This window comes from Callithrix jacchus, chromosome 20 (assembly GCF_049354715.1).
Source record: "Callithrix jacchus isolate 240 chromosome 20, calJac240_pri, whole genome shotgun sequence".
Lineage (NCBI taxonomy): Eukaryota > Metazoa > Chordata > Mammalia > Primates > Cebidae > Callithrix > Callithrix jacchus.
In genome coordinates this window covers 55,005,585-55,077,673 of record NC_133521.1, presented here as the reverse complement: position 1 = coordinate 55,077,673, position 72,089 = coordinate 55,005,585, and positions in this window count along the sequence as shown.

The following is a 72,089-nucleotide window of genomic DNA, read 5'->3' as shown; positions in this document are numbered from 1 at the left end:
GTTCTTAATAACTAGGGGATTACAGATGACATTGCTCACGATGTGACTGGCGCTGTAAGCCGGTCCTGTGATATTCTTCCTAATATCCAGATAAGGAGAGAAAAATGTTGCTGCCCGTAGAGAAATATTCTGAATACTGCAAGAGATGTACACCGTGCTCTGATATGGTCACTAATGTAAACAAGAAAACAATTATATTGAATTAAACATTGCAAGGGGTGAAACCCTCCTATGCTTTCAATTCTAATGTCAATGGGGTGAGGATGACATTTCTGTCAATATGTCAAATGTGTAACTAGAACTATTGCCTAATATGTAAAGAACCACAATAACATTATCATTTCTGTGTGATATGGTTGCCAGTATCATATTACATCACATTTTCAAAATAGTCGGGCCCCAGCAGCTGTGGGTACAGCCACCTAGCCGGGGGTCTTTAAGCAGCCAGGGTGGGCATTGAGGCTGCTACGAGCAGAACTGTAGTGATAGCCTGCTGTGCATAGGCATGTAGTTTGCACCTATTTCTGCATGTGTACATTGTTTAAATAGTAGGCACATATTTGTATACGTGTACATACGGTGTTATCATGATACATATATATTTTCATAATATGTGCACTATACATATGTACCTAATACATACCTAATGTGTAAAATACGTACCTTTTGGTGATATTACACGACATATATGTATTAGTGTGATTATATATCTTACTGTGATTATATATATTTTATCACTGATATTTTAAGGAATGTGCATAGTGCACACATTATGTACCTATGCATTGTGTACACATTATAGAAATATATAGGTACATATTTTACAGATTATGTACATTTTTTTGTACATGTGCATTGTGTACACCTATGTACAGCAGAGTACATGTACAGATTGTGCCTATTTAATACATTTATCACAATACGACCATAAATGTACACACTATGACTACATTCTGGGATTTTATATTTAGTATATTAGATAGAAATCTCTCCGGTTACCAAAGTGGGTATACACCTATATGTGTACCTAGTATATACGTGTACATATTGTACATAATGTGTACTCCTGTACAGAAGGTACATATCTTCATTATATGAACATATGTGTAGTGTACATATGTACATACTGTGCACTTACGTACACGTGTATATACCGCAAATCTGCACGTGTGCATGATGTACATGTGTACATATCGTAATATCACAATAAATGTAAATGTATATGTGTGCAATATGTACATTTATATTGATATTATGTATTATATCTGTATTGTGATTATATATGCTGTTGTGATTATATGAAATCATTGTATTACAATATATTTACATATTGTACACATTATGTACATACCTACTGTGTACACATTATGTACATATAAATGTAATATTGTACAGATTATGTACATTTTTTGTACATCTGTATTGTGTACACATATGTACATCACAGTCAATGTACATAAGGTACATATTTTGTATGTTGATTGTCATATCCCAATAAGTGTACACATTATGAGTATATTCTGGGATATGATTTATAGTATATAAGAAAAAAGTTACTTCCAATATCAATGTGGGTATACTCGCATGTGTGTCCATTTTGCTGTACCTTCTATTAATCTTTGCCATTGAACATGAGAGAGGTGGTTCTTTTCTCTAACAAGGTTTTCTGTTAATATAACTCAACTCTACTACCTTATGGCCTCTGTATCTTCCATTGTAAATTGTAATTACCTATAAAAGAGAATATTTTGACATCACGTATCTACCTCTTGGATCCATCAGCCAGAGGCCTAAAATAAAAAAGACATTCACCCCACGAATGGTTATATCGTGGTTGACAACCCCACTTTCTTCTAGGTAAATAATATCCTCTCTTTAACAGTAGCTACTTACAAGATTTGTGCATAAAGAATGTGACTTTTTATCAGTATCTAGTTTATTCTTACATAAATTTCTAAAATACTGAGAGAATATTCTGATCATTGGTTATATACTATTTTAATTTAATTTTTTCCTCTCAAATTTTATCTTAACTGCATACTCTACCCTGTTTATAAGACTGCCCTATGGTTAAATTTAGTAGGTAGTAAATTATCCTGGGCACACAAAACAATTCTTTTTGTAATCAACTCTGAAACATCATTGAAAGAGCAAGGATATGGGAATGAGATTTATCTGGCTTTTATTTCTGGTACTTACTTGCTCTCTGACCTTGGGCAACTTATGTATTGCTCTGAGTCTCATCTTCTTCATCTGTAAAATGATCATAGTAATACCTAATTCATATGCAGCTTGGAAATGTGTAATTTAGTGATTGATATAAAGTTTCTGATACAATTTCTGACAAAATAATAGACACCCCACGAGAGATAACCATTACAATCAGAGTTTATATTCACATTAACTGGGATAAAATTGATCTGAAAATACAGCGTAAAAAAGCAGCCAAAAATTCACAAGCATATATTTCGCTTGCCTTTTTATACAGAGATGGAAAATTTCTCATCATTATCTCATCCATTGCCTGCAGCACGATCCTTCCAAAACTCCTCCTAAGACCGTCTGCCAAGGTGGAACACACTGAACCGCATGTGACTCTGCCTTTTCTGACTATTTTTGCAAGATTTTTCTCATAGAGTATTATTAACAGAAAATGGGGCTGTTATCAAGGTGACTAGGAATGGTGCATTCTCAGTTCAGGCTCTGATGGAATGTCTACTTGATCTGGTGCAACTCCAGCTGTGCTCTTGGCTTTCCTCACTTTTGTGGTTCCGAGAATGCAAATATTCTCCCATGGCTTCCTTATTTTGTCTTTCTCCATGAGGTCTCATTCAAGTATAAACATTCCCTTCAATTTTCTCAACTCATTTTATATTGTCTGAAAAACCTTGATAATTTTCCCTTTCCTAAAGCTATAGACATTCTTTTTGTGTGTAAGAACAGATTACTCACAAATGTTTACTGTCCGCTAAACATTTATGTGTAATCGGTCCTTAATTCTACACACAAAATATCATCTCTACCAACATTTTACAACTACAGTCTTTCTATAGAGAACGATGAAAGGAACTTGCTCTAAAGGAGAAACTTCCAGAGCTAAACCAAGGGTCTGACAATTGTTAACAATATGTTATTCAGTAAAAATATTTTTTCAGTTAAGAGAGAAGAATGCCATGGACAAAATGGCAAAACAGAACTTTTCAGCACTTATTCCTTCACAGAAACATCAATTTGAACAGCCATCCGTGCATCAAAGTGTCTTCAAAAGAGACAAGGAATCCAGGTGAGAGGTTATAGCACGTTTGTGGAGTAGAAAAGTAAGAAAAATGGCATAAAATAGAGTATAAAAGAGAGTTTTCTATTATCTGCATTACCCCGCCCCTAAACCTGGGTAGTGCAGCATGGAAAGAGATACTATGTATGTGCAGAGAGGAGAGCAAATGTAACACCTGACTTCAACATCAACTCCAATGCCAGGCACAATTCAGTGAACTCAACACCAGGCAGGTTTCTATAGGCACAGGCTATGGGACAGACCCTGTCAACCCAAGCTCCAGGCCTTCCCCTATGGCTCTAAGATCTAATGCCTCCAACCTCCATGGCTCCTATCGACATAGGCTCCAGGCCTTCGCCACAACCAGGCCATTTATGGCTTCCCCAGGCTCCACACTGGTTACTATAGACTCGTAAGTGCCTGGATAAACAAACCTCTACATCGACACAGTAGAATATTATTCAGCAATGAAAGCAATAATCTTTGAATGTGGCTTTTGTTGCAGAAAAAAAGCACGTGAGCTATGAAGCCATTAAAAGACATAGAGGAAACTCAAATACATACTACTAAGTGAAAGAAACCAATCTCAAATGACCACTTACTATATGAATCCAACTATATGACATTCTGGAAAAGGCAAAACTATAGAGACATCAAAACGTTCAGTGATTGCTGGGGGTTGAAAAGTGGGGAAGGATAAATGGGCAGAGCATAGAGGATGTTTAGGGCAATGAAACTACTCTGTGTGTTACTATAATGGTAGACACATGCCATTACACCCTTGTCAAAATTCACTGAATATACGACAGCAAGAATGGTCCCTAATGTCAATTATAAACTATGGGTGACAGTGATAAGTCAATGTTGGTTCATCCATTGTAACAAATGTACCTCTCTAGTGAGGAAGGCTGATAGTGGAGGAGGCTGTGCATTTGGGGAGGTGGGAATGTAGGAACTCTCTGTACTTTCCACTATGCCTCACTATTCACTTTACAGTGCTCTAAAAATAAAGCGTATTTTAAAAAATATTGAGCTGTTGATATAAGCCCAATGTCTACTTTGACGTCCAGAAATGTTTCTTTTAAAACGCTAATACACCACTTCCTGGAAGAAAATATTTGTTAACAAATTCTTTTCTAGAACAATTATTTTTGTGGGTGTTCCTGTCACAACTATACATAAAAATCAGAATATGCAGCAACATCTTGATACTCTAAAAACACAATACCAAAAACGTTAAGAAAATCATTTCTAAATTTGATCTAAGCCAAAATGTGGAGAAGCAAAAGGGAAGAAAATTATTTCTGTATAATGAGATTATAGGTTGTTTCTCCGAACTCCTCCACAGTTTTCAGTATTTTCCAACTTCTATCATGGAGATATATAAATATAGAAGTAGATATGTAGATATATAGTCATTAGATATATATTTATATATAATAAATAAACAGATACCATTTTTATTATTTATTTATTTATTTATTTTTTGAGACGGAGTTTCACTCTTGTTTCCCAGGCTGGAGTGCAATGGCGCGATCTTGGCTCACCACAACCTCCACCTCCTGGGTTCAGGCAATTCTCCTGCCTCAGCCTCCTGAGTAGCTGGGATTACAGGCACACGGCACCAAGCCCAGCTAATTTTTTGTATTTTTAGTAGAGACGGGGTTTCACCATGTTGACCAGGATGGTCTCGATCTCTTGACCTCGTGATCCACCCGCCTCGGCCTCCCAAAGTGCTGGGATTACAGGCTTGAGCCACTGCGCCCGGCCTACAGATACCATTTTTAAAAGATATATTCATGTATTTTATATATTTATATAATATATACATGTTCATATATACATCATGTTATCACCATTATGGATATAAAGAAGGACATTAAAATAGTGAAAAGATTAAAATAAAATGTACCAAAATGGAAACAGTGATTTAACTCTGCCTAGCTTTATGTGATTAAACAAGGTATTTTTCAAATCTATTTTTCTTTGCTTTCTAGAGGCTTTATAATAAATCTATATTTTTATATTTAAAAGCCTAATTTTTATTAAACAAAAATTCAGCAACACTGTCTTTAGAACATTTTTTAAATCAACTTGAGCATGAAGAAAATGTTATGACTATGGTGGTGACCATTTTGAAAGATTAGCTGAAGCAGGGATAATGTGACATTTAGCTGATCTTTCAAGGGAAGCTAGACAAATGACACTTTTCGAAAAGAAAATAGTAACTAGTGTTGAAACATGGTATCGCCAGTATGATTAAGAAGGAAAGTGTCAACTTCTTCTCTGGAAAATCCTAACATTACCAAACGTAAGAAGGCAAATACTTCAACAACAGAAATGAAAAAGATCTTGATTCATTTATTTAACACTTTTTTAGAGTTTAATCCCAAAAAGTCTATTTTGAAGAAAAGAAAAAATCTTACTCGTGTATATTACCCTTTGCAGTGAACTGGCCAAATAAGTCTATCCAAGGTACGTTGAATACCGAGCATGCTGGAAACATTTTTATTGACATCATCTCTAATCCCTACAACAGTAGTGCAAGGGAAGGTTTAACATCTTCTTTTTACAGAGAGGAAAGCTGAGGCTCAAAGAGGTATAGTAGCTCATTTAACATTACACATCTAATACGTGGTGGATGTGGGACCTATACTTACATCTGTCAGACCTTAAAGTCTGTGTTCTTCTTTCTACCTCTCTGCCTCAGTCCAACAATTGGGATCTTTGCCATGATGCCTCACGAGTTCACGAGGCACTTTTCAGGAAGTTTTTGACTCAGACTTTATCACTCAGCAAGATACCTCAACTAATTTACAAAATGTGACTTGAAAAGCAGGTTGTAATTCCAAAAGCAAAAATCCAACCACAAAAGATAAAGTCTTAATCAGTAGAGCTTTACAGAAGGAAGTAATGTAGGTAGTAAGGGCACTTTCGGAAATGTCTGGAATCAGAGGAGTCGATGTATCACCTGTTAGAAATTGTACTCGCTTGGTAGCAAAATTTTCCTTGTGTTCACTTAAAATAATAGTCTTGTTGTTTTAAAACCAACGCACAGTCAGAGGGTGACTTGGATGTTTATTTTTTATTCTCTTTGCCTTCTTGTTTTAAGAATGGATTTTTCCTAAATTCTAATTATTATTGTAACTTACATAAGTGCAGCCGATTTTGCTTTTAGGGATAAAACTACATTTAAGTAGCTTTGTCTGGATTATCAAAACCAGGCCCTGAAGAAGTGAGTTCCTAAAGGGTAGGAACTTTGCTTATGTCTATATCTCAGTTGTGTTAAACAGAATAACTGGCGCAAATTAGCAAATGATGCACTGAGGAATCATAGAACAAAAGACATTATGAAGAACTAAGTTTCAGATTCAGGGTGACGCTAAGGAGCTAGTGTACCAGAGGATGGTATGCCTTCTGCAGTCACAAAAGCAGCATTCAGTCTGATCTGGGCTCTAAGAAGTGCTCCTTGAGACCTGAAATTTTATCCTAACACTGCCACTAACAGGTTAAGTCAGAAAGAGTTCACTTCCCAGAGCTTTCGATTTCTGGTTTCCAAATCAGCACAATGAGAAACTGAAAAGAAGGAAAGAGGAAAAAAAGAGAGGGTCAGAGATCCCTCCTGCTTGTACAATGCCATGATTTGGACACAGGGTTTGGGCAACCATGGCCCATCCACCAATTCCTGCCTGTCGTCTCTTGTCAGACAGCTCATGAGCCACGAATGTGAAAGAATTCAAAAAAGTAACAATATCTTGGGACATGTCAACAATTATATAAAATGCAATTTTCAGTTCTCATAAAAGTACTTTGGAACTCAGCCCCACTCCTTTATTACCCATTTCTATGGCTGTTTCACACCACAACCGCAGAGATAAGTAGCTGTGACAGAGACCATATGGGCTGCCAAGCCTAAAATATTTACTGCCTAGACCTTTCCAGAAAAAAAAAAGGATTGCTGATCTGTTACACAGACAATCAAGAAAGCGATCACCTGAGAACATTAAAATCTGTGTCTAGGACAAATGGGGCCTATAAAAACTAGGGAATAATCTTCCCCACTACTTATGCAAGAACATTCACCCTTGAGAGAGCAGGCTACATGGCTTGGCAGCACTACTGCCACCAGTCCAGACTTCTCCTCACCTGTGCCCTATAAGTGACCAGCATTTCTAGGCATTCGTGGAGCAGCGGGGTGCATTCTCATGGCTGGCCCCACACCTTCCCTTCCTCCTGCTTCCTCACATTCTATTTTCTGAGTGGTTGTCAAAGGAACGCTGAATTTTGCTGTCACTTTTTCAGACCCCAATTCCACTTATGACGGTCTTGGTACCAGGAAGCATTCCGAGCTCCTATCTCATCACCACAACCGCCTGCTTCTCACTTAGTCCAGACGAGCTTGCCACAGTGCACTTGCTTTTTAATCGCCCTCTCTCTTCTTGCCTTCACCTCCTCTCCCTCCCTCTCTCCCTGGCTCTTTCTGTCACACGGGTGTGTGCACATACACAAGTTCCGATTAGATAAAAGAAGAAACACTTTTTAAGTTTCTTTCTAGGCCTAATAGAAAATTCTTTTTTTTTTTTTTTTTTTTACAAAAACAGAGCTGTTTTTTCCATTACAAAAGTGTGGGTGTCCTTCCTTTTGGAGAGTAACAATCATTTTCTACATGGCCTTCTGACACATTGCATGTTGTACATATGTGTGTGTGCACATGTGCATATGAGTGTTAGAGTGTGTGTGTGTAGCAGGGAGGAAAGAGATGAAGGAGAGTGTGTATGTGCATGTTGGTTCACATGAGTGTGAGTGTGTGCATGAACGTGCCTGTGTGTGTGCACATGTGTATGAGCATGCTTGTATTTGCGTATGAGAATGTGCATGTGAGAGAGAAAGAAAGAATGCATGTATGTGTGAATGTGTATGTGTGTGCATAGCAGGGAAGAAGGGGATGAAGGAGAGTATGCTAAAAAGAGAACACCTCAGAACAGTCAAATAAAAGATTCCATATCAACATCATATCTTGTTAAAATACAGGATTCCCAAGTCAGTCACCTTCAAGCTGGAAGCCTGGAGTGTAAAAAGAGTGGGTGTTCTTCTCTGACAACTTATTGTCTAAGACAATTTTATGATCAAAAATATATTCGAATAAAAGTACCTGAGAAAAGTACATAAAGAGAATATAGCAAAATGTTAACAATGGTTTTCTTTGGGTGAGAGGAAGAAGAGGCAGGTTGTGGTTGGTCTGTTTCTTTTAGTTCAACTATTCTGCATTCCTCACTTTTAAATTTTGGATATTAAGCTGGAGAGAAAGAACATGAATATAAAGATGAATTCGCTGAATGGAGCAACGAATGCTGAGTTAGCCAAAAATGTATGGCTACCTTCTATATCTAATTATCTGAGGGCAAATCAGAAAACACCACTTTCAGAAATTTTTTTTTTTTTTTTTTTTTTTTAGAAATGATGTTTCCCTCTTGTTGCCCAAGCTGGAGTGCAATGGCACAATCTCGGCTCACCGCAGCCTCCGCCTTTTGGGTTCAGGCAATTCTCCTTCCTCAGCCTCCCGAGTAGCTGGGATTACAGGCACGCAACACCATGCCCAGCTAATATTTTGTATTTTTAGCAGAGACAGGGTTTCACAATGTTGACCAGGATGGTCTCGATCTCTTGATCTTGTGATCCACCCACCTCGCCTCCCAAAGTGCTGGGATTACAGGCTTGAGCCACCGCACCCAGCCAGAAATTTTTAAAAATGTGTTTTACGTTATTTTCCCTTTCAGCCTAAGGACTAAATACTGAACACAACTGGATCTGCGCCATTGTCTCAAAGATTCTTAGCCTAGTTCCAGATCTATTGTCTGGACACTCCTGATTTTTAGACAGAAAACAGGGCTAAATTCCTATTGACTTCCAAATACGCAGACCCACAGATTTGTCACAGTAGCCTCTCTCTCTCACCCTGTCTCTGTCCGTCTGTGTCTCTCTTTCTTTCTCTCTCTCTTCCCTCACATCATCCCCAAATCAGAATGCATATATAAATATTTGATTAACTGAAACATAGAATGATCAAGATTTTACTACAAGAGAAATACACAGACTTCAGCTAAGATGTTTGGTTGAATACCTGCATATGCCTTCACTCCATCATTAAACCACATTAACACGGGATGATTAAAAATAAATAAACCAACAAAGATAAAAAGAAAATAAAGACAATCCCTTCAGCATATAGAAAACTGGCAAGCAGAAGCTGTCAGTGACACCTGACAGTAGACCCAGAGATGCTAAATCCCAAGCCAGTGGCAGGAAGGCAACCAGGATCCCCAACGGTTCAAGAGTTGGCAGCTAAATATACCTAGGGAATTTATGTTTCAGTAGTAGGTAGATCCAAGATCCTCTCCCTAGAATCGGTGCCTGCATCCCACGGTGGTGGCAGGGTGGAGGTTTCCTCTCTATACAGTAAAATTTGGTGTCTCTAGGCAGGAGCTCTCTAGACACAAGTGCTTAAATGTACACACTGAACACTGAGATCCTCCAGGTTTTCCTACCACTGAGTTCCAATGAGGGTGGCAGATACACTTGGTCAGAAGTTAAGATGATTTTTCTCTAGAGAGAATCTCTCTTGCTCAAGAAGAAAAGGGCTGACCCAGCAAGACCACCACCCACAAAATGTTACAATCACAGAACTTCCATCAGCTTTTAGCTTTTCAGTGCTCCAATTTTTTCTAACAGACACAGACAGCTAAGGGTCACCAGGCATCTGAGCAAAGCTTCTAACATGAATGGCCGAGACCAGAGCAAGAAGACACATAAATGCAGCCTGAATGAGGACTGTGCTAGGAGATAAGACCTTCTGAAACCCATATGAATGTTCACGAAGAGATAAAAGTGTTACCATTTTCATGAAACAAGAACCAAATTTAAAGAAAAAGTAAACGCTTAGAAATTAAAAATATGACAGCAGAACTTGTGAAAAATTCTTGTTAGAATAGTAAGACAACAAAGTTGAGTAGATGAACCTTATGTCTTCCAGAAATAGCGATAAGAAAAAAGTTGAAATCCGGAAGAAAATTTGAACAGGTTCAACACTAAAATGATCAGAATTCCAAAGACAGAAATAGAGACAGACAGAGACAGAGAAAAAAGAACAGACACACGCAGCAAATAAGAAAGAGAGAGATAAACCCTAACACAGTAATTGCTGGAGACTACAACACCCAACTTTCAGCACTGGACAGATCTTCCAGACAGAAAACCAACCAATCAACATGAAATTTAATCTTTACTACAGACCAAATGGAACTGATATTCAAGGAACATTTCATCCAATGACTGCAGAATACACATTTTTTCAACTCAACACATAGATCATTCATAAGTATAGAAGATACCTTAGGTCACAAAGCAAATGCAATCACATTTGAAATCAGGACTAAGAAATTCATTCAAAACCATACACTTACATGGAAACTGAGTAACTTGCTCCTGAATGACTCCTGGGTAAATAATGACATTAAGGCAGAAATCAAGAAGTTTAAGAAGTTCTTTGAAAGTAATGAGAACAAAGGTACAACTTACCAGAGTTTCTGGGATGCAGCTAGACAAGTAGTGTGGAGAGAAATTTATAGTACTAAATGCTCACATCGAGAAGTGAGCACTTGGGACAGCTGCGGTGATTCACTCTTGTAATCTCAGCACTTTTGGAGGCCAAGGCGGGCAGATTACAAGGTCAGGAGTTTGAGACCAGCCTGACCAACATGGTGAAACCCCATTCTACTAAAAATACAAAAATTAGCTGGTGTTGTGGCACATACCTCTAATCCCAGGTACTCAGGAGGCTGAGGCAGGAGAACTGCTTGAACCCAGGAGATAAATGTTGCAGTGAGCCCATATCACACCACTGCACTCCAGCCTGGTTGAGAGAACAACACTCCATCTCAAAAACAAAATTGAGATCTCAAGTTAACTACCCAACATCACAATTAAAAGAATTAGAAATCCAAGAGCAAAGAACACCCTCAAAGCTATGCTGAATGGGAGTGGGGAGAGAGGGCATCTTTATCTTGTGCCAATTTTTAAGGGGAATGCTTTCAGCTTTTGTCCATTCAGTATGATGCTGGCTGTGGTTTTGTCACATGTGGCTCTTATTATTTTGAGGTATGTTCCTTCAATACCTGGTTTATTGAGAGTTTTTAACACACATGAAAGTTGAATTTTATCAAAAGCTGTTTTTGCATCCATTGAGATAATCATGTGGGTAATTTTTTTCTTTAGTTCTGTTTATGTGACGATGACATTTATCAATTTGCATATGTTAAACCAAACTTGCATCTCAGGGAGTGTGGTTGTGACCAGGAATTTATCAGTTTCTTCTAGATTTCTCAATTTTTTCAGGTTCAGTGGCTCACATCTGCAATCCCAGAACTTTGGGAGGTCAAGGTGGGTTGACCACCTGAGATTGGGAGTTCAAGACAAGCTGGATCCACATGGAGAAACCCCATGTCTACTAAAAATACACAATTAACCAGACATGGTGGCACATGCATGTCATCCCAGCTACTCAGGAAGCTGAGGCAGGAGAATAGCTTGAACTCAGGAGGCAGAGGTTGCACTAAGCCGAGATCTCACCATTGTCCTCCAGCCTGAGCAACAAGCACAAAACTTCATCTCAAAATTAAAGAAAAAAAGTGCCTACAGTTGTACATCATATTCTGTGAGGGTGGTTTGTATTTCTGTGGGGTCAGTGGTAATATTGCCCTTATTGTTTTTGATGGTGGTTATTTGAATCTCTTCCCTTTCTCCTTCATTGGTGTAGCTTCAAGTTTATTATTTTTTAACCAGTATGATTTTAATAGACCAGTTACTGGGTAGTAAATTGAAACATACAGAGTGCCATCTCCAAGAGCACTCATGATTTCATTTGGGTTCTTGAAAAATGTTAAGAAGTAGGTTGAGTTTTATTATTTTTTTCAGAAAACCAGCTTTTGAAAAATTTATGTGGAACCAAAAACAGCCAAGGCAACCCTAAGCAAGAAGAGCAAAGCTGGAAGCGACACGCTACCAGACTTCAAACTGCATTACAGGGCTACAGGAAACAACGGCATAGTACTGGTACAAACACAAACACATAGACTAATGGAACAGAATAGAGAATTTAGAAACAAAACCAAGCTTCTACAACTATCTGATCTTTGGCAAACTTAAGAAAAACAAGCAAGGGGGAAAAGATTCTCCCTATTCAATAAACGATGCCAGGATAACTGGATAGCCATATGCAAAAGACTGAAACTAGACCCCTTCTTTACATTACATACAAAAATTTGCTCAAGATAGATTAAACACTGATATGTAAAACCAAAAACTATAAAAGCTCTGCAAGACACGAGACAATGCCATTCAAAACATAAGCACAGGCAAAGATTTCATCATGAACATGCCAAAAGAAAAGGTAACAAAAGCAAAATTGAAAACGGGTCAAATTAAAATGAGAAACTTTCACACAGCAAAATAAACTATCAACAGAGAAAACTGACAACCTACAGAATGTGAGAAAATGTTTGTAAACTATGCATTCCACAAAAATCTAATATCAAACATCGGTAGGGAAATTAAATTTACAAGAGGAAAACAATCCATAAAAAGGTGGGCAAAGAACATAAACAGACACTTTTAAAACAAGACATATATGCAACAAGCAATCATATTAAAAAAGCTCAACGTCACTGATTATTAGAGAATTGCAAATGAAAATTATAATAAGATACCATCTCACACCAGTCATAATGGCAATTATTAAAGCAAAAAAAAAAAAAACAAAAACACATACTGGCAAGGTTAGAGAGAAAAACAACACTTACACACTGTATTCGGGAATGCAAATTAGTTCTGCCATTGTGAAAAAGTGTCATGATTCCTCAAAGACCTAAAGAGTGAAATACCATTTGATTCAGCAAACCTAGTAATGGGTTACTAGGTATGTACCCAAAGGAATATAAATCCTTCTGTTATAGAGACACGTGCACGCATAAGTCCATGGCAGCACTGTTCACAATAGCAAAAATATGGAATCAAGCTAAATGCCCATCAATGGTAGACTGGATAAAGAAAATGTGGTACATATACAACAAAAAACACTAGGCAGCCACAAAAGAATGCGATCATGTTCTCTTCAGGGACATAGATGAAGCTGGAGACTATTATTCTTAGCAAACTAACGCAGGAACACAAAATCCAAATACCAGATATTTTCACTTGCAAGTGGGAGCTAAATGAGGAGAACACAGGAACATACAACAGGCGGAAGAACAACACACACTAGAGCCTTTCAGAGAGTGGAGAATGAGAGAAGGAAGAAGATCAGGAAAAACAACTAAATGGGACTAGGCTTAATACCGGAGTAATGAAATGATCTGTACAACAACCCTCATGACAGACTTTACCTAAATAACAAACCTGTGCTTGAACCTTTGGACTTAAATAAAAGTTAAAAAAAAGACAACTTCTCAAGTTGAATAACATAACCTCCTAGGTTTAAACACATGAACACAAACTCACACCAAGGAACATTGTCTTGAAAATCTGCAATATATGACAAAGGAAAACAGCTCTCCTAAGTTTTCAGAAAAGTTTTTTAAAAAACAGTATTTACAAAGAATCAAAAATCAGAATGATTTCAGGCTTCTCAACAGCACTACCAGAAGCTGGGAAATAATGGAGTAGTATCTTTAAAACTTGAATGGGAAATTATTTTCAATCAAAAATTCTATGCCCCACCAGTCATGTAAGTGTAAGAAGAAATAAAGTCATATTTCAGAACAATTTGCTTCAGTGTATCCTTGCTTGAATAAGTTACTGGAGGATACAGTCCACAAACAAGAGATTCAGGGCACGGGGCAGTGCAAAACAACAGAGTGGGTTTGTATTTGTATTGAAAAGACAGCAGCATTCGAGAGTTAGGGAATACTGGAGGAGGAGTTTTCTCCAGCATCCCTGGAGCCCACACCTCTCATTTCCACATTCCTACGTCCCATTGCTGCCCATGAATTCTGATCACCTATTCCTTTGATAGAGGTATTTCTCTCACCGATTAGCTGTAGTCAAGTGGCTCTTTCTTGGGCTACAGGAGGAAATCTATTGCTTTTCATTAAACATCAATTGGACTAACCTAGGCTTAAGGTCAGCATTATGCCATCAGCTGTACGTTCTTGGGAAGACATCTACTCACAAACTGGTTAAAGAACGTGGCCCTCCTACCTCTGACTTGTGTGATTCTAAGAAAGCTATTTAGCACCCTCTCATCTGTGAAACAAACATAAAGTTCTTATCTTGGGCTCCACAAACAGAAAGTGTTGAACAAGAACAATTTCTTCTCCTCCAAGGCCAGATCATATGGAGGACCCTAAGACAGCCACAGCCTTGGTCAGTAGGACAAACACAGGGTTCAAATTGCACCATTAAAACTGTGGCCAAACGTTTGCTCTGCCTCTGAGTCACTCACTGTCATAAGGCTCTACCGGTTCCCATTCCAGATAGAAAGTGGGCTTTTGTTGGTTTTTGTTGTGTTTTTCAAGAGATGGAGTCACCCAGGCTGGAGTACAGTGGCATGACCATAGCTCACTGCAGCCCCAAACTCCTGAGCTCAAGTGACCTTTCTGCCATGGCCTCCTGACAGAAGCTGGGCCAACAGGGCAGCAGGTATGCATCCCCACACCCAGTAATTTTTTTTGAGAGATGGGGTACCGCTATGTTGCCCAGACTGCTCTCAAATTCCTGGCCTGAAGCAATTTCCCCATATTAGCCTCCTAAATTTCTAGGATTACAGGTGTGAGCCACTGTGCCCAACAGGTGTTCATAAGTGCAATTTCCACACTGCTATTCTGAAGAAGGGCAAGAAGCAAAGAGTCCCTCCTTGAAACATAGAAAATAAAAGCATTCACTATTAAGTGGAGGCAGAGTTGATGATCAGCCAAAACTACTTCAACTGTAATCCAGAAGTCCCATTGATACAGAAGTTCTAAAGAAATTATTTAGTCAGAGATTGAAAGTAAGGAATTCTTTGATAAGGTTTCCCTTTGAATAAAAAGCAGCCCCAAAACCATTTCTAACAAAGAGCGGCCTGTAAAATCGAGCTGCAGATATAGACAAGCAAGCTGGAAGCTTGCACAGGCGAATGCCAGCAGCTGTAACAATAGGAGGCTACTTGGGTGCCAGGCATGCTCAACCTGACGGCTTTATCTTCCTTTTTCTTTATCAACCACAAGTGCAGTAAGGGACAGACAGCATGCACTGGCCAAGTAGAAAACCTATATGCATAAGAAGATTCGGGTGGATAGCCAGCTTCTTCACGAGCTATGTAAAGCTCTCACCTGGTCCAACCCATATATGGACCCTATGTAAATCAAACACCACCTCCTCAACAAGTCTATAAAACCTTGTGCAGTTCACCAGAAAACACACTCAGAAGCCCCCCTCTCTCTCGGCAGAAGAGAGAGATGTTCTCTTTTCTTCTTTTGCCTGTAAAACCTCCATTCTTAACCTCACTCCATGTGTATTCACGTCCTTGATTTTCTTGACATGAGGCAATGTACCTTGGGTATTACCTCAGATGGACAATGCTGCTTCATCATAGTTCTGTTTTGTTCAGGTTGTGGGACAAACGGCTCCTTTCCTCTGCAACCTCAGCTCAACCTTACTCAGGCCTCCTTCCAGCAGAATCACAGAGCCAAATGAAACCCCGTAAGTCTTCTTTTAAATGGGCAGCCACTCCAAAGAAAGCAGCATGATGAGTTTCAGGTGGCCCGGGGTGGGGGCAGTGCTACTCGGGCTTCTCCGTGCTCAGTCCCTCTCAGTTCAAAAGCGCACCACGTGGAGCAATAGAACACCTGCTCATCTGAGTTTTAAAAATAGTGGGAGGAAAAGTGCTGTCTTCATGCTTATTTCCCTGGCAGAGGGGAGGTCATAAAACACTAATTTCTAAGCAGTGGACCAGAGTTTTACTGATCTCTTCTGTTACTGACTCATGTTTACCCAGAGAAACCACATCACAAATCTGAGTCTCCTCTGGCAAGAGAAGGAATCGGATTCATGATTCTCTCAGCCCCCTTTCCACAGTAGAGTTCTGACTCCACTTCTAAAATACTTTTCTGCAAGCCTCTGTACCTCATAAATGTTTTACTATACTCGAGACAGCAAAGGGAAGCACAGATTAGCTACTGTTTTCAGAACAGTGGAAACATGCTGTCTTCTCCAAGTTTGGCATTGGAGTCAAAGATCAAGCGCCAAACAGTAGTTGTCAAGAATCCTTTCATTTACAATTAGGTTCTAGACTTTTCAAATGGTGTGGGCAAGAACCAGTTTTGCCAGAATAGGTTATTATCTACCTCTTACCTTTATAGGACAGGACTAAAAATTATCTTTTTTAAGACAGAGTCTTGCTCTGTTCCCGAGGCTGGAGTGCAGTGGCATGATCTCGGCTCACTACAACTTCTGCCTCTCAGGTTGAAGTGATTTTCCTGCCTAAGCCTCCTGAGTAGCTGGAATTACAGGGGCCCACCACTACACTCAGCTAATTTTTTAATTTTTAGTAGAGACAGGGTCTCCCCATGTTTGCCAGGGTAGTCTCCAAAGCCTGACCTTATGATCTGCCTACCTGAGCTGCCCAAAGTACTGGGATTACAGATGTGAGCCACCACGCTGGGCATTTTTTTTTAATTACACTGAAGACTTTTGAAAGGGTTGTGTGTTGTATGAACTCCCTCCTCACCCAATTCTCATGGATGGGAAAAGGCTGCTGCTTCATTTTAAAGCTAATGAGCTGCCTGAACAGGAACTTCTAATTAACCATTCAAACCGATTAGCTCACGTCCCTGAAGGCTGGAGAACACGGGAACTTGCTATCCCATCTGAATACAATCCAAAGGCAAAAGGCTGTGGCCAAGTTGAAATAATGGGGCAGATAGAAGCGATAAAGACTGGAGCTGGGAGTGGCCTGTACTTCAAGTTAAGCCAAACAAAGGTGTTTGCATGTTTTATATGGGTCAAATAGGAATTCCATAATAGAGAAAACCATTGATTTTAAGGAGGACGCTGCCCTGAAAAGCTTCCTGCCAGGGGTAAGGAAGAGGCTGCCCAGGACCCCCAGAGGCAGGTGGTAGGAGGGCTCTTAGTGGCTTCCTAGAAACTGTATTACCTGAGGTAGTGAACTGCTGTCAGAGATCCCTACCAGGAGAATTTCTCAGGAACGCATGAGAAAGGGCCCAAAACTGCATGCCTGCTCCTAAAATGTGACACCATAATACAGCTGAACTGTTCAATAAGGCCCTATCTGTTCCTCTGTCTCTCCTTTCTCCCTGCCCCTATCCAACCTTAGAAGAGCCAGAAAGCACTGCTAAGAAGTGAGGGTGGGTGGTCATAAACAAACACACTGCCCTCCTTTCCCTTCCCACTGTGGGTTTCTCAGGCTGAGGCTGTCACAGAGGAGGAGGGATGAAAATTGTTTTCGTTGATATTTTATCATGAACATTTATGAACGTATAGCAAAGTTGAAAAAACTTTACAGTGAACACTTTAACTGTATCTTCACCAACTTGGAGTCTTGTTTTATCTCATGTCCATCCATAGATCCATCTTTCTATCCATCCAGTAATCCATTATAGTTTTTAGGCATTTTAAAGTAAATTGCAGACATCAGTAACTCAACGTGCATTAATTAGAATTTGGTACCTTTGTTTTTCCTTTTGGTGTAAAGTTTACAAATGATGAAATGCAAAAATTTTAAGCATGTATTTACCGAATTTTGACAAAAGTATACATATGTGTAACCCAAAACTCTATAAATAAAGAACATTACTATAATCTCTGATATGGTTTGGCTGTGTCCTCACCCAAATCTCTTCTTGAATTGTAGCTCCCAGAATTCCCACGTGTTGTGGGAGGGACCTGGTGGGAGAGAATTTAATCATGGTGACAGTTTCCCCCATACTGTTCTTGTGATAGTGAATAAGTCTCACAAGATCTGATGCTTCTATAAGAGGAAAGCCCTTTTGCTTGTTTCTCATTTCTCTCTTGTCTGCCACCATGTAAGATGTCCCTTTGACTTTCTGCCGTGATGATGAGGCCTCCCCAGCCAGGTGCAACTGTGAGTCCCTTAAACCTTTTTTGAATAAAGTACCCAGTATCACGTATGTCTTTATCAGCAGTGAAAAAACGGACTAATACAATCCCAGAAAGTTTCCTCATGACTTGTCTCAGTCTCCAGCTCTGTACCCTTGGATTTTTTTCATTGTAGACTAAGTTTGCCAACTTTAGAAATTCCACGTAACTTGAATCATGTTGTGATAACCCTATATATAAGGCTCCCTTCAGTCCACAAAATAATTTTTATATTTATCAGTCAGGTTACACATATCAGTATCTCTTTCATTTTTATTGCTGAGTAGTATTTCATGCTATGAAATAACGTAGTTCGCTACCTGATCCTCTATTTGTGGTCACCAGAAATATTTTCAACTTTTGATTATTATGAGTAAAGCTATTGTGGTCTTCTATAAGTATTTTTATTAACATGTATTTTCACTAATTGGGGTAGATTCCTAACTCGGAAATTTATTAGAGATGAGGTGTATATTCGTTCTATAAGAAAATTCCAGAAATTTGACAAAGTAGTTGTACTGTTTCATAGTCCCATTAGCAATAGTTATAGTTGTGCTGTATTCTTGCCAACATTTGGTGTTTAGTCTTTCCCAACCTAGTTATTTTGTGGGGTGTGTAGTAGTATCTCACTGTGGTTTTAATCTGCATTTCCTTGATGTTAACCATTTTGTCCCACTTGTATATTATCTTTGCAAAGTGGCTCCTCAAATTTTTTCCCCTTCAAAACAGTAATTGTTATCTTTTTTTCTTTGAGTTGTTCTGTCATCCAGGCTGGAAGGCAATGGTGCAATCTTGGCTCACTACAGCCTCTGCTTCCTGGGCTCAAGCAATCCTCCCACCTCAGTCTCCCAATTAGCTGATACCAGGCTAACTTTTTGTATTGATATTAGCCAACATACAAGGCTAATTTTTCGTACTTATACTAGGTGTCAGGGTCTCACCATGTTGCCCAGACTAGTCTCAAACTCCTGGCCTTAAGCCATTCATCCTCCTCGGCCTCCCAAAGTACTGGCACTACAGGTGTGAGCCACTGTGCCCAGCCTTATTTTCAGGTTATAAAACTGCTTTCTATATTCTGGAAATCAGGCTCTTTACTGAAAATAGATTTATGACCATTTTCTGTCAGGCTGTGGCTTGCATATTCTTTTGTTTAATGTATCTTTTAATTTTCCCAGACACATTTTTCTGCAAAATTTGTGTTAGTTTTTGTTGTATTTTTCAGATACTTTGTTCATTTCATCTAAGTTGCAGAATTTGTCACCATGACGTTGTTTATGATAGTCTCTTATTATCCTTTTCACGTCTGCAGGATCTGTAGTGATAGTTTCACTTCGCTTTCACTTCTGATATTGATACTGACCATTTGTGTTTCCTTTCTTTTTTTCATGATCAGAGTAGCTTAAGGTTTATTAATGTTGATATTTTAAAACAACCAGCTTCTTTGCTTTGTTAGTTTTCTCTATTATTTTGTCTGTCTTCAATTTGGTTTATCTCTGCACTTTTACCTTTATTGTTTCCTTTTTACTACTTCGTTGGAGTTTTCTTTGCTCTGTGTGTGTGTGTGAGTGTGTGTGTGTGTGTGTGTGTGTGTGTGCTTTCAATCTTCTTTAGGTGAACATTTACGTCATTGATTTTAGACCTTTCTCTTTTTCTTCTATTGCAGTATAAGCATGTACGGCTATACTTCCCTCTGGGAACTCTCATAGCTGTAATTCATAAGTGTTGGCATGTTGTATTTTGATTATCCCTTAGAATAAAATATTTTATATTCTATCTTTTGATTTCTTCTTGGGCTTGTGTATTATATTTAATCTCCAAGTACTTGGAGCTTTCCTAGTTCTCTTATTGTTAATTTCTGTTTTAATCCTATTGTGGTCAGGTAACATACACTGCATGAATTCAATTTGATTTAATCTATTCTGTCTTGTTTTACGACCTAGCATGTGACCTATCCTAGTGAACACTACATGTACTTGAAACATACAGTATTCTGTGGTTATTGGGTGTCGTCTTCCATTGGTTTGTTTAAGATGGTGGAGAGTGTTGTTCAGGTCATCTGCATCTTGACTAAGATTTTGTCTAGTTTATCTATCAATTGCTTGGGAGATGGGTATTAAAATCACTAATAAAAATTGTGGATTGTTTGGATATTCGTTTAGTTCAATTTTGTTTTGTGCAAATTGACGCACAAATTATTTTTAATCCATTTTTTGATGAAATGACTCTTCTGTAATCATGAACTATCCCTCTTTATCTTTGGAAATACTGTTTTGACTTAAGCATATTTTATTTGGTATTAATATAGCTTCTTCACACTTCCATTACTGACTGTTTGCATAGTATATCATTTTAAATGTACTCATTTAGGGTCAGGTACAGTGGCTCACACCTGCAATCCCAGCACTTTGGGAGGCTGAGGCAGGTAGATCACTTGAGGTCAAAAGTTTAGGACAAGCCTATCCAATGCAGTGAAACCCCAGCTTTCTTAAAAATACCCCAACATTTAGCTAGGCGTGGTGGCAGGTTTCTGTATTCCCGGCTACTCAAAAGGCTGAGGCAGGAGAATTGCTCGAACCCAGGAGGCGGAGTTTACAGTGAGCAGAGATCGCACCACTGTACTCCAGCCTGGGAGATAGAGTAGGACACTGTCTTAAAAAAATTCAAATGTACTTATTTAGACCTACGTATATTTGTCTTTTTTGTTCTATTCAAAGCGTGTATTTCATATACAGCACTGGGTCTTGTGGGTTTTTTAAATCAATTCTGGCAATCTCTGCACTTGAATTGGAGTATGTGTTATGATTCATTAACATTTAACGTTATTAAATATAGGTTTATTAGTGGTTGAATGATGTAATTGGATTCAAGCTTACAATTGAATGGTTTGTTTCATTATTTTGTTTGTTTTCGTTTGCATCCCCTTCCCCACTTTTTGTCCTGTCCCTTTTCTCCTGATGTCTTTTGGACTCTTTAAATACTTTTAAAATTTCATTTTAAAGTATCCATGACTTATTAGATGTAGTGGTTGAATATTCCTTATATGAATTCCTTGGGACTATAAGTGTTTTGGATTTTAAACTTTTTTCATATTTTGGAACATTTACATATACATAAAGAGATCTCTTAAAGATATAACTGAAGTCTAAACACAAAATTCACCTATGTTTACGTACACCTCATACACATAACGCAAATAAAATTTTACATATTTTTAGCAATTTTATGCACGAATCAAAGTTTGTATACATTGAACCATCAGAAAGCACACATATCGCTATCTCAGCCATCGATGTGGATGAATTTCAGATCTTGGAATATTTTGGATTTTGGGGTTTATGGATCAGAGATGCTCAACCTCTACCTGTTTTCATTGTTGATTATTTTATGTGTTAAAATATGTAAAAAAGGGTTAAGTTTTCAGCTGAATGAGATTTTTGAGTTTGGAAATTAAACTAGACAGGATTTTTCTTAAGTTCCAGGATACAGGTGCAGAATGTGTAGGTTTATTATATAGGTATATGTGTACCATGGTGCTTTGCTGCACCTATCAACCGTTCATCTAGGTTTTAAGCTTCACATGCACTAGCTATTTGTCCTAATGGTCTCCCCGTCTCACCCTCCTCCGACCCCCAACTGGCACCAATGTGTGTTGTTCCCTCCCTGTGTCCATGTGTTCTCACTGTTCGACTCCCAATTTTGAGTGAGAAAGTGTGGTGGTTGGTTTTCTGCTCCTGTTTTGAACTAGACAGAATTTCTTAATATCTTAAATTGCTCAGTGAAATAGAAAATATCAAAGATTCTACCCAACAGGTGGGTAAGAATGAGTCCACGTAGCAACTTTGATAAAGTGAAGGGAAATAACAAACCATTTCTGATTGCTCCCTGCCACAGCCAGTGCATTCAACCTTTTTACTGTCCTTTTATTATTTTTTCATTGTTCTTACAGTCATTATTATTTTTCCCCAAATGAAAAAATAAAAGTGGTGGGATTGATAGTGAGGAAACAAAGACTGACAGCTGCCCCTACACCTGAGTTTAACTTTTGAGAAATATAGTCAACATGATGATTTTCACACAGGGCTAGTAGGCCTTCTGCATCTGTTATAATTCCTGTTATGTTGTGGACAGAAAATAAATTTTTCTCTCCATGGGAACCTGTTAGTGATACTTGAGAACAATGTCAACTGTAGACCAAAACCGAATACAAGTGGAAATATTGTTTCATTTTTTTTTTGCAGTATTCTTTTTTTAAGACCTGAGATAGGAGGATAAAAAAGGAAAGAACTATTGACATGTGCAACAACATGGCTGAATATCAAAAACATTTTCTTGACTAAAAGAAACCTTACAAATGGAGTGATCACTATATAATTCTATTTCTATCAAAGTTTAAAATCTGTGCTGAAAGAATATTTAAAAGTATATTTGGGTTCGGGACCGACTAAGAGGAGGCAAAACTGAGCTTTTTAGTCTCTGCTGTAATCCAAAACCCATGCTATAAACTTTGTACACAGTATCTCATTTAATCCTCAAAATCACCCTAACAGGTAGTTACTGTCACTTCCCCTGCTTCAAACAGAACATAAAGCTCAGAGAATCCAGGTACTGGGTTTTTTTTTTTTTTGTTTGTTTTTGAGATGAAGTTTTGCTCATGCCACCCAGGCTGAAGTGCAATGGCGTGATCTCGGCTCACTGCAAGCTCCGCCTTCTGGGTTCAGGCAATTCTCGTGCCTCAGCCTCCCAAGTAGCTGGGACTACAGGAACGCACCACCATGCCCAGGTAATTTTTTGTATCTTTAGTAGAGATGGGGTTTCACCATGTTGACCAGGATGGTCTCGATCTCTTGACCTCGTGATCCACCTGCCTCGGCCTCCCGAAGTGCTGGGATTACAGGCGTGAGCCACCATACCTGGCCCGGTACTGTGTTTTACACCTACTTAGAAGTCACCAATTCCTAATGTTCTATAAAATGTTCTAAATAAAATGAATAAAGTAGGCAAAAAAGACCATGTAAATAGCATTTCTACAAATATCTCCTGAGACAATTTTCACATCGATGTCCAAAGACATTTACAAGAATGTTTTCCACAACACTGTTTAAAATAATAGAAAACTACAAGCAACCTAAATGTCCATGGAAGAGTTAGATTCTTTCTCTTATTTCCGTATAATGCAATACTGTGCTGATGTAGAGATATCATATTCATTTTTAAAAATTACATTCACCTTCTTCTCATGGATCCAAGGAGATATGTTAGAGAATATCTATTGCATTTGGACATAAACATAAATACAAAGGAAATAGTAGGGGCTCTCTACAAGTGGTTATATATTGGAAGAGGAAGAAGAGAAAAATAAAAGGGATCATGAACTTTGTATATGCTTTGGTAGTGTCTGGTTTTGTATATAACTTGAATTTTTTCATAAATATATTTTACAGTCTGCATAATTACCAAGTAAGAAGACAAGTAAGTCACTTTAGTAAAAGTTCTTCCAATTACTGCAACTGATTTCTACAGCCAGAATGTTCCCAGAAGCTGAAAAGAGGAAGCACTATAAATGGAAGGCAGAAATACTGACACTAGAGGGCCAGAGCTGGAGAGGGTGGATCTAATGCAGCAAATCCATCAGCAGTTCTCATCGCCATCTTTGAGAAACCTCACAATTTTTTGTGCGTAATAAATGAGTTAAATTGTAAACAAATCCATGACAGTGGTGCATGAGAAAGGTTACATGTGTACCGAATAATAAAGTCTGTGCACAATATAAATTAAAACATACCATTTTACATTCATAAGATTGACAAACAAAAACTAAAAGCCTAGGAATATCAAGTGAAGCCAAACACAAAACAAGTTTCCCCACATTTCCTGTGGGAATACCAATTGTTACAACTACTTTAAACAATTGGAAATTCATAGTAAAAATGAAGACAAGCCTCCCCTACAATTTACCAATCCCTCTTCTGGGAACACAGTAAGAGAGATTCTTCCCAAGAAACCTGTAAACAAATGTATATGGCACTATGCATGTAATTGTACATCGTGGTATTTCCATATGGTAAAGTATTATTCGGCAGGGAAAGTAAGTAGACCAAAGGTAGACATTTCAATATCAATAAGTTTTAGAAAAATAAAATTGAGTATAGGAAGCTGCAACTATATCTGTAATGCTTTGTTTTGCCAGGAAAATAAAGGGACACGTGGGGTGGGCAAAGGACAACAAAAACTAAACAATCTGAAACACATGCAGAAAAATACCCATATTTTAAAATTTTCCATTGCTGCTTATATTAGTTTCTGTCTTTTCTATACGCTTGAAGTTCTTGATAATAAAGAAAATATAAAAGGCATAGGAAAAAGTATTCTGAGAATATACATCGAAAGGTTTATGGTTATTAGATTTGGTAAGATTTTAAATGACTTTAATTTTCTTTGTTATATCTCTCTATATGTCCTAGTCATACCATATTAAATGTGTATTTCATTTATGAAAATAAAAATGTATTATTTAAAAACTCATATATATGCAGTTTTATCTGACATATGATGAAACTCTACGAAACATAGATTCAGCAAAAATACTGAGAACAAGAACAAAAATAATGATATTAAGAGTTGTTGACTTTTGGATGGAGCTATGAGTGACTTTACATTTATCTCTAAACTCGATTTTTCTATAGTGGGCAAATAAAATATTTGTGAAAGCTAGATTAAATAGAAAGCTATAGGTTTTAAATGAAAAGGAATTCAAATAATTTTCCAGCATGATAAAATGTTCATATTCCTAAATATGAACTACTTTACAAAAGCACCAGTGATTTTAAAGAAACATTAGATGATTTTTAAAGGAAGTCAGTTATGATACTGCAGTTTATAGTGATACTGAGTGTTTGCTAGCTCCACTAATCAGGATATTAAGTTAATAGTATATAATATGCCATAAAGAAATTATATGAGCAGAGGTTACTGCAAAAAAAGAACACAATGATTTTAAGTGGGCTGGTGACCTGAATTTCTTCCAGTGAGGGGAAACATCAGAGTCATTTGATCAATGAAGTGCCTTTTATAAATCTTCAGGAAATTTCCTATGAAGGCTTTAAGAAGATGGATTTCTTTTTTTTTTTTTTTTTAATTTTTTATTGGATTATAGGTTTTGGGGTACATGAGCAGAGCATGCAAGACAGTTGCGTAGGTACACACATGGCAGTGTGCTTTGCTTTTCTTCTCCCCTTCACCCACATTTGGCATTTCTCCCCAGGCCATCCCTCCCTACCTCCCCCTCCCACTGGCCCTCCCCTTTTCCCCCCCAATAGACCCCAGTGTTTAGTACTCCCGTTTCTGTGTCCATGTGTTCTCATTTTTCATCACCCACCTATGAGTGAGAATATGCGGTGTTTCATTTTCTGTTCTTGTGTCAGTTTGCTGAGGATGATGTTTTCCAGATTCATCCATGTCCCTACAAACGACACGAACTCATCATTTCTGATTGCTGCATAATATTCCATGGTGTATATGTGCCACATTTTTCCAATCCAGTCTATTATCAATGGGCATTTGGGTTGATTCCAGGTCTTTGCTATTGTAAACAGTGCTGCAATGAACATTCGTGTACATGTGTCCTTATAGTAGAACGATTTATAGTCTTTTGGATATATACCCAGTAATGGGATTGCTGGGTCAAATGGAATTTCTATTTCTAAGGCCTTGAGGAATCGCCACACCGTCTTCCACAATGGTTGAAATAATTTACACTCCCACCAACAGTGTAAAAGTGTTCCTTTTTCTCCACATCCTCTCCAGCATCTGTTGTCTCCAGATTTTTTAATGATCGCCATTCTAACTGGCGTGAGATGGTCTCAATGTGGTTTTGATTTGCATCTCTCTGATGACCAGTGACGATGAGCATTTTTTCATATGATTGTTGGCCTCATATATGTCTTCTTTCGTAAAGTATCTGTTCATATCCTTTGCCCACTTTTGAATGGGCTTGTTTGTTTTTTTCCTGTAAATCTGCTTGAGTTGTTTGTAAATTCTGGATATCAGCCCTTTGTCAGATGGGTAGACTGCGAAAATTTTTTCCCATTCTGTTGGTTGCCGATCCACTCTAGTGACTGTATCTTTTGCCGTGCAGAAGCTGTGGAGTTTCATTAGGTCCCATTTGTCTATTTTGGCTTTTGTTGCCAATGCTCTTGGTGTTTTGTTCATGAAGTCCTTGCCTACTCCTATGTCCTGGATAGTTTTGCCTAGATTTCCTTCTAGGGTTTTTATCGTGCCAGGTCTTATGTTTAAGTCTTTAATCCATCTGGAGTTAATTTTAGTGTAAGGTGTCAGGAAGGGGTCCAGTTTCTGCTTTCTGCACATAGCTAGCCAGTTTTCCCAACACCATTTGTTAAACATGGAATCCTTGCCCCATTGCTTGTTTTTGTCAGGTTTATCAAAGATTGTATAGTTGTATGTATGTTGTGTTGCCTCCGGTGCCTCTGTTTTGTTCCATTGGTCTATATCTCTGTTTTGGTACCAGTACCATGCTGTTTTGATTACTGTAGCCTTGTAGTATAGTTTGAAATCCGGTAGTGTGATGCCCCCCGCTGTGTTCTTTTTGCTTAGAATTGACTTGGCTATGCGGGCTCTCTTTTGGTTCCATATGAAGTTCATGGTGGTTTTTTCCAGTTCTGTGAAGACAGTCAATGGTAGCTTGATGGGGATAGCGTTGATTCTGTAAATTACTTTGGGCAGTATAGCCATTTTCACGATATTAATTCTTCCTAACCATGAACATGGAATGTTTCTCCATCTGTTTGTGTCCTCTCTGATTTCGTTGAACAGTGGTTTGTAGTTCTCCTTGAAGAGGTCCCTTACGTTCCTTGTGAGTTGTATTCCAAGGTATTTTATTCTTTTTGTAGCAATTGCAAATGGCAGTTCGCTCTTGATTTGGCTTTCTTTAAGTCTGTTATTGGTGTAGACGAATGCTTGTGATTTTTGCACATTGATTGTATATCCTGAGACTTTGCTGAAGTTGTTTATCAGTTTCAGGAGTTTTTGGGCTGAGGCGATGGGGTCTTCTAGGTATACTATCATGTCGTCTGCAAATAGAGACAATTTGGCTTCCACCTTTCCTATTTGAATACCCTTTATTTCTTTTTCTTGCCTGATTGCTCTGGCTAGAACTTCCAGTACTATATTGAATAGGAGTGGTGAGAGAGGGCATCCTTGTCTAGTACCAGATTTCAAAGGGAATGCTTCCAGTTTTTGCCCATTCAGTATGATATTGGCTGTTGGATTGTCATAAATAGCTTTTATTACTTTGAGATACATTCCATCGATACCGAGTTTATTGAGGGTTTTTAGCATAAAGGGCTGTTGAATTTTGTCAAATGCCTTCTCTGCGTCAATTGAGATAATCATGTGGTTTTTGTTTTTGATTCTGTTTATGTGGTGAATTACGTTGATAGACTTGCGTATGTTGAACCAGCCTTGCATCCCTGGGATGAATCCTACTTGATCATGATGAATAAGTTTTTTGATTTGCTGTTGCAATCGGCTTGCCAATATTTTATTGAAGATTTTTGCATCTATGTTCATCATGGATATTGGCCTGAAGTTTTCTTTTCTCGTTGGGTCCTTCCGGGTTTTGGTATCAGGATGATGTTGGTCTCATAAAATGATTTGGGAAGGATTCCCTCTTTTTGGATTGTTTGAAATAGTTTTAGAAGGAATGGTACCAGCTCCTCCTTGTGTGTCTGGTAGAATTCGGCTGTGAACCCATCTGGACCTGGGCTTTTTTTGTGAGGTAGGCTCTTAATTGCTGCCTCAACTTCAGACCTTGTTATTGGTCTATTCATAGTTTCAGCTTCCTCCTGGTTTAGGCTTGGGAGGACACAGGATTCCAGGAATTTATCCATTTCTTCCAGGTTTACTAGTTTATGTGCATAGAGTTGTTTGTAATATTCTCTGATGATGGTTTGAATTTCTGTGGAATCTGTGGTGATTTCCCCTTTATCATTTTTTATTGCATCTATTTGGTTGTTCTCTCTTTTATTTTTAATCAATCTGGCTAGTGGTCTGTCTATTTTGTTGATCTTTTCAAAAAACCAGCTCTTGGATTTATTGATTTTTTGAAGGGTTTTTCGTGTCTCAATCTCCTTCAGCTCAGCTCTGATCTTAGTAATTTCTTGTCTTCTGCTGGGTTTTGAGTTTTTTTGATCTTGCTCCTCTAGCTCTTTCAATTTTGACGATAGGGTGTCAATTTTGGATCTCTCCATTCTCCTCATATGGGCACTTATGAAGATGGATTTCTTATTACTTCTGATGTATGTTCCCATGTAATTTTTACCATTGCCACCATGGGCCTGCCCAGCCTAAGAGATGGAAACTGTGAGTCCAGCCCACTGACGCCCACCATCAGTAAGAAGATTGCACACTGAGGAGGCCATGACCAGCCTGCTGACTGAAATCTATACTGTAAAAGGATGATGCTGCTCCAGCAATCCTGAAACCCTGCCCTAGGATCAATGCTAAGTGGTGTCAACCTTAGAATTTCAATATGCCTAGGCAGATAGTTATCTTTAAATATAAGAACAGTATCATTTTCTGGAGAAACCAAAATAATCCAGAAAAATTCTACAGTATTCTACTCTGCCCTTCCTCCCCGTTCCGTCTTGTTAGTAACAGCCAAATCCAGGCACAAAGATGTCCTAACTTCTACACCTCAGGTTGCCCACAACGTGTGCTAGGTGACGCATCTTATAGAGCACATATGCAAACAATTATGGGATCTGAAAAACAATAACTCAGGCAGAAACATTAGGAATTATTGCCCCTAAGTGAACCAGTGGGAAAAAAGGAGGCTTAGAGAGTTTAAACAACTTTCCCCAGTAGCTGATAAGTTATGGTGGCCTTAGACAAGCTGACAAGAGTGGTTGCAAAAAGGATTCAATGATTACAAATTGTTCTACTATAAGGTTTTAAATAGGTTTCAAAGGCAAAGAAAAGCAAATGAAGCCATGAATTTTACAATCTACATATTTTTAGCCCTTTCTCTTTTTTGCTGTTCTTGGGTAAACTAATTAGACCCTGCAAACACATTCCCGCCCACAATGTCGTCTCCATTGCTTTAGGGCCTCACCTCTGAGCAGCCAGAGGAAATGCAGCTGACCCCCTATCTAGTTAACAACCTTTTATACTCTGCCCTTTCGCTTTGCTTTCTCCATGCCAACATAAGACATACAAAGATTCTTCTGCCTCCAAGATGCGGCAGCTTTCTTCTCAGCTAGTTACCCCCAGCTAAAAATAACTGTTCCACATACTCAGAGATATATGGCAATCAAGCAACCAAGTGCCCCTTTTGCCAATGACATGTTTTTAAAAAATATGTTCAATGAGAGGCTCTTTGAAAATTATTCACTTTTTCTGAGTTGCAAAGGAAAACGAAAGGCAAATTATGGCTCTATAAGCAACTGTTTGCACAGATCCCATTAATTGGACATCCACAGGGCTATTGACAACTAGCTCTTTTCTCTTGTCATTTCACTTACCAGGCAGAAATGATTACAAACTTAATTTCTTTAAGGGATTATTTAGGTTAGAGAGGGCTCCTTGATAATGCGGAAGTCATAACGGCCACCAAAGACAGGAGAACAATAGCTCCCAGTGCTTCCACAATGGAGAGAGAGATAACTGAATGTCATATTCGGAAGAAATTCAAACCATCATTGATTTTTTCAGATGAAAAAACTGAGGCTCAAAGAGGTTAGGGGGTTAACCAAAGTCAGTCAGTGTTTTAGTTTGCAGCAAAGCTGAAAGCAGGCGCTAAGCATTGCAACACCTGGTGTCTTCCTTCCTCCCCTCCAACCTGCTGCTAGTAGTGTCAGTGGCAAATACAAGCCAGTTCAAGGAAATGTGGCCTCAGCGAGGAGTACTAAGGACCAAGCACCAATGCATCTTGCCATTTACAACAAATTCCTTAATTACAAGGCTTCATTTATTCACAGAGGCTGCCTCTTTTGTACATAGCCAAACACACACACACACACACACACACACACACACACACACACACAGTGTGACAGAGATAATTTATCATTATCTGAACGCACTCAGGGTGGTCAATTTCAGCCAGAGTGAAGAACAGAGAAAGGCAGGGTCAAGGGCACTATAGAAATAGCTGTTCGTGCTTCACTTTTCAGCCCTCCTTCCCCTCCCATCAGCCCACTTTCATTACTTTTCTCTTTGATGCAAAATCTGAAAATCTTGGTCAGGCAGCTCTGCTTATCAGTGGGTTCTGAATAACCCACTTTTATCAAACTTCATCTGATGGACCCAAAATATATTTGATCTTAGCAAAAAGTACCCTTATCAGTCCTAAAATGACACTGTCCCAAAGTGAATAGTGTTAGCAGCCAACTCTCTAGAACCAGAAAGAAGTATGTTTAAATCCTCAATCCATCACTTTCTAGCCATGCTGTCATGTCCAACTCATTCTACTTAAACAATATCTCACTAAGCACACTAGACTGTAGAAATGCACACAGATAGGGCCTTACTTTTCTGGATTTATTCCTGCGAGGCAGCAGTGGACACTAACATATCTGTCACTCCAGTTAATGTAAAGGTTTAACTGGTACAAGTGCTGTGCAGGCAAGTCTCTGGAACAATGAGAGCACCCAGGAGAAGGCTTTGCTTTAGTTACAAAGGTCAGGAAAGGTTTCCCCTAGGGAGGGACCGAGATCAGAAGCATGAGTGGGCAGTAAGTGGGCAAAGTAAGGACGATCTGGCATTCCTGGCAAATATGTGGTGCAGGGGGACCTGGACCTTGGCCAGTACAAGATGCTGAGTCTTTGCAGTGCAGAGCAGAGAGGAGGGGCACGCCATGAGGACAGAGAAATGGAAAGAAGACTGTGGCCGTGGTGAGGAGGTTTGTCCTCATTCTAAGAAGGACTGGGAGGTATGGGGCATTGTCTGACTTACGTGGAGGACAGACTGGAGACAACATGGACACAGACACACAGGTGGAAGGCCAGGAGGTAATCCACAGAAGGGCTGCAATGAGAATTTTAATGGAAAAAAAAACAGAAGCTAAGGGATATTTAAGAACTAAAATCAGCAGGCCTGAATGGTAAGTTGGATATGAGAAGTGAGAGAGAAAGGGATAAACCAGAGCTCACTCATAGGACTTTGGCTTGTGTGACTGGATAGGTGGTGGCACCATTTTCTAAAAACCAGAATGGAAGAAGGAGCAGACTAGAGACTTAAACCTCATAGCCTCAGTTTTCTCATCTGTAAAATGGGAATAGTCCTACATGTATCACAATGTTTTTGAAAGCATTAGAAAATATTCCTAGAAAATGAAGCCTTCATACAAAGCGGTGTATGTTTCTCCCCCAATAAATGGGACCTATTCTTATAGGCTTCTTTTTCTTGATCTGATTGGAAACTCAGGATCTCAGATATTCATTTCTTTTCATCCTCTTCTCTGATGGCTCTACCAAATTGCTGGTTTACTGATCTCATCGCCCTAAACAACGTATGGTACTCCATACTAGTTAAATAGGCAAGTTGGCAATTGCTCTTCTGAACAAATTATTGTAAATGTCACTGCTACAGTGCAGCTCATAGTGGCTCACTTGGCTGTTCAAGTGAAAAATTCTTGCAAATGCAGCTCTTATTATTTGCCAAATGTTCATGCACAAATGCATTTATTTTACCAAGAGCGTAGTGTTGGGTCATTTAAGGAGAATGGAAAAACACCACTCACAATTGAAGAGGCAAAATAGCATACATACAGCACTCCAGAGTTTGCAAACCCCTTCATATACACTATACCAATGGTACCTCACACTGACTGCGGAGAGGCTGAGATGATGAGAAAGGGCAGGTATATTTATGATTATTTTTACAAGTAAGGTTAACTTAGACAAAGTTACTCTCTCCAGGTTACAACTCAAGGAAGTAATACATTTCTGTGATGAAAATACAAGTCTTGGGGCTTCTGATTTTATCATGTGTCTATCAAAATCCCCCACCTGCCAACGTTAAGCCATACAATGTAGAACATAAAAACCATATGAAACAGAGGAGAGGGGCGAGATCAAAACTCATTTGAACTTACATAATCATATTTTATCAATTCATTATTAGTCCACTATGATCATTGTGGTCGTCATTAATAGACAAGACGTGTTGAGCAACTACTACCTGCCAGACCAAATAGGAAGGACTTCATCTGTGCTGTTTCACTGAACCTTTACTTTCAACAAAGGTGCTCTTAAAAATCAGAATTATGAAAGTACAGATGAGAAAATGGAAGCCGAGAAGGCTTGAGTTGCCTAAACCTGCTCCTAAATCCCAGCCTTTTGCCAAGGCCACTCTACTAGACTTGCTTCTGTGGGATCTATTGTATTCATAGTCAAATACCAATAAGGCCAAGACAATGAGTACTTTTTAGTTCTTCTGGGTTTTGGGGAAAATTTAAACAATGTCTCCCAATCTCCTGAATGCATTTAATATATTCCGTCGATTCGATAAGCGAACAGGCATGAAGACTTATCTGAGATGATACCAATCTAGTTTCACTGTAACAGTACATTTTGTCTAGAATATTTCTATCTCAAATGCTGATCCTCATTCTGTTACTTACTGGCTGTATATCGTTGGACAAGTGGCTTAGCAGCTCAGACACTCAATTTAGTAGTCTGCGAAGTAGGGTTGACGATAGTTCCAATAGTATAATAAAAGTGGAACCATCTGCAGAAAGCACTTGACATGGTTTCTAGAACATGGTTAGTAAGCCACACATATTAACTATGATTATTTTTTATTTTGATGATCCTTGTGACCACAGAACAGAGGTTAGCTACATTCTACAGAGAGGAAACTGGTTCTAAGATATAAAGTGTTTTGTGTAAATTCACCCAACTTGATAGAATTAAGATAAGGAAGCACATCTCCTAAATGTGACAGAGAAAATTTTTGTTACTAAAATCTCCAGCAACTCTCTGAGGAGGTGGGTCTTGGTAGCTGAAGAATTCTGAAAGTAGAAGTGGACAGAAGCTAAAATGCTCATAGGGAAAAGATAAGAAATCAAGAAACCTGAACATGATTCAATAGTGAACAAAGAGAAAAAGAGGGGAGAGGGAGAATATGTTCAAAGGGATTTGAGAAATTTGCTCCCCACACACAATGTAAATTACTATGAAAATACTGTGTTAGAAAAAATATACAAGGCCCTTTTCTACACTATTTTAAAGTATATACACCGTCTCAATATTGGCTGTCTTGTAAAATACAAAAATTCTATTTTTATGCAGTTACAGAAAATATAAATACTCTAATTTAACCTTAAAAAATTTACTCTGAAGACACTCTGATAGAAAAAATATACAATGCAATTTTCTACTATGTTTTAAAGTATATGCACCGACTCAATATTCTCTATCTTGTAAAATATGGAAATTCTAATTTTATGCGGTTACAGAATATATACATACTCATTTTAACACAAATGTTAAACACAAAATTACTAAAAATGTAAATATTCTCTTTTTACCCCAACGTTAAAAACAAAATTGTTCTGACAATACTCTGTTAGAAAAAATATACAATGCCCTTTTCTATTCTGTTTTAAAGTATATACGCCATCTCCATATTCCCTCTTGTAAAACATGGAAATTCTATTATTACGTGGATAGAGAAATTGTAAGTATTTCCGTTTGACTTCAATCTTAAAAACCGAATTACTCTAAAGACACTCAGTTAGAAAAAATACACAATGCTTTTTTTACTATCTTTTTTAGTATATACACAATCTCAATATTCTCTCACATGTAAAATACAAAAATTCTAAATTTACGTGGTTAGACACAAATATAAATATTCTCTATGCACCCCAATGTAAAAAACAAAATTGCGTGGAAGATACTCTGTTAGAAAAAAAATATAATGCTCTTTTCTACTCTCTTATGGTGTATATATACCATCTCAATATTCTCTCTCATGTAAAATATTGAAAATCTAAATTTACGCTGTTAGAAATAAATATAAATATCCTCTATGTCCCCGAATGATATAAGAAAATTGCTCGAAAAATAATCTGTTAGAAAAAATATACAGTGCCCTCTTCCACATTCTTTTGGAGTATATATCAATATTCTTTGTCATGTAAAATAACAAAATTCTAAATATACGTGAATAGAAAAACATAAATATTATCTAATTACCCAAAGGCTGAAAGCAAAATTGCTCTAATGATAATCTGTATGAAAAAATATACAATGCCCTTTTCTACACTCTTTTGGAGTATATAAACCAAATCAATATGCTCTCTCATGTAAAATATTAAAATTCTAAATTTACACGGATAAAAAATATATAAGTGTTATCTATGTAACGCAATGTTAAAAGCAAAATTGCTCTAAAGAAAATCTGTTCCAAAAAATATACAATGCCCTTTTCTACACTGTTTTGGAGTATATACACCATATCAATAAGCTCTCTCATGTAAAATATTTAAATTCTCAATTTACGCAGTTACAAAAAATATAAATATTTTCTATGTGCACCACCGATTAAAGCAAAATTGCCTATAATATAGTGTGTAAGAGAAAATACACAATGCCCTTTTTTACTCTTTCTTGGAGTATATCCACCAAATAAATAGGCTCTCTCATGTAAAATACCGAAATTTTAAATTTACGCCAATATAAAAAAATCTAAATATTATCTAGGCACCCCAATCTTAAAAGCAAAATCGCACTGAATATCATCTGTCAGAAAAAATATACAATGCCCTTTTCTACTCTGTTTGGAGTATATACACCAACTCAATATGCTCTCTCATGTAAAATACCGAAATTCTAATTTTACGCGAATCGAAAAAAATCTAAATATAATCTAGGCACCCCAATGTTAAAAGCAAAATTGCTGTGAATATAAACTCTCAGAAAAAATATACAATGCTCTTTTCTACTCTGTTTTAAAGTATATAAACCAACTCAATATGCTCTCTCATGTAAAATACAGAAATTCTAAATTTACGCAAATCGAAAAAAATCTAAACATTATCTAGGCACCTCAATGTTAAAAGCAAAATTTCTCTGAATATAATCTGTCAGAAAAAATATACAATGCCCTAATCTACTCTGTTTTGGAGTATATACACCAACTCAATATGCTCTCTCAGGTAAAATACTGAAATTTTAATTATACGCGAATCGAAAAAAAACTAAATATTATCTAGGCACCCCAATGTTAAAGCAAAATTGCCCTGAATATAATATTTCAGAGAAAATATACAATGCCGCTTTCTACACTGTTTTGGAGTATATACACCAACTCAATATGCTCTCTCGTTTAAAATACCGAAATTCTAAATTTACGTGAATCGAAGAAAATCTAAATATTATTTAGCACGCCAAAGTTAAAAGCAAAATTGCTATGAATATAATCTGTCAGAAAAAATATACAACGACCTTTTCTACTCTGTTTTGGAGTATATACACCAACTCAATATGCTCTCTCGTGTAAAATACCGAAATACTAAATTTCCGCGAATCGAAAAAAATCTAAATATTATCTAGGCACCCCAATGTAATAATCCAAATTTCTCTGAATACAATCACTCAGCACAAATATACAATGCCCTTTTCTACTCTGTTTTGGAGTATATACACATACTCAATATGCCATCCCATGTAAAATACCGAAATTCGAAATTTATGCGAATCAAATAGAATCTAACTATTATCTAGGCACCTCAATGTTAAAAGAAAAATTGCTCTGAATATAATCTCTCAGTTAAAATATACAATGCACTTTTCTACCATGTTTGGGGTATATACACCAACACAATATGCTCTCTCATGTAAAATACAGAAATTCTAAATTTACACGAATCAAAAAATTCTAAATATTATCTATGCACTCCAATGTTAAAAGGAAAATTGCTCTGAATATAGTCTGTCAGAAAAAATATACAATGCCCTTTTCTACTCTGTTTTGGAGTATATGCACCTACGCAATATGCTCTCTCATGAAAAATCTAGAAATTCAAATTTTACGCAAATAGAGAAAAATCTCAACATAATCTACGTACTCCAATGTTAAAAGCAAAATTGATCCGAATGTCAACTGTCAGTAAAAATATACAATGCCCTTTTCTACTCTGTTTTGGAGTATATACACAAAATCAATATGCTCTCTCATGTAAAATACCGAAATTTTAATTTTTCACGAATACAAAAAAAATCTAAATATTATCTAGGCACCCCAATGGTAAAAGCAAACTTGCTCTGAATAGAGTCTCTCAGAAAATATATACAATGCTCTCTTGTAATCTGTTCTGGAGAATATACACCAACTCAATATGCTCTCTCATGTAAAATACCGAAATTATAAAATGACACAAACCGATAAAAATCTAAATATAATCTAGGCACCCCAATGTTAAAAGCAAAATTACTCTGAATATAATATTTCAAAAAAAATATACAATGTTTTCTTCTAATCTGTTTTGGAGTATATAAAACAACTCAAAAGGCTCTCTCATGTAAAATACCGAAATTTTAAATTAATCCGAATCGAAAAAAATCTAAATATTACCTAGGAACACCAATGTCAAAAGAAAAATTGTTCTGAATATAATCTGTCAGAAAAAATATACAATGCCCTTTTCTACTCTGTTTTGGCATATATACACCAACTCAATATGCTGTCTCAGTAAAATACTTAAATTCTAATTCTACACGAATCAAAAAAAACGTAAATATTATCAACTCACCCCAATGTTAAAATAAAAATTGCTCTGAATACAATCTGTCAGAAAAAATATACAATGCCCTTTTCTACTCTGTTTTGGAGTATATACAGCAACTCAGTATGCTCTCTCATGTAAAATATAGAAATTCTAATTTTACGTGAATGACAATAAATCTAAATAATATCTAGGCGCCCCAAAGTTAAAAGAAAATGGCTCTAAATATAGTCTGTTACAAAAAATATACAATGCTTTATTCTACTCTGTTTTGGAGGATATACACCAACTCAATATGCTCTCTCATGTAAAATACTGAAATTCTAATTTTACTTGAATTGATAAAAATCTAAATATTATCTAGGAACCCAAAGGCTAAAAGTAAAATTGCTCTGAATATAATCTGTCAGAAAAAATATACATTGCCCTTCTCTACTCTGGGTTGGAGTATATACACCAACTCAATATGCTCTCTCATGTAAAATTACGAAATTCTAATTTTAGGCGGATCGAAAAAAATCTAAATAATATCTAGGCACCTCAAAGTTAAAAGAAATTGGCTCTGAATATAGTCTGTTAGAAAAAATATACAATGCCTTATTCTACTCTGTTTTGGAGTATATGCACCAAATCAGTATGCTCTCTCATGTAAAATACAGAAATTCTAATTTTACCGGAATCGAAAATATCCAAGTATTACCTAGGCACCCCAATGTTAAAAACAAAATTTCTCGTAATATAATCAGTCGGAAAAAATATACCATTCCCTATTCTACTCTGTTTTGGAGTATATACACCAACTCCATATGTTCTCTCATGAAAAATACAAAAATTCTATATTTAAGCGAACCAAAATAAATCTAAATATTATCTAGGCACCCAAGTGTTAAAAACAATATTGATCTGAATATAATCTGTCAGAAAAAATATGAAATGCCTTATTCTACTCTGTTTTAAAGTATATACAAAAACTCAGTATGCTCTTTCAGGTTAAATACCGAAATTCTAATATTACGTGAATCAAAAAAAAATCTAAACATATTCTAGGCACCCCAATGTTAAAACTAAAATTGCTCTGAATATAATCTGTCAGAGAAAATAAACAATGCCGTATTCTACGCTGTTTTAAAGTATATACACTAACTCTGTGTGATCTCTCACTTAAAATACCGAAATTCTAATTGTAGGCGAATCAAAAAAAAATCTAAATAATATCCAGGCGCTTAAAAGTTTGAAAAAAATGGCTGTGAATACAGTCTGTTAGAAAAAATATAGAATGCCTTATTCTATTCTGTTTTGGAGTATATACACCAACTCCATATGCTCTCTCAAGTAAAATACAGAAATTCTATATTTAAGCGAATCGAAAAAAATCTAAATATTATCTAGGCACCCCAATGTTTTAAGTAAAATTGCTCTCAATATAATCTGTCAGAAAAATTATACAATGCCCTTTTGTACTCTGTTTTCGAGTATATACACCAACTCAATATATTCTCTCATGTAAAATAACGAAATTCTAAGTTTATGCGAATCGAAAAGAATCTAAATAATATCTAGGCGCTTAAAAGTTACAAAAAATGGCTCTGAATATAGTCTGTTATAAGAAATATACAATGCCTTATTCTACTCTGTTTTGGAGCATATACACCAACCCAGAATGCTCTCTCATGTAAAATACCGAAATTCTAATTTTACGCAAATCAAAAGAAATCTAAATAATATCTAGGCGCCCCAAAGTTAAAAGAAAATGTCTCTGAATATACTATGTTAGAAAAAATATACAATGCCTTATTGTACTCTTTTGTGGAGTATATACACCCACTCCATATGCTCTCTCATGTAAAATAGAGAAATTCTATATTTAAGCGAATCAAAAAAAATCTAAAGATTACCTACGCAGCCCAATGTTAAAAGAAAATTGCTCTGAATATAATCTGTCAGAAAAAAATACAATGCCCTATTCTCCTCTGTATTGGAGTATATACACCAAATCAGTATTCTCTCTCATGTAAAATACCGAAATTGTAATTTTACGTGAATCGAAAAAAATCTAAATAATATCTAGGCACCCCACACTTAAAAGAAAATGGCTCTGAATATAGTATGTTAGAGAAAATATACAATGCCTTATTCAACTCTGTTTTGGAGTATATACAGCAACTCAGTGTGCTCTCTCATATAAAAAACCGAAATTCTAATTTCACGTGAATCGAAAAAAATATAAACATTATCTAGGCACCCGAATGTTAAAGGAAAATTGCTCTGCATATAATGTGTCAGAAAGCATATAAAATGCCCTTTTCTACTCTGTTTTGTAGTATATACACCAACTCAATATGCTCTCCCTTGTGAAATACAGAGATTCTCTAAGTGAATCGAAAAAAATCTAAATATTATCTAGGCACCGCAATGTTAAGAACAAAATTGCTCTGAATATAATCTCTCAGAAAAAATATACAATGCCCTATTCTACTCTGTTTTGGAGTATATACACCAACTCCATATGCTCTCTCATGTAAAATACAGAAACTCCATATTTAAGGAAATTGAAAAAAATCTAAATATTATCTAGGGACCACAATGTTAAAAGCAACATTGCTCTGAATATAATCTGTCAGAAAAAATATACAATGCCCTTTTCTACTCTGTTTTGTACTATATACACCAACTCAATATGCTCACTTATGTAAAATACTGAAATTTTAATTCTACCCGAATCGAAAAAATCTAAATATTATCTAGACAACCCAATGTTAAAAGCAACATTGCTCTGAATATAATCTGTCAGAAAAAATATACAATGCCACATTCTACTCTGTTTTGGAGTATATACACCAACTCAATATGCTCTCTGATGTAAAATACAGAAATTCTATATTTAAGCGTATTGAAAAAAATCTAAATATTATCTAGGCACCCCTTGATAAAAAAAAATTGCTCTAAATATAATCTGTCAGAAAAAATATACAATACCATATTCTACTCTGTTTTGGAGTATATACACCAACTCCGTATGCTCTCTCATGTAAAATACAGAAATTCTCAATTTAAGCGAATCGAAAAAAATCTAAATATTATCTAGGCACCCCAATGTTAAAAGCAAATTTGCTCTGAATAGAATCTGTCAGAAAAAATATAAGATGCCCTTTTGTACTCTGTTTTGTAGTACATACACCAACTCAATATGCTCTCTCATGTAAAATACCAAATTCTAACTTTATGTGAATCGAAATAAAACCTAAATAATATCGAGGTGCCCCAAAGTTAAAATAAAATGGCTCTGAATATAGTCTGTTTTAAAAAACATACAATGCCTTATTCTACTGTGTTTTGAAGTATATACACCAACTCAGTGTGCTCTCTCATGTAAAATAAAGAAATTCTAATTTTAAACGAATCTAAAAAATCTAAATATTATCTAGGAAACCCAGTGTTAAAAACAAAATTGCCCTGAATATAATCTGTCAGTAAAAATATACAATGCCGTATTCTACTCTATTTTGGAGTATATAAACCAACTCCATATGCTCTGTCATGTAAAATACAGAAATTCTATATTTAAGTGAATCGAAAAATATCTAAATATTATCTAGGCACCCCAATGTAAAAACCAAAATTGCCCAGAATATAATCTGTCAGAAGAAATATACAATGCCCTTTTCTAATTTGTTTTGTAGTATATACACCAATTCATTATGCTCTCTCATGTAAAATACAGAAATTATAATTTTACCCGAATAGAAAAAAATCTAAATATTATCTTGGCAACACAATGTTAACAACAAAATTCCTCGGAATATAATCTGTCAGAGAAAATATACAATGCCCTATTCTACTCTGTTTTGTGGTATATAAACCAAGTCCATATGGTTTCTCATGTAAAATACAGAAATTGAAATTTTACCCAAATCGAAAAAATCTGAATATTATCTAGGCACCACAATGTTAAAACCAAAATTGCTTTGAGTATAATCTCTCATAAAAAATATACAATGCCCTATTCTAATCTGTTTTGGAATATATACACCAAGTCCATACTCTCTCTCATGTAAAATACAGAAATACTATATTTAAGCGAATCGAAAAAAATCTAAATATAATCCTGCCACCCCAATGTTAAAAGAAAAATTGCTCTGAATATAATCTGTCAGAGAAAATATACTATGCCCTTTTCTACTCTGTTTTGTAGTATATACACCAACTCAATATGCTCTCTCATGTAAAATACTGAAATTCTAATTTTACGCGAATCGAAAAAATTCTAAATAATATCTAGGCGCCCAAATGTTAAAAGAAAATAGCTCTGTATATAGTCTGTTAGAAAAAATATACACTGCCTTATTCTACTTCTTTTTAGAGTATATACACAAACCCAGTATGCTCTCTCATGTAAAATACAGAAATTAAAATTTTACGCGAATCGAAAAAATGTAAATGTTATCTAGGAACCCCAATGTTAAAAACAAAATTGCTCTCAATACAATCTGTAAGAAAAAATATACAATGCCCTATTCTACTCTGCTTTGGAGTATATACAGTCACTCCATATGCTCTCTCATGTAAAATACAGAAATTCTATATTTAAGTGAATCGAAAAAATTCTAAATATTATTTAGGTACCCCAATGTTAAAAGCAAAATTGCCCTGAATATAATCTGTCAGATCAAATGCACTATGCCCTTTTCGACTGTGTTTTGTTGTATATAAACCAACTCCATATGCTCTCTCAGGTAAAATACAGAAATTCTAATTTTACGCGAATCGAAAAAAATCTGAATAATATCTAGGTGCCCCAAAGTTAAAAGAAAATGGCTCTAAATTTCGTCTCTTAGAAAAAATAAACAATGCCTTACTCTACCCTGTTTTGGAGAATACTCACCTACACAGTATGCTCACTCATGTAAAATTACGAAACTATAATTTTACGTGAATCGAAAAAAATCTAAATATTATTTAGGCACCCCAATGCTAAAAGAAAATTGCTCTGAATATAATCTGTCAGAAAAAATATACAATGACCTTTTCTACTCTGTTTTGGAGTATATACAGCAACTCAACATGCTCTCTTGTAAACTAATGAAATTCTAATTTTACACGAATCGAAAAAAATCTAAATAATATCTAGGCGCCGCAAAGTTAAGGAAAATAGCTCTGAATATAGTCTGTTAGATTCAACATACAATACCTTATTCTACTCTGTTTTGGAGTATATAAACCAACTCAGTATGCTCTCTCATGTAAAATAGCGAAATTCTAATTTTACCTTAATTGAAAAAATCTAAATATTATCTTGGCACTTCAATGTTAAAAACAAAATTGCTCTGAATATAATCTGTCAAAAAAAATATACAATGCCCTATATTATTCTGTTTTGAAGTATATAGACCAACTCCATTTGCTCTCTTGTAAAATACAGAAATTCTATATTTAAGCAAATTGAAAGAAATCTAAATATTATCTAGGCACCCCAATGTTAAAAGCAAAACTGCTCTGAATATAATCTGTCAGAAAAAATATACAATGCCCTATTCTACTCTGTTTTGTAGTATATACACCAACTCCATATGCTCTCTCAGGTAAAATACCGAAATTATAATTTTACGTGAATTGAAAAAAATTTAATATATCTAGGCACCCTAAATTTAAAAGAATATGGCTCTGATTATAGTCTGTTAGAAACAATATACAATGCCTTATTGTCCTCTGTGTTGGAGTAGATACACCAACTCAGTATGCTCTCTCATGTAAAATACCGAAATTCTATATTTAAGCGAATTGAAAAAAATCTAAATATTATTTAGGCACCCCAATGTTAAAAGCAAAATTGCTCTGAATATAATATGTCATAAAAAATATACAATGCCCTTTTCTACTCTGTTTTGGAGTATATACACCAACTCCATATGCTCTCTAATGTAAAATACAGAAATTCTAATTTTATGCGAATAGAAAAAAATCTAAATTATATCTAGGCACCCCGAAGTTAAAAGAAAATGGCTCCGAATATAGTCTGTTAGAAAAAATATACAATGCCTTTTCCTACTCTGTTTTGGAGTATATACACCAACTGAGTATGCTCTCTCATGTAAAATACCAAAATTCTAATTTTACGTGAATCGAAAAAATCGAAATATTATCAAGGCACCCCAATGTTAAAAGCAAAATTGCTCTGAATATAATAGTTCAGAAAGAATATACAATGCCCGTTTCTACTCTGTTTTGGAGTACATACACCAACTCAATATGCTCTCTCATGTAAAATACGGAAATTGTAATTTTACACCAACCGAAGAAAATCTAAATGATATCTAGGCGTTCCAAAGTTAAAAGAAAATGTCTCTGAATATACTCTGCTAGTAAAAATATACAATGCCTTATTCTACTTTGTTTTGGAGTATATACCCCAACTCAGTATGCTCTCTCATGTAAAATAGATAAATTCTAATTTTAAGTGAATTTAAAAAATCTAAATATTATCTAGGCATCCGAATGTTAAAAACAGAATTTCTCTGAATATAATCTGTCAGAAAAAAATATATAATGCCCTATTCTACTCTGTTTTGGAGTACATACACCAACTCCATATGTTCTCATGTAAAATACAAAATTCTATATTTAAGCGAATCGAAAAAAACCTAAATGTTATCTAGGCACCCCAATGTTAAAAGTAAAATTGCTCAGAATATAATCTGTCAGATAAAATATACAATTCCCTATTCTACTCTGTTTTGGAATATATACACCAACTCAGTGTGCTCTCTCATGTAAAATACAGAAATTTTATATTTAAGCAAATCGAAAATAATCTAAATTTTATATAGGCACCCCAATGATAAAATCAATATTGCACTGAATATAATCTGTCAGAAAAAATATACAATGCCCTATTCTACTCTGTTTTGGAGTATATACACCAATTTCATATGCTCTCTCATGTAAAATACAGAAATTCAATACTTAAGTGAATCGAAAAACATCTAAATATTATCTAGGCACCTCAATGTTAAAAGCAAAATTTTTCTGATTATAGTCTGTCAGAAAAAATGTACAATGACCTTTTCTACTCTGTATTGGAGTATATACACCAACTCAATATGCTCTCTCATGTAAAATAGAGAAATTGTAATTTTATGCGAATCGAAAAAAATCTAAATAATATCTAGGCGCCCCAAAGTTAAAAGAAAATGGCTCAGAATATAGTGTGTTAGAAAAAAATATACAATGCCTTATTCTACTCTCTTTTGGAGTATATAAACCAACTCACTGTGCTCTCTCATGTAAAATACCGAAATTCTAATTTTATGTGAATCGCAACAAATGTAAATATTATCTAGGCACCCCACTGTAAAAACAAAATTGCTCTGAATATAATCCATCAGAAAAAATATACAATGCCCTATTCTACTTTGTTTTGGAGTATATACACCAACTCCATATGCTCTCTCATGTAAAATACAGAAATTCTATACTTAAGCGAATCGAAAAAAATGTAAATATTATCTAGGCACCCCAATGTTAAAAGAAAAATTGCTCTGAATATAATCTGTCCGAAAAAATATACAATGCCCTTTTCTTTTTGGTTTTGGAGTATATACGCCAACTCCATTTGCTCTATCATGTAAAATACAGAAATTCTAATTTTACGTGAATCGAATAAACCTAAATATTATCTAGGCACCCCAAAGTTAAAAATAAAATTGCTCTGAATATAATCCGTCAGAAAAAATACACAATGCCCTTTTCTACTCTGTTTTGGAGTATATACACCAACTTAATATGCTCTTTCATGTAAAGTACAGAAATTCTATAATTAAGCGAATCGAAAAAATCTAAAAAATATCTAGGAGCTCAAAAGTTAAAAGAAAATGGCTGTGAATATAGTCCATTAGAAAAAATATACAATGCCCTTTTCTAATCTGTTTTGGTGTATATACACCAACTCAGTATGCTCTCTCATATAAAATACAGAAATTCTAATTTTACGTGAATAGAAAAAAATCTAAATATTATCTAGGCACACCGATGTTAAAAAAAAATTGCTCTCCATATAATCTTACAGAAAAAATATACAATGCCCTATTCTACTTTTTTTGGAGTATATACACCAACTCCATATGCTCTATCATATAAAATACAGAAATTCTGTATTTAAGCGAATCGAAAAAAATCTAAATATTATCTAGGCACCCCAATGTTAAAAGGAAAATTTCTCTGAATAAATTCTTTCAGAAATAATATACAATGTCCTATTTTACTCTGTTTTGTAGTATATAAACAAATTCAATATGCTCTGTCTTGTAAAATACCGAAATTCTAATTTTACATGAATCGAAAAAAATCTTAATATTATCTAGGCACCCCAATGTTAAAAGGAAAATTGCTCTGAATAAATTATTTCAGAAATAATATACAATGCCCTATTTTACACTGTTTTGGAGTATATAAACCAATTTAATATGCTCTATCATGTAAAATACCAAAATTCTAATTTTACGTGAATCAAAAAAAATCTTAATGTTATCTAGGCACCCCAATGTTAAAAGTAAGATTTCTCTGAATATAATCTGTGAGAAAAAATATACAATGCCCTTTTCTACTCAGTTTTGGACTGTATACACCAACTCAATATGCTCTCTCATTTAAAATACTGAAATTCTAAATTTACGCAAATCGAAAAAATCTAAATATTATCTAGGCACCCCAATGTTAAAAGCAAAATTGCTCTGAATTAATTCTGTTAGAAATAATATACAATGCCCTATTTTAATCTGTTTTGGAGTATATACACCAATTCAATATGCTATCTCATGTAAAATACCGAAATTCTAATTTAACGGGAATCGAAAAAAATCTAAATATTATCCAGAAACCCCAATGTTAAGAGCAAAATTGGTGTGAATATAATCTGTCAGAAAAAATATACAATGCCTTATTTTACTTTGTTTTGGAGTATATACACCAACTCAATATGCTCTCTCATGTAAAATACCGAAATTCTAATTTTACGGGAATCGAAAAAAATATAAATATTATCTAGGCACCCAATGTTAAAAGCAAAATTGTTCAGAATATAATCTGTCAGAAATAATATACAATGCCCTTTCCTACTCTGTTATAATGTATATAAACCAACTCAATATGCTCTCTCATGTAAAATACAGAAATTGTAAATTTATGCAAATTAAAAAATTCTAAATATTATCTAGGCACCCCAATGTTATAAGCAAAATTCTTCTGAATGTAATCTGTCAGAAAAAATATACAATGCCTTTTTCTACTCTGTTTTGGAGTATATACACCAACTCAATATTCTCTCCCATGTAAAATACACACGTTCAAATTTTACACGAACCAAAAAAAATTTAAATATTATCTAGGCATTCCAATGTTAAAAGCAAGATTTCTCTGAATATAGTCTGTCAGAGAAAGAACACAATGCCCTCTTCTACTCTTTTTTGGAGTATATAAACCAACTCAATATGCTCTCTCATGTAAAATACAAAAATTCTAATTTTACCTGAATCGAAAAAAATCTAAATATTATCTAGGCACCCCAATGTTGAAAGCAAAATTGCTCTGAATATAATCTGTCAGAAAAATATACAATGCATTTTTCTACTCTGATTTGGAGTATATACACCAACCCAATATGCTCTCTCATATAAAATACAGAAATTCTAAATTTACGAGAATCGAAATAAATCTAAATATTATTTAGGCACCAAATGTTAAAAGCAAAATTGCTCTAAATATAATCTGTCAGAAATAATCTACAATTCCCTTTCCTACTCTGTTATAAAGTATATACACCAACTCAATATGCTCTCTCAAGTAAAATACCGAAATTATAAATTTACAAAATTAAAAAAATTCTAAATGTTATCTACGCATCCCAATGTAAAAAGCAAAATTGTTCTGAATGTAATCTGTCAGAGAAAATATACAATGCCTTTTTCTACTCTGTTTTCGAGTACATACACCAACTCATTTTGCTCTCCCATGTAAAATACAGAAGTTCAAATTTTACACGAACCTAAAAAAATCTAAATATTATCTAGGCATTTCAATGTTAAAAGCAAAATTGCTCTGAATATAGTCTCTCAGAGAAAATACGCAATGCCCTCTTCTACTTTTTTTGGAGTATATAAACCAACTCAATATGCTCTCTCATGTAAAATACCGAAATTCTAATTTTACCTGAATCGAAAAATATCTAAATATTATCTAGGCACCCCAATGTTAACAGCAAAATTGCTCTGAATATAGTCTTTCAGAAAAAAAAATACTATGCCCTTTTGTATTCAGTTTAGGATTATATACACCAACCCAATATGCTCTCTCATGTAAAATACCGAAATTCTAAATTTACACGAATCGAAAAAAATGTAAATAATATTTAGGCACCCAATGTTGAAAGCAAAATTGCTCTGAATATAATCTGTCAGAAAAAATATACAATTCCCTTTCCTAATCTGTTTTAAAGTATATACACCAACTCAATATGCTCTCTCATGTAAAATACCGAAATTAAAAATTTACGCAAATTAAAAGAATTCTAAATATTATCTAGGCACCCGAATGTTAACAGCAAATTTGCTCTGAATGTAATCAGTCAAAAAAATATACAATGCCTTTTTCTACTCTGTTTTGGAGTATATACACCAACTCAATATGCTCTCTCATGTAAAATATAGAAATTCATATTTTACACGAACCGAAAAATATAAATATTATCTAGGCATTTCAATGTTAAAAGCAAAATTGCTCTGAATATAATCTGTCAGAAAAAATAAACAATGCTTTTTTCTACTGTGTTTTGGAGTATATTCACCAACTCAATATGCTCTCTCATGTAAAATACCGAAATTCTAAATTTCCACAAATCGAAAAAAATCTAAATATTTTCTAGGCCCCCCAATGTTAAAAGCAAAATTGCTCTGAATAAAATATTTCAGAGAAAATATACAATACCCTTTTCTATTCTGTTTTGGAAAATATAAACCAACCAAATATGCTCTCTCATGTAAAATAACAAAATTCTAAATTTATGTGAATCGAAAAAAATCTAAATATTATCGAGGCACCCAATGTTAAAAGCAAAATTGCTCTGAACATAATCTGTCAGAAATAATATACAATGCCCTTTCCTACTTTGTTATAAAGTATATACACCAACTCAATATGCTCTCTCATGTAAAATATAGAAATTCATATTTTACACGAACCGAAAAATATAAATATTATCTAGGCATTTCAATGTTAAAAGCAAAATTGCTCTGAATATAATCTGTCAGAAAAAATAAACAATGCTTTTTTCTACTGTGTTTTGGAGTATATTCACCAACTCAATATGCTCTCTCATGTAAAATACCGAAATTCTAAATTTCCACAAATCGAAAAAAATCTAAATATTTTCTAGGCCCCCCAATGTTAAAAGCAAAATTGCGCTGAATAAAATCTTTCAGAGAAAATATACAATACCCTTTTCTATTCTGTTTTGGAAAATATAAACCAACCCAATATGCTCTCTCATGTAAAATAACAAAATTCTAAATTTATGCAAATCGAAAAAAATCTAAATATTATCGAGGCACCCAATGTTAAAAGCAAAATTGCTCTGAACATAATCTGTCAGAAATAATATACAATGCCCTTTCCTACTCTGTTATAAAGTATATACACCAACTCAATATGCTCTCTCATGTAAAATACAGAAATTATAAATTGATGGAAATTAAAAAATTCTAAATATTATCTAGACACCCCAATGTTAAAAGCAAAATTGTTCTGAATGTAATCTGTCAGAAAAAATATGCAATGCCTTTTTCTACTATGTTTTCCAATATATACACCAAGTCAATATGCTCTCACATGTAAAATACAGTAGGTCAAATTTTACACGAACCGAAAAAAAATCTAAATATTATTTAGGCATTCCAATGATAAAAGAAAAATTGCTCTGAATATAATCTGTCATAAAAAATATACAATGCTTTTTTCTACTCTGTTTTGGAGTATATACACTAACCCAATATGCTCTCTCATGTAAAATACCGAAATTCTAAATTTACACGAATCGAAAAAAATCTGAATATTATCTAGGCACCACAATGTAAACACCAAAATTTCTCGGAAAAAAATCTGTCAGAGAAAATATACATTCCTCTTTTCTACTCTGTTTTGGAGTATATAAACCAACTCAATATGCTCTCCCATGCAGAGTAACGAAATTCTAAATTTACACGAACAGAAAAAAATCTAAATATTATCTAGGCATACCAATGTTAAAAGCAAAATTGCTCTGAATATAATCTGTCAGAAAAAATATACAATGCTTTTTTGTACTCTCTTTTGGCGCATATACACTAACCCAATATGCTCTCTCATGTAAAATATCGAAATTCTAAATTTATGTGAATTGAAAAAATCTAAATATTATCTAGGCACCTGAATGATAAAATAAAATAGATCTGAATATAATCAGTCAGGAAAAATATACAATCCCCTTCTCTACTTTGTTTTGGAGTTTATACACCAGCTCAATATGCTCTCTCATGTAAAATACAGAAATTGTAATTTTACACGACTCGAAAGAAATCTAAATATTATTGAGGTACCACAATGTTAAAACCAATATTTCTCTGAGTATAATCTCTCAGAAATAATATACAATGCCCTATTCTACTCTGTTTTGATGTATATACACAAACTCAATATGTTCTCTCATGTAAAATACCAAAATTCGAATTTTACGGGAATCGACAAAAATCTAAATATCTAGGCACCCCAATGTTAAAGGAGAATGGCTCTGAATATAATCTGTCAGAAAAAATATACAATGCTTTTTTCTACTCTGTTTTGGAGTATATACACCAACTCAATATGCTCTCTCATGTAAAATACCAAATTTCAAAATTTAAATGAACAGCAAAAAGGCTAAATATTATCTAGGCATTCCAATGTTAAAAGCAAAATTGTTCTGAATATAATCTGTCAAAAATAATATACAATGCCCTTTCCTACCCTGTTATAAAGTATATACACCAGCTCAATATGCTCTCTCATGTAAAATACCGAAATTCTAACATTACGTGAATCGAAAAAAATCTAAATATTATCTAGGCACCCCAATGTTAAAAGCAAAATTGCTCTGAATATAATCTGTCAGAAAAAATATACAATGCCCTTTTGTACTTTGATTTTTAATATATACACCAACTCAATATACTCTAATGTAAAATACAGAAATTGTAATTTTACGTGAATTGAAAAAAATCTAAATGATATCTAGGAGCCCCAAAGTTAAAGAAAATGGCTCTGAATATAGTCGGTAAGAAAAAATATACAATGCCTTATTCTACTCTGTTTTGGAGTATAGACCAACTCAGTATGCTGCCTCATGTAAAATACCGAAATTCTAATTTTACGTGAATTGAAAAAAATCTAAATATTATCCTGGCACCCCAATGTTAAAAACAAAATTGCTCTGAATATAATCTGTCAACAAATATACAATGCCCTATATTACTCTGTTTTGAAGTATATAGACCAACTCCATTTCCTCTCTTGTAAAATACAGAAATTCTATATTTAAGCGAATCGAAAGGAATCTAAATATTATCTAAGCACCCCAATGTTAAAAGCAAAACTGCTCTGAATATAATCTGTCAGAAAAAATATACAATGCCCTATTCTACTCTGTTTTGTAGTATATACACCAACTCCATATGCTCTCTCAGGTAAAATACCGAAATTATAATTTTACGCAAATCGAAAAAAATTTAATAATATCTAGGCACCCCAAATTTAAAAGAAAATGGCTCTGAATATAGTCTGTTAGAAAAAATATACAATGCATTATTGTACTGTGTGTTGGAGTATATACCCCAACTCCATATGCTCTCACATGTAAAATACAGAAATTCTAATTTTACTTGAATCGAAAAAATCTAAATATTATCTAGGCACCCAAATGTTAAAAACAAAATTGCTCTGAATATAATCTGTCAAAAAATATACAATGCCCTATATTACTCTGTTTTGAAGTATATAGACCAACTCCATTTCCTCTCTTGTAAAATACAGAAATTCTATATTTAAGTGAATCGAAAGGAATCTAAATATTATCTAAGCACCCCAATGTTAAAAGCAAAACTGCTCTGAATATAATCTGTCAGAAAAAATATACAATGCCCTATTCTACTCTGTTTTGTAGTATATACACCAACTCCATATGCTCTCTCAGGTAAAATACCGAAATTATAATTTTACGCAAATCGAAAAAAATTTAATAATATCTAGGCACCCCAAATTTAGAAGAAAATGTCTCTAAATATAGTCTGTTAGAAAAAATATACAATGCATTATTGTACTGTGTGTTGGAGTATATACCCCAACTCCATATGCTCTCACATGTAAAATACAGAAATTCTATATTTAAGAGAATCGAAAAAATTCCAAAAATTATATAGGCACGCCAATGTTAGAAGAAAAATTGCTCTGAATATAATCTGTGAGAAAAAATATACAATTCCCTATTTTACTCTGTTTTGTCGTATACAAACCAACTCAATATTCAATATCATGTAAGATACAGAAATTCAAATTTTACCTGAATCGAAAAAATCTAAATATTACCTAGGCACCCCAATGTTAAAACAAAATTTCTCTGAATATAATCTGTCAGAAAAAATATGCAATGCTTTATTTTACTCTGTTTTGGAGTATATACACCAACTCAGTGTGCTCTCTCACGTAAAATACCGAAATTCTAATTTTAGGTGAATCAAATAAAATCTAAATATTATCTAAGCACCCCAATGTTCAAAACAAAATTGCTCTGAATATAATCTGTTAGAAAAAATATACACTGCCCTATTCTACTTTGTTTTGGAGTATATACACCAACTCGATATGCTCTCTCATGTAAAATAAAGAAATTCGATATTTAAGCGAATCAAAAAAAATCTAAATATTATATAGGCACCACAATATTATAAGCAAAATTGCCCTGAATATAACCTGTCAGAAAAAATATTCAATTACCTTTTCTACTCTGTTTTGTAGTATATACACCAACTCAATATTATGTCTCATGTAAAATACCAAAATTCTAATTTTACCTGAATCGAAAAAATCTAAATATTGCCTAGGCACCCCAATGTTAAAAACAAAATTTCTCTGAATATAATCTGTCAGAAAAAAATGTACAATGCCCTATTTCACTCTGTTTTGGTGTATATACACCAACTCAGTATGCTCTCCCATGTAGAATACCGAAATTCTAATTTTACCCGAACCAAAAAAATCTAAATATTATCTAGGCACCCAAATGTTAAAAGTAAAATTGCTCTGAATATAATCTGTCAGAAATAAGTTACCATGCCCTTTTCTACTTTGTTTTGGAGTATATACACCAACTCAATATGCTGTCTCATGTAAAATAACGAAATTCTAATTTTACGTGAATTGAAGAAAATCTAAGTATTATCTAGGCACCCCAGTGTTAAAAACAGAATTGTTCTGAATACAATCTGTCAAAAAAATATGTAATGCTCTATTCTTGTCTGTTTCAGAGTATATACAAAAACTCCATTCGCTCTCTTATGTAAAATACAGAAATTCTATATTTAAGCGAATCGAAAAAAATCGAAATATTATCTAGGCACCCCAATGTTAAAAGCAACATTGCTCTGAATATAATCTGTCAGATAAAATATACAATTCCCTCTTCTACTCTGTTTTGGAATATAGACACCAACTCAGCATGCTCTCTCATGAAAAAAACAGAAATCCAAATTTTACGTGAATCGAAAAAATCTAAATATTATCTAGGCAACCCAATGTTAAAAACAATATTGCTCTGAATATAATCTTTCAGAAAAAATATACAATGCTTTTTTCTACTCTGTTTTGTATTATATACACCAACTCAATATGCTCTCTAACGTAAAATACAGAAATTCTAATTTTACCCAAATCGAAAATATCTAAATATTATATAGGCAACCCAATGTTAAAAACAAATTAGCTATGAATATTATCTGTCAGAAAAAATATACAATGCCCTCTTCTACTCTGTTTTGGAGTATATACACCAATTCCGTATGCTCTCTCATGTAAAATACCGAAATTGTAATCTTACGTGAATCGAATAAAATCTAAATATTATCTAGGCACCTGAATGTTAAAAGCAAAATAGCTCTTATAATAATCTGTCAGAAAAAATATACAATGGCCTTTTCTACTCTGTTTTGGATTATATACACCAACTCAATATGCTCTCTCATGTAAAATACCAAAATTCTAATTTTACGCGAATCAAAAAAAAACTAAATAATATCTAGGCGCCACAAAGTTAAAAGAAAGTGGCTCTGAATATAGTCTGTTATTAAAAATATACAATGCCCTATTCTACTTTGTTTTGGAGTATATACACCAACTCAGTATGCTCTCTCATGTAAAATACCGAAATTCTAATTTACGTGAAACGAAAAAAATCTAAATATTATTTAGGCACCCCAATGTTAAAAACAAAATTGGTCTGAATATAATGTGTCAGAAAAAATATACAATGCCCTATTCTACTCTGTTTTAGAGTATATACAACAACTCCATATGCTCTCTCATGTAAAATACAGAAATTCTATATTTAAGCGAATCAAAAAAAATCTAAATATTATCTAGGCACCCCAATGTTAAAATCAAAATTTCTCTGAATATAAGGTGTCAGAAAAAATATGCAATGCCCTATTCTACTCTGTTTTGGAGTATATACACCAACTCCCTATGCTCTGTCATGTAAAATACAGAAATTCTCTATTTAAGGGAATCAAAAAAATTCTAAATATTATCTAGGCTCCCCAATGTTAAAAGCAGAATTGCTATTAATATAATCTGTCAAAACAATATACAATGCCATTTTCTACTCTGTTTTGAAGTATATACACCAACTCAATATGATCTCTCATGTCAAAAACCGAAATTCCGATTTTACGCGAATCGAAAAAAAATCTAAATAATATTTAGGCACCCCAATGTTAACAGCAAAATTGCGGTGAATATAATCTGTCATAAAAAATATAAAATGCCTTATTCTACTCTGTTTTGTAGTATAAAATCCAACTCAATATGCTCTCTCATATAAAATACAGAAATTCTAATTTTACCCGAATAGAAAAAATCTAAATATTATCTAGGCACCCAATGTTAAAAACAGAATTGCTCTGAATATAATCTGTCAGAAAATATATACAATGCCCTAATCTACTTTTTTTGGAGTATATACACCAACTGAGTATGCTATATCATGTAAAATACTGAAATACTAATATTACGTGAATCGAAAAAAATGTAAATATTATCTAGGCACCCCAATTTTGAAAGCAAAATTACGCTGAATATAATCTGTCAGAATAAAATACAATGCCCTTTTCTACTTTGTTTTGAAGTATGTACACCAACTCTGTATGCTCTCTCATGTAAAATACAAAAATTCTAATTTTACGTGAATCGGAAAAAATCTAAATATTATCTAGGCACCCCAAAGTTAAAAGAAAATGGCTCTGAATATAGTGTGTTAGAAAAAAATATACAATGCCTTATTCTACTCTGTTTTGGAGTATACACAACAACTCAGTAAGCTCTCTCACGTAAAATAAAGAAATTCTAATTTTACGTGAATCGAAAAAAATTTAATTATCTCTAGGCGCCCCAAAGTTAAAAGAAAATGGCTCTGAATATAGTCTGTTAGACAAACTATACAATGCCTTATTCTACTTTGTTTTTGAGTATATACACCAACTCCATATGCTCTCTCATGTAAAATACATAAATTTTATATTTAAGTGAATCGAAAATAATGTAAATATTATCTAGGCTCCCCAATGATAAAGCAAAATTACTCTAAATAGAATCGGTCAGATAAAATATACAATGCCCTTTTCTACTCTGTTTTGTAGTATAGACACCAACTCAATATGCTCTCTCATGTAAAAAACCGAAATTCTAATTTTACGTTAATCGAAAAAAATCTAAATATTATCTAGGCACCCCAATGTAAAAATAAATTTGCTCTCAAATAATCTGTCAGAAAAAATATACAATGCCCTTTTCTACTCTGTTTTGTAGTATATACAGCAACTCAATATGCTCTCTCATGTAAAATAACGAAATTCTAATTTTACGCGATTCGAAAAACATCTAAATAATATCTAGGCTCCCCAAAGTTAAAAGAAAATGGCTCTGAATATAGTCTGTTAGAAAAAATTTACAGAGCCTTTTTCTGTTCTGTTTGGAGTATATACACCAACTCAGTATGCTCTCTCATGTAAAATACAGAAATTTTAATTTTACGTGAATCGAAAAAAATCTAAATATTATCTATGCACGCCACTGTTAAAAACAAATTGTTCTAAATATAATCTGTCAGAAAAAATATACAACGCCCTATTCTACTTTGTTTTGGAGCATATGCACCAACTCCATATGCTCTCTCATGTAAAATATAGAAATTCTATATTTAAGCAAAACGAAAAACATCTAAATATTATCTAGGCACCCCAATGTTAAAAGAATAATTGCTCTGAATTTAATATGTCAGAAAATATATACAATGCCCTTTTCTACTCTTTTTTGTAGTATATGCTCTCTCATGTAAAATACCGAAATTTTAATATTATGTGAATCAAAAAAATCTAAATAATATCCAGGCACCCAAAACTTAACAGAAAATGGCTCTGAATATAGTCTGTTAGAAAAAATATACAATGCCTTCTTCTAACCTGTTTTGGAGTATATAAACCAACTCAGTATGCTCTCTCATGTAAACCACCGAAATTCAAATTTTACATGAATCGAAAAAAAACTAAATATTATCTATGCACGCCAATGTTAAAAACCAAATTGCTCTGAATATTATCTGTCAGAAAAAATATAAAATGCCTTATTCTACTGTGTTTTGAAGTATACACTCGAACTCCATATACTCTCTCAAGTAAAATACAGAAATTCTATATTTGAGCAAATTGAAAAAAAAATCTAAATATTATCTAGGCACCCCAATGTTTAAAAAAAAATTGCTCTGAATATAATCTGCCAGAGAAAATATACAATGCCATATTCTACTCTGTTTTGGAGTATATACACCAACTCCATATGCTCTCTCATGTAACATACCGAAATTCTAATTTTATGTGAACCGAATAAAATCTAAAAAATATCTAGGAGCCCCCAAGTTAACAGAAAATTGCTTTGAATATAGTCTGTTAGAAAAAATATACAATGCCTTACTCTACTCTTTTTTGGAGTATATACACCAACTCAGTATGCTCTCTCATGTAAAATAACGAAATTCAAATTTTACGTGATTCGAAAAAAATCTAAATATTATCTAGGCATCTCAATGTTAAAAGCAAAATTGCTCTGAATATAATCTGTCAGAAAAAATATACAATGCCCTTTTCTATTCTGTTTTGTAGTATATACTACAGCTAAATATGCTCTCTCATGTAAAGTACCGAAATTCTAATTTTACGCAAATCGAAAAAAATCTAAAAAATATCTGAACGCCCCAAAGTTAAAAGAAAATAGCTGTGAATATAGTTTGTTAGAAAAATATACAATGCCTAATTCTACTCTGTTTTGGAGTATACACACCCACTCAGTATGCTCTCTCATGTAAAATACAGAAATTCGATATTTACGTGAATAGAAAAAATTTAAATATTATCTAGGCACCCCAATGTTAAAAACAATATTGCTCTGAATACAATCTCTCAGAAAAAAATACAATGCCCTATTCTATTCTGTTTTGGAGTATATACCATAACTCCATATTCTCTCTCATGTAAAATACAGAAATTCTATATTTAAGCGAATTGAAAAACATCTAAATATTATCTAGGCACCCCAATGTTAAAAGATAAATTGCTCTGAATATAATCTGTCAGAAAATATATACAATGCCCTTTTCTACTCTGTTTTGGAGTATATACACCAACTCAGTATGCTCTCTCATGTAAAATACCGAAATTCTAATTTTACGGGAATGGAAAAAAACCAAAGTAATATCTAGGCACCCCATAGCTAATCGAAAATGGCTCTGAATATAGTGTGTTAGAAAAAATATACAATGTCTTCTTCTATTGTGTTTTGGAATATATATACGAACTCAGTATGCTCTCTCATGTAAGATACCGAAATTCTAAATTTACGTGAATCGAAAAAAATATAAATATTATCTAGGCACCCCAATGTTTAAAGCAAAATTTCTCTAAATGTAATCTGTCAGAAAAATATACAATTCTTTTTTCTACACTGTTTTCGAGTATATAGAACAACTCAATATGCTCTCTCATGTAAAATACCGAAATTCTAATTTTACAAGAATCAAAATAAATCTAAATAGTATCTAGCCGCCCCAAAGTTAAAAGAGAATGGCTCTGAATATAGTCTGTTAGAAAAAATATACAATGCCTTACTCTACTATGTTTTGGAGTATATACACCAACTCAGTACGCTCTCTCATGTAAAATACCGAAATTCTAATTTTACGTTAAGCGAAAATAATCTAAATATGATCTAGGCACCCTAATGGTAAAAACAAAATTCCTCTGAATATAATCTGTCAGAAAAAATATACAATGCCCTATTCTAATCTGTTTTGGATTACATATGCTCACTCATATAAAATACAGAAATTCTAATTTACATGAATCGAATAAAATCTAAATATTATCTAGGCACCTCAATGTTAAAAACAAAATTGCTCGGAACATAATCTGTCGAAAAATATACAATGACGTATTCTACTCTGTTTTTGAGTATATACACCAACTGCATATGCTCTCTCATGTAAAATACAGAAATTCTATATTTAAATGAATCGAAATAAATCTAAATATTATCTAGGCACCCCAGTGTTAACAGCAAAATTGCTCTGAATAGAATCTGTCAGAAAAAATATACAACGTTGTATTCTACTCTGTTTTGTAGTATTAACACCAACTCAATATGCTCTCTCATATAAAATACCAAAATTCTAATTTTACGCGAATCGAAAAAAATCTAAATACTATCTAGGCGCCCGAAAGTTAAAAGAAAATGGTTCTGAATATAGTCTGTTAGAGAAAATATACAATGCCTTATTCTACTGTGTTTTGGAGTATATATAAGAACTCAGTATGCTCTTGCATGTAAAATACTGAAATGCTAACATTACGTGAAACGAAAAAAATATAAATATTATCTAGGCACCCCAATGTTAAAATAAAATTGGTCTAAATATAATCTGTCAGAAAAAAATATCCAATTTTATTTTCTACTCTGTTTTGTAGTATATACACCAACTCAATATGCTCTCTCATGTAAAATACCGAAATTCAAATTTTACGCGAATTGAAAAACATCTAAATAATATCTAGGCTCCAAAAAGATGAACGAAAATGGCTCTGAATATAGTCTGTTAGACGATATATGCAATGCCTTATTTTATTCTGTTTTGGAGTATATACACCAACTCAACATGCTCTCTCATGTAAAATACAGAAATTCTAATTTTACGTGAATCCAAAACAATCTAAATATTATATAGGAACCCCAATGTTAAAAGAAAGATTACTCTAAATATAATCTGTCATAAAAAATATACAATGATCTATTCTACTCTGTTTTGGAGTATATACACCAACTCAGTATGCTCTCTCATGTAAAATACCAAAATTCAAATTTTACGTGAATCGAAAAAAATCTAAATACTATCTAGGCACCTGAATGTTAATAGCAAAATTGCTCTTAATATAATCTGTCAGAAAAAATGTACAATGCCCTATTCTACTCTGTATTGGAGTATATACACCAACTCAGTATGCTCTCTCATGTAAAATACCGAAATTGTAATTTTAAGCGAATCGAAAAAAATCTAAATAATATCTAGGTGCCCCAAAGTTAAAAGAAATTCTCTGTCAATATAATCTGTTAGAAAAAATATACAATGCCTCATTCTACTCTGTTTTGGAGTATATACACCAACTCAATATGCTCTCTCATGTAAAATACCGAAATTCTAATTTTACGGAAATCGAAATAAATTTAAATAATATCTAGGAGCCCCAAAGTTAAAAGAAAATGGCTCTGAATATAGTCTGTTAGAAAAAATATACAATGCCCTTTTCTACTCTGTTTTGGAGTATATACACCACCTCCATATGCTCTCTCATGTAAAATACAGAAATTCTATATATAACCGAATCAAAAAAATCTAAGTATTATCAAGGCAACCCAATGATAAAAACAATATGGCTCTGAATATAAACTGTCAGATGAAATATACAATTCCCTATTCTACTGTGTTTTCGAGTATATACACCACCTCCACATGCTCTCTCATGTAAAGTACAGAAAATCTATATACAAGTGAATAAAAAAAATCTAAATATTATCAAGACACCCCAATGTTAAAAACAAAATGGCTCTGAATATAAACTGTCAGATAAAATATACAATTCCCTAATCTACTGTGTTTTCGAGTATATACACAAAATCCATATGCTCTCTCATGCAAAATAAAGAAATTGAATATTTAAGCGAATCGAAAAAAATCTAAATATTATCTAGTCACCCCAATGTAAAAAGCAGAATTCCTCTGAATATAATCTGTCAGAAAAAATATACAATGCCCTTTTCTACTCTGTTTTCTAGTATATACACCAACACAATATGGTCTCTCATGTAAAATACCGAAATTCTAATTTTACGCAAATCGAAAAAAATCTAAATAATATCTAGGGGCTCCAAAGTTAAAGAAAAATGGCTCTGAATATAATCTGTAAGAAAAAATATACAATGCCTTATTCTACTCTGTTTTGGAATATATACACCAACTCACTCTGCTATCTCATGTAGAATACTGTAATTCTAATTTTACGTGAATCGAAAAAAATCTAATTCTCTCGGCACCCCGATGTTAAAAATAAAATTGCTCTGAATATAATCTGTCAGAAAAAATATACAATGCCCTATTCTACTATTTTTTGGAATGTATACACAAACTCCATATGCTCTCTCAGGTAAAATAAATTATAATTTTACTCGAATTGAAAAAATCTAAATATTGTCTAGGCAGCCCAATGTTAAAAAACAAAATGCTCTGAATAGAATCTGTCACAGAAAATATACAGTGTCAAATTCTACTCTGTTTTGGAGTATATACACCAACTCAGTATGCTCTCTCATGTAAAATACCGAAATTCTAAATTTACGTGAATCGAAAAAAATCTAAATACTATCTATGTGCCCCAAAGTTTAAAGAAAATAGCTCTGAATATAATCTGTCAGAAAAAATATACAATGCCCTATTCTACTCTGTTTTGGATTATATACACCAACTCAGCATGCTCTCTCATGTAAAATACAGAAATTCTATATTTAAGCAAATCCAAAAAAATCTAAATAATATCTAGGTGCCCCAAAGTTAAAAGTAAATGGCTCTGAATATAGTCTGTTAGAAAAAATATACAATGCGCTATTCTCTGTTTTGTAGTATATACACAAACTCAACTCAATATGCTCTCTGATGTAAAATACAGAAATTCTAATTTTACCCGAATCGAAAAAATCTAAATATTATCTTGGCTTCCCAATGTTAAAAACAAGATTGCTCTTAATATCTTCTGTCAGAGAAAATATACAGTGACCTATTCTCTATTTTGTAGTATATACACCAATTCAACTCAATATGCTCTCCCATGTAAAATACAGAAATTCTAATTTTAATCAAATCGAAAAAATCTAAATATTATCTAGGCTCCCCAATGTTAAAAGAAAAATTGCTCTTAATATAATCAGTGAGAAAAAATATACAACGCCCTTTTCTACTCTCTTTTTTAGTATATACACAAACTGAATATGCTCTCTCATGTAAAATAACGAAATTCTAATTTTACACGAATCGAAATAAATCTAAATAATATCAAGGCGCACCAAAGTTTAAAGAAAATGCCTCTGAATATAGTCTGTTAGAAAACATATACAATGCCTTATTCTACTCGGTTTTGGACTATATATATCAACTCAGTATGCTCTCTCACGTAAAATACAGAATTCTAATTTTACCTGAATTGAACAAATCTAAATATTATCTAGGTCTACCACGTTAAAAAAAATTGCTCTGAATATAACCTGTGAGAAAAAATATACAATGACCTTTTCTACTCTCCTTTGTAGTATATACACCAACTCAATTCGCTCTCTCATGTAAAATACAGAAATTCTAATTTTACACGAATCACAAAATATCTACATAATATCTAGGCCACCCAAAGTTAAAAATAAAGTCTCTAAATATAGTCTGTTAGAAGAAATATACAATTCCTTATTCTACTCTGTTTTGGAGTATATACACCAACTCAGCATGCTCTCTCATGTAAAATACCGAAATTCTAATTTTACGCGAATCGAAAAAAATGTAAATAATATCTTGGTGCCCCAAATTTAAAAGAAAATGGCTCTGAATATAATCTGTTAGAAAACATATACAATGCCTAATTCTACTTTGTTTTGGAGTATATACACTAACTCAGTATCCTCTCTCATGTAAAATACAGAAATTCTAATTTTACCCAAATCGATAATACTTAAATATTATCTAGGCACCCCAATGTTAAAAACAAAATTGCTCTGAGTATAATCTGTCAGAAAAAATATGCAATGCCCTACTCTCTGTTTTGTACTATATACACAATCTCAACACAATATGCTCTCTCATGTAAAATGCAAAAATTCTAATTTTACCAGAATTCAAAATATCTAAATATTATCTAGCCCCCCCAGTGTTAAACTCAATATTTCTCTGAATATATTCTGTTAGAAAAAATATACAAGACACTATTCAACTCTGTTTTGGAGTATATACACCAACTCAGTATGCTCTCTCAAGTAAAATACCGAAATTCTAATTTTACATGAATCGATAAAAATCTAAATATTATCTAGGCACTACAATGTTAAAAGCAAAATTGCTCTGAATATATTCTGTCAGAAAAAATATACAATGCCCTTTTCTACTCTGTTTTGGAGTGTATACACCAACTCAATATGCTCTCTCATGTAAAATACCGAAATTCTAATTTTACGAGAATGGAAAAAAATCTAAATATCTAAGCGCCCGAAAGTTAAAAGAAAATGGCTCTAAATATAGTCTGTTATGAAAACATACAATGCCTAATTCTACTCCGTTTTGGAGTATATACACCAACTCAGTATGCTCTCTCATGTAAAATACAGGAATTCTAATTTTACCCGAATCGAAAAAATCTAAATATTATCTAGGCACCCCAATGTTAAAAACAAAATTGCTCTAAATATGATCTGTCAGAAAAAATATACAATGCCTTTTTCTACTCTGTTTTGAAGTATATATACCAACTCAATATGCTCTCTCATGTAAAATACTGAAATTCTAATTTTACACGAATAGAAAAATATCTAAATAATAACTAGGCGCCCAAAAGTTAAAAGGAAATGGCTCTGAATATAGTCTGTTAGAAAAAATATACAATGCCTTATTCTACTCTGTTTTGGAGTATATACACCAACACAGTTTGCTGTCAGATGTAAAATACCGAAATTCTAATTTTACGCGAATCAAAAAAAATCTAAATAATATCTAGGCTCCCCACAGTTAAAAGAAAATGGCTGTGAATATAGTCTGTTAGAAAAAATATACAATGCGTTATTCTACTTAGTTTTGGAGTATATACACCAACTCAGTAAGCTCTATCATGTAAAATACCGAAATTCAAATTTTACGTGAATCGAAAAAAATTTAATATTATCTAGGCACCAAAATGTTAAAAACATAATTGCTCTGAATATAATCTGTCAGAAAATATATACAATGTCCTTTTCTACTGTGTTTTGTAGTATATACACCAACTCAATACGCTCTCTCATGTAAAATAACGAAATTTTAATTTTACGCGAATCGAAGAAAATCTAAATAATATCTAGTCGCCCCAAAGTTAAAAGACAATAGCTCTGAATTTAGTTTGTTATAATAAATATACAATGATTTATTCTACTTTGTTTTGGAGTATATACACAAACTCTGTATGCTCTCTCATGTAAAATACTAAAATTCAAATTTTACGCGAATCAAAAAAAATCTAAATAATATCTAGGAGCCCCAAAGGTAAAAGAAAATGGCTCTGAATATAGTCTGATAGAAAAAATATACAATGCCTTATTCTACGCTGTTTTGGAGTATATACACCGACTCACTATGCTCTCTCATATAAAATACAGAAATTCTAATTTTACCCGAATCGACAATATCTAAATATTATCTAGGCACCCCAATGCTAAAAACAAAATTGCACTGTATATAATCTGTCAGAAAAAATATACAATGCCGTATTATACTTTTTTTTGGAGTATATACACCAACTCCATATGCTCTTTCATTTAAAATACAGAAATTCAAATTTTACCCGAATCGAAAAAATCTCAACATTATCTAGGCACCCCAATGTTAAAAACAAAATTGCTCTGAATATAATCTGTCAGAAAGAATATACAATGCCCTATTCTACTATTTTTTGGAATGTATACACCAACTCCATATGTTCTCTCATGTAAAATAAAGAAATTCTAATTTTACTCGAATTGAAAAAATCTAAATATTGTCTAGGCACCCCAATGTTAAAAACCAAAATTCTCTGAATATAATCTGTCACAAAAAATATACAATGCCTTATTCTACTCTGTTTTGGAGTATATAGACCAACTCAGTATGCTCTCTCTTGTAAAATACCGAAATTCTAAATTTACGTGAATTGAAAAAAATCTAAATACTATCTAGGCACCCCAAAGTTAAAAGAAAATAGCTCTGAATATACTCTGTCAGAAAAAATATACAATGCCCTATTCTACTCTCTTTTGGAGTATATACACCAACTCACTATGCTCTCTCATGTAAAATACAGAAATTCTATATTTAAGAAATCGAAAAAAATCTAAATATCATCTAGGCACCCCAACGTTAAAAAAAAAATTGCTCTGAACATATTCTGTCATAAAAAATATACAATGCCCTTTTCTCATCTGTTTTAAAATATATACACCCACTCAATATGCTCTGTCATGTAAAATACCGAAATTCTAAATTTACGCGAATCGAAAAAATTCTAAATATTATCTAGGCGCCCGAAAGTAAAAAGAAAATGGCTCTGAATATACTCTGTTAGAAAAAATATACAATGCCTTATTTTACTCTTTTTGGGAGTATATAAACCAACTCAGTATGCTCTCTCATGTAAAATACAGAAATTCTAATTTCACGTGAATCAAAAAATATCTAAATATTATCTAGGCACCGCAATGTTAAAAGAAAATTGGCCCTGAAAGTAGTCTGTCAGAAAAAATATACAAGGCCCTGTTCTTTTCTGTTTTGGAGTATATACACCAACACAATATGCTGTCTCATGTAAAATATAGAAATTCAAATTTTACCCGAATCGAAAAATATAAATATTATCTAAGCTCCCCAATGATAAAAGCAAAATTTCTCTTAATATAATCTGTGAAAAAAATATACAATGCCCTTTTCTACCTTTTTTTAGTATATACACGAACTGAATATGCTCTCTCATGTAAAATAACGAAATTCTAATTTTACACGAATTGAAATAAATCTAAATAATATCAAGGTGCACCAAAGTTAAAAGAAAATGCCTCTGAATATAGTCTGTTAGAAAACATATACAATGCCTTATTCTACTCTGTTTTGGACTCTATATATCAACTCAGTATGCTCAGTCATATAAAATACAGAAATTCTAATTTTACCCGAATCGAAAAAATATAAATATTATCTAGGCTCCCCAACGTTAAAAAAAAACTGCTCTGAATATAATCTGTGAAAAAAAATATACAATGACCTTTTCTACTCTCTTTTGTACTATATACAGCAACTCAATTCGCTCTCTCATGTAAGATACAGAAATTCAAATTTTACATGAATCAAAAAAAATCTAAATAATATCTAGGCCACCCACAGTAAAAAAAAAAGTCTCTGAATATAGTCTGTTAGAAAAAATATACAATGGCTTATTCTACTCTGTTTTGGAGTATATACAACAACTCAGCATGCTCTCTCATATAAAATACCGAAATTCTAATTTTACGTGAATCCAAAAAAATGTAAATAATATCTTGGTGCCCCAAATTTAAAAGAAAATGGCCCTGAATATACTCTGTTAGAAAACATATACAATGCCTTATTCTACTTTGTTTTGGAGTATATACACTAACTCAGTATCCTCTCTCATTTAAAATACAAATATTCTAATTTTACCCAAATCGAAAAAATTTAAATATAATCTAGGCACCCCAATGTTAAAAAGAAAATTGCTCTGAGTATAATCTGTCAGAAAAAATATGCAATGCCCTACTCTCTGTTTTGTAGTATATACACAATCTCAACTGAATATGCTCTCTCATGTAAAATACAGAAATTCTAATTTTAACCAAATCGAAAAAATCTAAATATTATCTAGGCTCCCCAATGTTAAAAACAAGATTGCTCTTAATATATTCTCTCAGAGAAAATATACAATGCCGTATTCTACTCTGTTTTGGAGTATATACACCAACTAAATATGCTCTCTCATGTAAAATACCGAAATTCTAAGTTTACACGTATCGAAGAAAATTTAAATAATATCTAGGCGCCCAAAATGTAAAAGAAAATGGGTATAAATATAGTCTGTCAGAAAAAATATACAATGCCCTATTCTACTCTGTTTTGGAGTATATACACCAACTCCATATGCTCTCTCATGTAAAATACAGAAATATTATATTTAAGCAAATAGAAAAAAATCTAAATAATATCTAGGCACCCCAATGTTAAAAGCAAATTTGCTCTGAATATAGTCTGTCAAAAAAAATATACAATGCCCTAGTCTAACCCTATTTGGAGTATATAAACCAACTCCATATGCTCTCTCATGTAAAATACAAATATTCTATATTTAAGCGAAGTGAAAAAAATTTAATATCATCTAGGCACCCCAATAATAAAAGCAAAATTGCTCTGAATATAATCTGTCATAAAATAAACAATGCCCTTTTCAACTCTGTTTTGAAGTATATACACCAACACAATATGCTATCTCATGTAAAATACCGAATTTCTAATTTTAAGCGAATCCAAGAAAATCTATTTAATATCTAGGCTCTCCAAAGTTAAAAGAAAATGGTTCTGACTATTGTCTGTTAAAAAATATATAAAATTCCTGATTCTACTCTGTTTTGGAGTATATACACCAACTCAGTATGCTCTCCCATGTAACATACAGAAATTCTAATTTTACCCGAATCGAAAAAATCTAAATATTATCTAGGCACCCCAATGTTAAAAACAAAATTGCTCTGAGTATAATCTGTCCGAAAATATATACAATGCCCTATTTTACTTTTTTCTGGAGTATATACACCAACTCCATATGCTCTCTCATGTAAAATGCAGAAATTCTATATTCAAGCAAATTGAAGAAAATCTAAATATCATCTAGGCACCACCATGTTAAAAGAAAAATTGCTCTGAATATAATCTGTCAGAAAAATATACAATGCCCTTTTCTACTCTGTTTTGTAGTATATACACAAACTCAATATGCTCTCTCATATAAAATACCGAAATTCTAATTTTACGTGAATCAAAAAAATCTAAATAATATCTAGGCGACCCAGAGTTAAAAGAAAAAGGCTCTGAATATAATCTGTTAGAAAAAAATATACAATGCGTTTTCTACTCTGTTACGGAGTATATACACCAACTCAGAATGATCTCTCATGTAAAATAAAGAAATTCTAATTTACCCGAATCAAAAAAATCTAAATATTATCTCGGCACCGCAATGTTAAAAACAAAATTGCTCTGAGTATAATCTGTCAGAAAAAATATACAATGCCCTATTCTACTCATTTTTGGAGTATAAACACCAACTCCATATGCCCTCTCATGTAAAATACAGAAATTCTATATTTAAGTGAATCGAAAAAAAACCTAAATATTATCTAGGCACTCCAATGTTAAAAACAAAATTGCTCTGAATATAATCTGTCAGAAAAAATATACAATGCCCTATTCTACTCTGTTTTCGAGTATATACACAAACTCAGTATGGTCTCTCATGTAAAATACCGAAATTCTAATTTTACACGAATCGAAAAAAATCTAAATAATATCTAGGCACCCTAAACTTAAAAGAAAATGGCTCTGAATATAGGCTGTTAGAAAAAATATACAATGCCTTATTCTACTCTCTTTTGGAGTATATACACCAACTCAGTATGCTCTCTCATGAAAAATACAGAAATTGTAATTTTACCCGAATCGGAAAAAATCTAAATATTATCTATGCACCCCAATGTTAAAAGCAAAATTGCTCTGAATATTATCAGTCAGAAAAAATATACAATGCCCTTTTTTACTATGTTTTGTAGTATATACACAAACTCAATATGCTCTCTCGTGTAAAATACCCAAATTCTATTTTTACGCGAATCGAAAAAAATCTAAATAATATCTAGGCACGCCAATGTTCAAAGCAAAATTGCTCTGAATATAATCTATCAGAAATAATACACAATGCCCTATTCTACTCTGTTTTGGAGTATATACACCAACTCAGTGTGCTTTCTCATGTAAAATAACAAAATCCTAATTTTACGTGAATCGAAAAAACTCTAAATATTATCTAGTCACCTCAATGATAATAGTAAAATTGCTCTAATTATACTCTGTCAGAAAAAATATATAATGCCCTTTTCTACTCCTTTTTTGAGTATATACAAACTCAATATTCTCTCTCATGTAAAATACCAAAATTCTAATTTTACGTGAATCGAAAAAAATCTAAATCATATCTAGGCGCCCCAAATTTAAAAGAAAATGGCTATGAATATAGTGTGTTAGAAAAAAATATACAATGCCTTATTCTACTCTGTTTTGGAGTATATACACCAACTCTGTGTGCTCTCTCATGTAAAGTACGGAAATTCTACTTTTACCCGAATCGAAAAAAATCTAAATATAATCTTGGCACTCAAATGTTAATAACAAAATTGCTCTAATGTAATCTGTCAGAAAATATATACAATGTCCTATTCCACTCTGTTTTGGAGTATATGAACCAACTGAATATGCTCTCTCATGTAAAATACAGAAATTCTATATTTAAGAAAATCAAAAGAAATCTAAATATTATCTAGGCACCCCAATGTTAAAAGAGAAATTGCTCTGAATATAATCTGTCAGAATAAATATACAATGCCCTTTTCTACTCTGTTTTGGAGTGTATACACCAACTGCATATTCTCTCTCATGTAAAATACAGAAATTCTATATTAAAACGAATCGAAAAAAATCTAAATATTATCTAGAAACCCCAATGTTAAAAGAAAAATTGCTCTGAATATAATCTGTCAGAAAAAATATACAATGCCTTTTTCGACTCTGTTTTGTAGTATATACACCAAATTAATATGGTCTCTCATGTAAAATACCGAAATTGTAATTTTACACGAATCAAAAAAAATCTAAATAATATCTAGGACACCAAAGTTAAAAGAAAATGGCTCTGAATATTGTTTGTTAGAGAAAATATACAATGCCTTATTCTACTCTGTTTTGGAGGAAATAAACCAACTCAGTATGCTCTCTCATGTAAAATACACAAATTCTAATTTTACCAAAATCGAAAAAATCTAAATAATATCTAGGCGCCGCAAAGTTAAAAGAAAATGGCTCTGCATATAGTCTGTTAGAGAAAATATACAATGCCTTATTATACTCAGTTTTGGAGTATATACACCAACTCAGTATGCCCTCTTGTAAAATACAGAAATTCTAATTTTACCAGAATCGAAAAAATCTAAATATTATCTAGGAACCCCAATGTTAAAAACAAAATTGCTCTAAATGTGATCTATCAGAAAAAATATACAATGCCCTATTCTACTTCTTTCGGAGTATATACACCAACTCCATATACTCTCTCATGTGAAATACAGAAATTCTAATTTTACCAGAATCGAAAATATCTAAATATTATCTAGGCACCACAATGTTAAAAACAAAATTGCTCTAAAGATAATCTGTCAGAAAAAATATACAATGCCCAATTCTACTGTGTTTTCGAGTATATACACCAACTCAGTATGCTCTCTCATGTAAAATACAGAAATTCTAATTTTACGTTAATCGAAAAAAATCTAAATATTATCTAGGCACCCCAATGTTAAAAGCAAAGTTGCTGTGAATATAATCTGTCAGAAAAAATATACAATGTTCTATTCTACTCTGTTTTGGAGTATATAAACCAACTCCATATGCTCTCTCATGTAAAATACAGAAATTTTTTATTTAAGCAAATCAAAAAAAAAATCTAAATAATATCTAGGCGCTCCAAAGTAAAAAGTAAATGCCTCTGAATATAGTCTGTTAGAAAAAATATACAATGCCTTATTCTACTCTGTTTTTGAGTAAATACACCAACTCAGTATGCTCTCTCATGTAAAATACCGAAATTCGAATTTTAAGTGAATCGAAAAAAATGTAAACATTATCTAGGCACCCTAATGTTAAAAGCAAAGTTGCTGTGAATATAATCTGTCAGAAAAAATATACAATGCCCTTTTCTACTCTGTTGTGTAGTATATACACCAACTCAATATGATCTCTCGTGAGAAATACAAAAATTCTAATTTTACCCGAATCGAAAAAAACTAAATATTATCTAGGCACCCCAATGGTAAAAGCAAAATTGCTCTGATTATAATCTGTCAGAAAAAATATACAATGCCCTTTTCTACTCTCTACTGGAGTATATATACCAACTCAATATGCTCTCTCATGTAAAATAGCCCAATTCTAAATTTACGCGAATCGAAAATAGTCTAAATAATATCTAGACGCTCCAAAGTTAAAAGAAAATGCCTCTGAATATAGTGTGTTAGAAAAAATATACAATGCCTTATTCTACTTTGTTTTGGAGTAAATACACCAACTCAGTATGCTCTCTCATGTAAAATACAGAAATTCTAATTTTACCAGAATCGAGAGAATCTAAATATTATCTAGGAACCCCAATGTTAAAAACAAAATTGCTCTGAATATAAACTATCAGAAAAAATATACAATGCCCTATTCTACTCTGTTTTTGAGTATATACACCAACTCGACCTGCTCTCTCATGTAAAATACAGAAATTCTATATTTCAGGGAACCAAAATAACTAAATATTTTCTAGGCACCCCAATGTTAATAGCAAAATTTCTCTGAATATTATCTGTCAGAAAAGATATACAACGACCTTTTCTACTATGTTTTGGAGTATATACACCAAATCAATATGCTCTCTCATGTAAAACACAGAAATTCAATTTGTACCCGAATTGAAGAAATCTAAATATTACCTAGGCACCCCAGTGTTAAAAACAAAATTGCTGTGAATATAATCTGTCATAAAAACTATACAATGCCTATTCTACTGTTTTCGATTATATACACAAACTCAGTATGCTCTCTCTTGTAAAATAACGAAATTCTGATTTTACGCAAATCGAAAATAATGTAAATAATATCTAGGCGCCCCAAAGTTAAAAGAAAATGGCTCTGAATATAGTTTGTTAGAAAAAATATACAATGCCTTATTCTACTTCTTTTTGATGTATATACACCAACTCAGTATGCTCTCTCATGTAAAATACAGAAATTATAATTTTACCATAATCGAAAAAAATCTAAATATTATCTAGGCACCCAATGTTAAAAACAAAATTTCTCTGAATATAATCTGTCAGAAAAAATATACAATAACCTATTCTACTCTGTTTTGGAGTATATACACTAACTCCATATGCTCTCTCATGTAAGATTCAGAAATTCAATATTTTACCGAATCAGAAAAAATCTAAATATTATCTAGGCACCCCAATGTTAAAAGCAAAATTGCTCTGAATATTATCTGTCAGGTAAAATATACAATGCCGTTTTTTACTCTGTTTTGTAGTATAAACACAAACTCAATATGTTCTCTCATGTAAAATACCCAAATTCTAAATTTTCTCAAATCAAAAAAAAATCTAAATAATATCTAGGAACCCCACTCTTCAAAGCAAAATTGCTCTGAATATAATCTATCAAAAAAATATACAATGCCCTATTCTACTCTGTTTTGGAACATATAAACCAACTCAGTATGCTCTCTCATGTAAAATAAGGAAATACTAATTTTACGTGAATCGAAAAAAATCTAAATATTATCTAGGCACCGCAAGGTTAAAAGTCAAATTGCTCTAAATATACTCTGAAAGAAAAAATATATAATGCTTTTTTCTACTTTTTTTTAAAGTATATACACAAACTCAATAGGCTCTCTCATGTAAAATACGGAAATTCTAATTTTACGCGAATCGAACAAAATCTAAATAATATCTAGGGGCCCGAAATTTAAAAGAAAATGGCTATGAATAAAGTGTTTTAGAAAAAAATATACAATGCCTTATTCTACTCTGTTTTGGAGTATATTCACCAGCTTCATATGCTCTCTCATGTAAAACACCGATATTCTAATTTTACGCGAATCGAAAAAAATCTTAATCATATGTAGGAGCCCCAAAGTTAAAAGAAAATGGCTCTGAATATAGTCTATTAGAAAAAATATACAATGCCTTATTCTACTCTGTTTTGGAATATATGCATCCACTGAGTATGTTCTCTCATAGAAAATACCGAAATTCTAATTTTACGTGAATCGAAACAAATCTCAATATTATCTAGGCACACCAATGTTAAAAGCAAAATTGCTCTGAATATAATCTGTCAGACAAAATATACAATGCTCTTTTCTA